Raw genomic sequence first — 72,089 nt, 5'->3', positions numbered from 1 at the left:
AGTTACTATTTCTTTCGGAAGTTTGTGACGCGCGAAGGCATTGCTAGGGCATTGCAAGCCACAATTACTTTGATATGTATATCTATTGGTAGAATACGCATCATTAGACTGGTCTTATTTATGCTGCGCCCTCCTAAAGTGATTAGTTTTCTTATATTTTAAGATTGTGAATGTTTGAGCACAATCGGAATATGTTAACAGGTGCCAATGGAGCCTCAAAGTTTCCATAGTATGGGACCAAAGGTGAATTTTCACGAAATTGCTCTAAAGGCCACATTCATTGTCCAATCGATGAGAAAATTTTACCAGTTCATTTTTATGTCTAAACATGTAATCCTCCAAAAAATTGTGAAAATCGGCTGGATTTTAAAATAAGGCTATATTAATTATAGTGCCCCAATTGATCAAATATACTATTGGAGCATTGCCAAAATCTTACCCGATTTTTATACATTTTTGTAGTATTTGTTTTCTAGCCACAGCAACGAGGTGATAAAAATTTGTCATCGATTGGACAATAAATGTGGTCTTTAGGGCAATTTCGTGAAAACTCACCTTTGACCCCATACAAATTACTATGGAAACTTTGAAGCCCCCTTGGCAAGTGTTAACATATTCCGATTGTGCTCAAAAAAATCCGACATCGATTTTTAAAATCACACTAATGCATCATCAGTGCTGAGTTCTTCAGCCGGACAAATCCGCTTTGCATCGAAATCATTGATCTACTGGCGCAAACTTAATAACTTGCAAACGAATGGAGATATGTTTCTGAAATTTTGCAGAAACTCAGTATGTGTCCGTGGATAACACTGGTCAACACGACTTTTGTTTCAACCGATTTTTTTCGTTTCTAACTGAAATCGGCGAGTTATTACCAAATCCGGTCTCGGTTTTCCTCCATCAGCTCTTGTTCTTGAGATATAGCTCAAAATAGTTTTTTACGAGTTTTAACCAGAATTTCGTTATTTTCGGATACAAACAAGCTTTAAGCTGCAATTATGTCATCGGGGAAGTCATAGGATCTTCATATGGCATACCGGATATGCTTAGGGTGTCTACTCTATATAGACCAGTGAGGGTTCAAGGCCCCAACATTTTGCAACATGTGTAGTATGCACGATAATCCATGTTTCGTTTCCATGACAGTTTTGAGTCTAGGATAAAGTCTAGGTATTTGACGTGATCTAATAGAGGTATTTCTTGAACTCAAAGTTGTGAAAGATTGGTGATTGCATATTTGGTTTTTGTAGTGAATATCACCGTCTAAGTTTTCTTTGGATTCACCCCCAGGCAATTCTTTTGACTTAATTATCTGGTGATGTCAGGACTCCGTTCATGATATTACACAGCACGGACGGAAACAAACTATTCTAAGGATTTCTCTATGGTCCTATCGACTTCGTGTAGGGCCATAGTCGTCAAGCGTCCTTTAAGGTGTTGACTAGAAGATGTGTTGTTCGTGTTGTCCATCTTTTCTTGAATATGCACGTCGATGAGTATTTCGAGCGTTGTATCAACTGGTTGCTACGTAGTTGAGGGATATACATCTACTACATCTATGCTCTCCGCGCATTGTAGCATTATTGGTGTAATACCATATGGCCCGGGAGATTTGTAGGAATAGAAGCTGTTAATAGCCCGTATAGTTGTATTGGTTTGCTCTTCAAGGGTTCTGTTCCTGCAACCGGGGAAATGCGTCGTAAGAAGGATATCAAGAAATTCGGTCGAGGTTTCTGACCAGGTACCATTATTTCTTTCTATATAAGTGAGATTTGAGTGACAAAACATTGTTTAGTCTGGCCGTATCTATGGTGCTATCTAATGATCCACAGAATTCAATCCAGAATAGCTTTTTTGATTTCGATATAGCCTTTTGTGTTACTTAAGCAGCGAGAATCCTCTTTGGTAGCTGACGTTGAAGTCATTTTCCAATTTTTTTCGCAGCTTTGAGAGCTCGGGTGGATAGTTTTTCTTCGTGTTCGTCAATGGGCACGGTATTTTAAAAGCTGTATCCAAAGATTTCTCAAAACTGCTTACCGTTTTCCAGTTCCATTCTTTCCACGGTGAAGTCTGCTGTGCTAAAAAGCGTTTATGGTGCTTTTATCAATTAAACATGATCTAGGCTTACCGTCATCTTTCATGTATATGGTCGTGTAACCTCTTTTATCCAAACCCTTTACTTCGTTTTCGCAAACATAGGGATCCTGTATAATGCCTATTTCTAGATCATCCTCAACCACATAATATTTATTGAGCGAAGTTGTGGATGACACTTCTTGCTGCATAACGACAAACACCTTTTCGGCATCGTCAATATCATCATCGCCTTCTCCATTCGGGCCATGTGAGCGTAGGATTTTGACATTGACTTCTCTCATACTGAAGCTTGCTCCCCAATCTTTCGAGAGCCTCTACTCCGGCATCCGTTATTGATAGAACCAAACTCATGCTGCTGATATTAGGTGTCTCAGTGGCGATTATGGACCACTCGTCCATTGCAACATCTTTGTTCATTTACGCCAGACATCTCAGCAGCTTGGGCCCGTCGCACTCTATCTTGAGCTCTGGCACGAGGTCTCATCGGGATTTCATGGGCGGGAATCAGCCTCAGACCGATTTTAAGTATCACTAAGCTTAGTTATGTACCGTTATACCGTTTTGCCGCAGGCTAAATATATGGTCAGTGGTGGACTTGTTTCTTTTTTTTAAGTGTTAGCCTCATTATCACACTAATATGACTGAAATCTGGTATTTAGTGTCCTTCAGTAGTTTAAAACTTTCTCCCAGAAATTTGTCAGTTCAGGTCCACGTTTTAATATAGCCCCCATATAACGATACCTACCGATTTTAGGTATTTTGAAGAGTTTAGCTTAAGTTTAGTACGAACTGTAGTTTGACATTTGAGGTTCCCAGTGGTCACAAAACTTCTCCACAAAAAATTGTCAAGATAGGTCCATGATTTTACGTATTTTTTAAAATGTAACTACATTTCTTGACCGATGTTTGAGGTTTCTAGTGGTCACAAAACTTCTCCACCAAAAATTATCAACATAGGTCCACGTTTTGGTTTAGTCCCATAAAACGGTACCACCTATTTCAGGTTTTTTCGCGCAAGATTGGTTGCTCTTTGGCATTTTTCAGTGGTTAAAAATGTGTGCATCAAAAATTATAGACATAGGTCCACGTTGTGGTATAACCCACTAAGCGGTACCTCCCGATTTTCTATATTTTGAAGGTTATGGAATCAATATCCAACCGAAATTGCTGAAAATTGACATTTAGTCTTCTTTGGGGTAAAAAACATTCCACCTGAAATTTGTCGGTATAGGCTCACGTCTTCATATAGCCCCCATATAACGTATCTCCAGATTTTTGGTACTTTAAAGTTATCCGAAATGGGTGAAAATTTTTTTTCTTCGCTGGGATACAAAACTTTCCACCAGGTCCACGTCCTCATATAGCCGCCATAGAACGGTCCCTCCCATTTTTCAGTATTTTGAAAGTTTCGGCGTCATTACCGTATTTACATTAGGCAATTTTCCTTCAGTTTGAAGGAGAGAGAGGTGGGGCATGTGGTAACCCTTTGTTTCTGAACACCCTCTCTCACCGACAAACTGACAATTGCCGCAAGGAAAATTGCCTAATGTAAATATGGACTTAGTCTATAATGGGGGTATAAACATTCCAAAGGAAATATCATTATAGGTCCGGTTTTTCATATAGGCCTCCCGATTTTCGGTATTTTAAAGGTTGTGGCTTCAATATCCAATCGAAATGGCTGAAATTTAGTCTTCGTTGGGAGTACAAAACTTTCCACCTAACATTTGACCGTATAGGCACATGTCTTCATATAGCCCCTATGGTTGTGGTCTCAATATACCACCGAAATGGTTGAAATTTTGTGCTTAGTCTTTGTTGGGTATACAAACTTTCCTTCCTCGGTACAGGCCAACGTTTTGATAATGCCCCTATTTTGGTGTTTTTAACGTTTTAGCCACATTATTTAACCGGAATAACTTAAATTTGGTATTGAGTCTTCGCTAGGAGTACAAAAGTGCTTTGCAAAATGGTTGTTCCTGTTGGTTCTAGTTTACTTTATGCTCTCCAGAACTATCTGTTCACTCCGCTCTAATGTGACATGGAAATCAGTTAACACTCATTTAAATATTCCACCTCCCTTTACAAAATTACTGCTATCCACTTGAGAGAATATAATCCTCTTCTGTTTATTCTCAACAATTTACAAATTTCCCAGAGATGGCAGCTCTGCTCGCCAGGTAAATGGAACACTCAACCATAATTCGAGCATTAACATTTACCGAAAGTATAACAACAATAAATACAAATCCCACCAAAAAACAAAAAAATATGTTGAGCTATCATAGCCAAATATGGGGTAACAACAACTCTACTCAAATATACACACTCATGCTTCCATACTCACCTACTCCCTGTACATGTACGAGTACATCAGTTCACAGATCACAGAGCAAATAACAAATATTGTAAAATGCAACAACAATAACAACACAACTGAAGATACCCTGTTGCACATGCGTGTGTACGTGCCGGCCCGGCCACCCTTTGTTTCTAAATACTTTACACTACGACCCGACCGGCCGACTAACCATCGACGGCTGATTGGCTGACTATAAGAGACCTTGTCAAGAGTTCAAAGTGCATTAGTCGCTAGTCAACATTGAACAGCAACGCATGTTTACGGAACAGAAAGAAAACAAACGATTTATCAAATTTGAAAATTACAAAATATAAATAAACAAAACGAAAATTTATTCAAAATGATTTGCATTGGAATTAAAGTGTTTACATTGATTTTGTGTTTGGTGGCCGCAGCGGCAATTGCCATACCCTGGGGTATGCATCAAAGTAATTACGATGCCAGTCTAGATCCCATTGTGTGGTCCAGAGGTTTTGTTAAAGATTCAATACGTCGTCCGCGCTTGTATCGCTCAAATGCAGCAGAGGAGGAAGAAGAAGTGATGGCGGAAGATAATGCAAACCAAACCCATAAAAAATCTAAAGCTTTACCATCAACGTCATATGACATTGGACGTAGGGCTTATGCTAGGACAAATTCTGAAACTTTCAATAGCTACTACAATGGAGAATCATCAGTGCGAAAATATAACACAATGCGTAGAAAATTCTATAGACGCCATCAAAAACTGGATTCCCGTGATCGATATGAGTTTGTGTGAACAACGAACGAATGATCGCCCGCCCAAAAAAGGCCGACAGCTGCCAAAAGTGTACAAATTAGTGTAAGGTTTAGGTTTTTACAATTGGCCGAATATTTGACGTGATAACTAAGTATTTATTTTTCAAGATATCGAATTTAGTTGAGTAGAACTTCAAATGTATGCTATAAATAAGATTTATAAGTCCAACCTATGGTGCCTGTGTCATAAATATTTTTGTAATTTTTATTCAGGTTAAAAAAGTGTATTTATATTTTAATAATACATATAAGCCTTTAAAGATTAGAACAATTAAATAAGTGTATATACATAAAAATAATAACAATAATACATAATATGTATGTATAGTTAAATAAATAAAATCATATATAGTACTTCAAAGTGTTTTCATTCATGGCCTTAAATGCCATACGCTTTAGAGCATTGTGCCGGATAGACCTTCTTTATAAGGAGGATTTATATTGGCATATACCCACCCAATGGAATTGACATTTGAAATCTAGTGGATTTATTAAATCTGGTTGTTTGCAAACGTACTATTATAGTACGGTTTACATAAACATCATAAATATGCTAAATCATATCTCTTAATGTTACAAATAAATATCATAACTAAGTAGAAAAGGAAATGTGTTCCTAAACTCTTTATATTTAAGTATTCACCACTGTTAAAGGACTCGAAATGTTATTGATTGAATAAATAAATAAATAAATAATAATATAAATAAATTATAGTACGGTTACACTAGAGTTTTTTGCCGGGTTAACCCACTTCGAGAGGATTTATTTGACGTTTGCGCTATGGAATTGACATTTGAAATCCAAACCTACTGGGTTAATCCGGTTAAGTGTAACCGGGGTATTAGGAATGCATTCTTTTAGAAGCTCTTGATAGTTGTTGAACATCATATTGACAAACAAACATAATTGCTATGTTCCAGAACCCGCAAGAAGCTACTAATTTTTACTACGATAACAAATTTCCCTTTATGTTATCGAAGAAAATAGTAAAAATTAGTAGATTCTTGCAGTTCTGGAACAGACCAAAGATATCCAAACAATATATAAATAATGTAGAGGTGTGCGATATAATTTTGAACAAAATGTTAAATGTAAAAGCAATCAAGAATGGAACGTTTCAATCTAAATAACTTTTATTAGTACAGTAGAATCACGTCAAACCCCGATAAATCGAAAATCTCGAAAACCTTTATAATTCATAAATATGACTAGTTCTACGGATTACGAATTATCGGTATTCTACTGTATATGCATATTACATCTGATCAAGTTCCAATACTGACGAAAGAACTTGTAAGTGTTCTATATTTACAGAGTGAATTTATTGCCGAAATACAAAATATACAACCGATACTTACATGCTTCTGTTGAGAAACTGGTGTCGTGGGTTAAAACAACATCACAAGGTTAAATTCTTCGACGCTACCAGTCTTAACGTTGGCTTATTTCAATATTTAATGAATTTCCGGCAATGTTGTGGGCTCTACTTAGTTTTTTCTTTAGTTACAACTTGCTGAACTCCGACTAAGATTAAATACAAACATAGGTACATACATACATACAGTTAGACAACAAATGTATTGCAAATGCCAAAATTGTAAACAATTTCATATTAATTGTTCGTTTATGGCAACAAATTATGTAAAAACTATATGGTTTTTTGTGCAAAACTCTTACTATTGGTCCTCAAAACAATATTCCTTTAAAATACTCAAAGTTTATTTGCAATTTATAACAAATACGGACTAAAATAAGAATTACCTACTACTTTGAGGTGACAATAATTGTATTGCAACGGGAAAAGCAGTACTATAAAACGAATCATTTTTGCAAATGTTTGTAGTCATTATGCATTTATATGATTTTTGAAGGTAATAATGGACTAACTGTATTGAATGAGATAAATTGAAGTGATAATAAAAGCCGTCATGGAGGGTCTTCAGACAGATAAAAAACGCATGAGACCATATTAACAATAAACAATGACGAATCGGCCACAGACAAGTATGCAAAGAATGAATATTTGAATGAAAATTTTGACGGGTTAATGATTGGGAATACATCCCCACTGGCAGCATTAAGAAATTTTTAATGGTCATTGTTCTTAAAGTCAGTAAAAGGGACCCAAAAAGCTCAAAAATGTTCAACTACCAACATTCCAAAGGCCAGATCATGACATATTAATCTTATTTGTGTAAGTTTGCTGACGTAATATAACAACAAAGTCCCCTAGAGCATAGGTCTACGGTGAAAATCGAGCCTCCCGATTTTGACTTTAAATTTTTTAGACATTTTGGCATATAACAGCCAAACCATAGAGATTTTCGATCCAAGACAAGTGCCATTTATCGACATTTTTCAAAAAGTTTGAAACCTTTCAAGTCTAAAACTGCCTGAAGGAGCGTTGCAATGCTTTTGCGATGTATTAGAGAGTTCTTAATTACTGTCTTGGCAACAATTGGTCTGTTCCAGAACTGCAAGAATCTACTAAATTTTACTATTTTTTCCGATAACATAAAGGGAAAAATGCTATCGTAGTAAAAAATAGTAGCTTCTTGCAGGTTCTTGAACAGAGCTAATTTTTGTCCTTGTGTATGTTGTTTAAACTTCGTGAAAATATTTCAGTTGCACACTCATACAATTCAACTAAATGTATCAGAAATAAAAATGATACATGTTTGCTTTTTACCTGCGTTGAAAATGCGTATTTTTGATGCTTAAAACACGTTGCTTCGTAGTTGTTAATTGCAACGGCGTTAAGAAAAATAATACTTCGCAGATTTTCAGTCATTTGTAAAGCAACTGACGATACGGACGTCAGCATAAATATTCATCTGCCGACGTTGATGAAGTACGAACTAAAAAATGGGGTTTTAATTTATGTATCAAAAATTGGTTTACTTTTGTTATGCGAGTTGATGCATGATAGTGTTTAAAAATCATTCATAGTGAACCGTTGAATACATATTTGTTTATTTTTATGAAGTGAGTGAAAGTAGAGATTTTCTTGGTCAAACTTCAACACTGTTCCGTGGAAAGTCATATGTTATATACATATTATCTCTGTTCCTTTACGTGCAAGAATCTTCAAATTTTACCACTTTTTACTCGAAAAGCGTTCCTTTACTTCAGGCACCATACAGTTCATATGGGAGAAGTTTACAACTTTTACTACTTTTGTCGATTTTACCATTTTGAAAAGTAAGGGAACAGACCAATTGTCAAAGCTAAGTTTCTTCCCTTCCAGCATTTTTTGAAATTTTTAATAAAATTTGAGTCTTTGTTGATCCGAATGCACGATTAAAAAGCTTGAATATGAGCTCGTTATCTGATCATAAAGGACTCCTTGTTGGGAGGAAAACGTAGCCCCAATCGACTCTTCTAAACAAATCACGAATGAGTATTCCTCTGCATTAGTTTCGAGTAATTTTTGCCCACTTTCTGATTGTATATAAAGTCTTTTTCGAGTCGTATTTTAATCATTTATTGGTGATTTGTTGATTATTTTGTGGCTCTTTTTCGAGTCATCTTCATAATCGTTTATGAGTCTTTAGTGAGTCATTTATTTATCAGACGAACAAATTAAAAGAATTTTCTTTTTTATTCTTCTTTGTTTTTTGTTTTGTTTCTTTCCTTTGTTTTGTTTTCTTTTCTGTTTTGTTATGACTTTTAATTATTCCTTTAGTATACTGTTTCTTCATTCACTTTCTTCATTTCACTTGGCAAAACCTGGACATGTTTGTCCAGCAAACAGGTTTTCAGCAAACAATTGTTTTTGATATCAGGGCTACCAGTGTAATGCATTAAAAATCACGATATAATTAATTCCACTTTTTCGTTCAAAGGACATGTGAATATTTGGTGAAGCCGTTCAATATATATGTTTTTTTATTTTTAAACAATAATAATTAGTATTCTTTATGTTCAACCTACCATATGATGGAGGCATTTTGACATTAAATCACACCTTTTTTATTACTGCGTTGGCAACTCTAATCACAAAACCACCATCAGTTGCTAATTCGCTGCGACGAATAGTCAGCCGAATGCAAAATATGTAGCGTGGTTGTCGATTATGCCCAACGAAAAAAAGATTAGGCGTAAAAAACGAAATAAGCAAAAATGTACAAAAATAAATATGCGTTCGGTTGCTTATTTAGCCGTGTGTGTCAATATGCCTGTTCGATAACTTTGCAAGTAAAAAGTTTTTGCAAGTTCTTGCAACTACTTGCAAGACTTCTCAATTCTGTTTTACTGAACAAGTTTGTTATCGAACAGCATTTTGTAAAAGTTTGTACAAACTTTTGGGTTATCGTACAGACCTAATATTGTGTAGCAGTTGAAGTGTACAGCTAATGCAGGTCTTTGCCAATATTCATAATATTATAAGTAATATTTATATCAAAGTTCTGTAGAAAGTGTATATGAGAATTATGTATATGCTACCAAAACGTATTGTTTGAAAAAAAAACAAGTAAAAAAGCATTAAGTTCGGCCGGGCCGAACTTTTCATACCCTCCACCATAAAATATTCATTCCTGTCCCCAACTTTAAGTGAGTACGTTAAAATGTCAGATAATGTACATAAAATGCTTCATTCAGGAGGTCCTTTTTTATGGTGCCTATATCTAACTGTTGACAATTTTTGGTGGGCTAGAAATTGGGAGGTACTGTTATATAGGGGTTATAATAAAACATGGGCCTATGTTGACAGTTTTTGATGGGAGCCTTTAATGTCAAATAACTCCTAATTCGGTTAAAAAATTTAGCTAGAATCCTCAAAATATCGAAAATCGGTACATAACGTGGGAACTTCAAATGTCATTAACAGCTAGTTCGGAGGTATCTGGGCTATACGAAAATATGAACTTAAATGAACAATTTTTGTTGCAGAATTTTTGTTGACTTTTAAATTTCAAATTACAGAAAGTTCGTCCAAAAAATAAAGCTAAGGTACGAAAAATCGGGAGGTTTGTTTTAGGGCTATACAAAAACATGGACCTACGTTCGGTTAAAAATTTTAAGTAAAATCCTCAAAGTACCGAAAATAGGGAAGTATCGTTATATTGGGGCTATGTTGAAAATTGTTGATGCAGATGTGTGGTGACCACTACAATCTTCAAATGTCAAATTACAGTTAGTTCTGTTAAAAATTGTAGCTAAAATTGCCAAATTACTGAACATTGGGAGGTACCGTTGCATGGAAGCTATATCTGAACATGGACCTATGTTGACAATTTTTGATGGAGAGGTGTTGTGACCACTAAGAACTTCAAATGTCAAATTACTGCTTGTTCGGTTTAATATTGTAGCTAAAATCATCAAATTACTGAAAATCGGGAGGTACCGTTATATGGGGGCTTTCTTGACAATTTTTGGTGGAGAGGTGTGGTGACCACTAAGAATTTCAAATGTCAAATGTTCAAATTACAGATAATTCGGTTAAAACTTGTTGGTAAAATTCTCAAAATACCTGAAATCGGGCGGTAACGTTATATGGGGGCTATTCCAAAACATGGACCTTTGTCCACTAGTTATATAAGTTTATTTACATTTAAGAACCCTATATGTCAATTGATAGCTAAATCGGTCTGAAAATGTAGATAAAAACGTCAAAATGCCGTAAATCGGGGGTACCGTTATATGGGGGCTATACCAAAACTTGGACCTAGGTCCACAACTTTTGTTTTATAAGTTTAGTTACACTTAAGAACCCTAAATGTCAAATTATAGCTATATCGGTCTGAAAATATAGCTAAAAACGTCAAAATGCCGTAAATCGGGGGGTACCGTTATATGGGGGCTATACCAAAACGTGGACCTATGTCCACAAGTTTTGTCACATAAGTTTATTGAACTTTAAGAACTTCAAATGTCAAATTATAGCTAAATCGGTCTGAAAATGTAGCTAAACCCGTCAAAATACCGTAAATCGGGGGGTACCGTTATATGGGGGCTATACCAATACGTGGACCTATGTCCACAACTTTTTTTATATAAGTTTATTGACTTTTAAGAACCCTAAATGTCAAATTATAGCTAAATCGGTCTGAAAATGTAGCTAAACCCCTCAAAATACCGTAAATCGGGGGGTACCGTTATATGGGGGCTATACCAATACGTGGACCTATGTCCACAACTTTTGTTATATAAGTTTATTGACTTTAAGGAACCCCAAATGTCAAATTATAGCTACATCGGTCTGAAAATGTAGCTAAAAACGTCAAAATACCGCAAATCGGGGGGTACCGTTATATGGGGGCTATACCAAAACGTGGACCTATGTCCACAACTTCTAATTTATAAGTTTATTAACATTTAAGAACCCTAAATGTCAAATTATAGCTAAATCGGTCTAAAAATGTAGCTAAAAACGTCAAAATACCGCAAATCGGGGGGTACCGTTATATGGGGGCTATACCAAAACGTGGACCTATGTTCACAAGTTTCGTTATATATGTTTGTTGACACTTAAGAACCCTAAATGTCAAATTATATATATATATATATATATATATATATATATATATATATATATATATATATATATATATATATATATATATATAACGTCAAAATACCGTAAATCGGGGGGTACCGTTATATGGGGGCTATACCAAAACGTGGACCGATATAGCCCATCATCGAACTTGACCTGCCTGCAAACAAAAGACGCATTTTCCCAAAATTTCAGCGTCCTATCTCTATTTTTGTGGATGCTAGAGTGATTACCACAGACGGACGGACGGACGGAAGGACGTGCTCAGATCGACTTAGAATTTTACCCTGATCAAGAATATATATACTTTATAGGGTCGCAAATGAGTATTTCAATGCGTTACAAACGGAAAAACAAACTTACATAGCGATTATGAATCTTCACGTAGGGAGCTACTCACAAGTGAGTTGCAGTTCACTTTCACCTGCTCGAGCTATTATGATTGAGCAGGGAGGAGCACAAAAAGTGAACAAGGGTTGACAAGTCGGAAAATGGAAAATAATGGCGCGACTTGTGAACCCTTGAAATAATAATTTGTGTTGCCATACCGTCATTTTTTGCACAAATAACTTTGAGATTAATTAATTCTTATTTTTTGTATAAAAAATAAATAAATTTTCAAATTAATAAACATTTCTAGCAAGAAAAATGTCAGTTATTAACAATCCACTGTAAAAGAACATGGATATTGGTAAAAGAAAATACAACATTAAAACAACATGGCAACATCTGTAACAGCTGTTCTTTTGTTTTGGCAGATATGTGAAAATTGTTTATTTACACTGAAGAATTCGTGGAATTTATTGGAAAATCGTAAAAAAGTGAACAAATGTCATTAAAAAACGTCATTAAATGGCTACAATAAGTAAATATTTAATGTTGGATTTTGGGTGATAACAGAAATGGCAAATTCTGAGGAATACCAAGGAAATGAAGTGGAAGTTGTGTTTAGCACCATCTCCCATTCTTTCCAAGACTGCGACCCCAAAAGATCCAAATCGTGTACATTACTCTCTCTAGGAATAACAATTGCAGACATGGGTTGCTCCTGATTGGGTCCTTGTATAGTTGTGAGCCGCTTTATGCAGAATGTACCTTTTTGATCTGTCCATACCTGAAAACTCGATTTAGGCCTTCCTTCACTGATACATACCACGGGCAACGTTTTAGTTACAGTACTTGCTCGGGCATTACCGTGAGATAGGGATGGCTCTCACGGTAATGCCCGAGCAAGTACTGTAACTAAAACGTTGGGTGGGTTGGCCCGACACACTAGGTCCATCAAGAATGATCTTCACGTTCTAGAGAGGGAAGCCCAACCATACTGGATAGAATCCCTTGCTCAACAAGCATTTCAAGTAGTTTTGAATAGCTTTCACATAGTCGCAGGTTCTAATGTAAACAAATATAGTGTGAATAAAGTCCACAACAAACCAGAGTAGTTTTTGCTCAACTATACTTGGGATATTGCAGTCGTCTAAATTCTTAGGCAAATATTGATAGCACCATGCACAGCACTCTGCGTCTTTTAATGGTGCGATGCCAAACCTAGTCATATAACTCCAGTGGATAGTTACATGCCATTCTTGGAACTGAAGGTAGACCCAATTTTGTACCAAATTCTGAAAGAATTCAGAGATTCAGACCGAATTCGTAAAGAACTCTGAAAAAATGTTAGCGGTCAATGTCCTAAGCTTTAAAAAACAAGAACATTCGTTTTATGCAACTATAAACATCATGGTAGAAATTTATAATAGTGATATTTCTTTCTTTTTATAAGAATAAAAACAAAAACGCCCATTTGTTTTTTAAATTTTTAAGTTGACCTCAAGCCAAATTAAAACCAAAGAAAATAGCGTCCAAAGGTCAACAATAACCTCACAACATAAAAAATCTCTTATTATTTTTTGTTACTTTCAACCTAAAATGCAATTAATTATCATTACAGATACAAAATATTCGTATTTTTTAAAATAAATGTTCACACTTAAATTTTTTTGTTCAACTCACTTTGATTTCGGTAGTGAGAAATTTCAGCAGAAATTTGCCTCTTTTTCTCACTTTTTTTACATTTGTAATAGCTAATTTTTTCACGAACGTGAGTTTTGCTCACCCTCTTGTTGTTTATAATAAGGGAACAGTGAGAACATAACATCACTCACGGCGATATGATGTTTATAATAGGGGAGGAGGCGAGAAAGAGAAAACTCACGGTGAGAGGCCGTTCATAATTGGGCTGTTAATATACCCTCCATACTATGGTGGAGGGTATAAAAAACAATCAGTGTTTAATCACCTAGCTGTTCAAAATAGGATCAGGGTCTGGATACTAGTTCTATGAAAATTTGAAATGAAAAATATTTCCTTTTTAATTTCTTTTTCATTTGACAGTTTTCTCCTTTATAAAAGTTTTCATTTCACTTTTTCATAGAAAAGATACATAATTCTAATCACTTTTCAAACATCTGCATGACCCTTTTTTGATTGATTAAGCATTTTTCAATCTTTAGAAGATCAAAATGTGACAATAAATAAAGCAAAAATAGTAAAATTTTAAACGCCTCAATGATTTATTTGTGATTGCTACACATTTTTGTTGTTGGAGTCACTTTAGAGTCCCTTTCTGATCATACAAGCGACTTAATCAGTTTTTTTTTCACCAAAACGACTCTATAAAACTTCGCAATGTGATTTTTGAAAAAACCATCTTTCAAATGCTAGCTGGGTTAATACTTTAATATATTTTATTTGTATACAGTTTGTCAAGTAAATGTTTTCGAAACGGCATTTTTGTGAAAATTGCTTTTTTATTTATGAATTACAACAACAAATTTATAGATAAATGTTGGAATTTTTGCACATACTCGTTTGTCTACCTGTTTACCTTACAATGGTGATAATAATTACCAAAATCGACCAACAACTACAACAACAAAAACAAAAATACGAAGAGAACCTCATTTTATGATGTCAAATAAATGTTTTCGAACTCAATGGATGCGTCATAAAATCGCGGTTTTTCCCGCGATTTTTTTGCAGTTTTCACTTTTTATGACTTTTTATTCAAATTGTGGTAGGTGACCTTCACATGTAATGACATTCAGTCGTTATTTTATTGTCGGAAGTGTAACAAAGAAGTCATAATTTAAGAAAACAATGCCGGGAAAACGCGTTTCGGAAGACATTATAAATTTGGTTTATTTCAACTATAGAAGTGGCAAATCTGTTCGAGAAATCGCCGATATTACTTCCCTAAACAATAGGACTGTGTATAACATCATTTACCGGGCTTTAAAAGAAGGAAGACTACATCTGAACGCATCACCAGGAAGGCCAAGGAAAGTAACACGGCGTATTGAGAGAGTTATAATAAAATCTGTCTATGAGAATCCTCAAGTTACTACGAGGGGATTGTCCCTTCAACTAGAAAATGATTTTGGAATAAATCTGTCCCACGAAACAATCCGGCAAAAGCTTCTAGACAACAAATATTCATCAAGAGTGGCGAGAAAAAAACCACTTCTCTCACATCTAAACATCGAGAGACGATTAAGCTTCGCTATGGAGCACATTTCACAACCTCAAGAGTACTGGGAAGACGTTATATTTTCCGATGAGACGAAAGTTATGCTGTACTATCATGATGGACCACAAAAAGTTTGGAGAAAACCTCTGACAGCATTGGAAAATAAAAATGTAATTCCCACTGTAAAATTTGGAAAACTTTCAGTAATGGTATGGGGCTGTATATCCAGCAAAGGAGTTGGTGAAATACGCATATTGGAAGAAACTATGACTAAAGAGGTTTATCTTGATGTCCTAAAAACTAATTTGACCGCCAGCGTTCGGAAATTCGGGTTTATTGACCCGGAAAATACGAATAAGTTCAAGTACAAATACTACCAAGATAATGATCCCAAACATAAATCACATCTGTGCATTTCTTGGTTGTTATATAACTGCACAAAAGTTATTGATACTCCTCCCCAAAGTCCTGATATAAACCCTATTGAGAATTTGTGGGTTCATCTGAAGAAAAAAGTTGGAAAAAGGTCCCCTTCCAATAAAGCCCAATTAATTAAGTTCATCAAAGAAGAATGGGAAAAAATACCCCTAGAATATGATATACCCAAACTTATTTTTTCGATCCGCAGGCGGTTACAAGCTGTAATTGATGCTCAAGGAGGTCATACTAAATATTAGTATCAAAATGCCGAAAATTATTGCAAAACCTGAAAAATTCTGAATTTCGAAAACATTTATTTGACAGTACAAAAATGAATTATGTTTTTTTATTTTTTAGTTTTAAGATTTTTTTTAATGAAATAAAAATATTTATTAATTTATTTTAGAAGTATACATCTGTAAGAATAACCCTGTGATGAAATATATTTATATAGTTTTATTATTCTTGCCAAAAACAGTGTTTCATTTCAAACGTCGATACTTTTTTTGTTTCGAAAACATTTTCTTGACAAACTGTATGTATACATGTATTTTATATATTAATAACAATTGTTTTACATATTTCGCAGATCCTGTTGATGAATTTATTGTTCTCCACTGTTTACAAGACATATTGCATTTTTACCATGATATTAAAACATTTAGGGCCTGTTCATTTATGTCGATAAGAAAAGGAATGTGTTTTGCAAATTTGTTTTTTTTTTTTGTTTCGAAGAAAAAGCAAAGGAAATAATATTTCCAAAATTAAAGTTTGGGTGTGTTTCATGCGCACACCTTTTTGGTTTCGAAATACATAAACTGGGGTTAGGGCCTGTTTCACTATGTCGAAAGAAAATGAATGCGAACGAAAATCACCTAAACTTTGTTTTTCATGGTTATATTGACTTTGTTTTTGCTTCGAAACAACTACAAAGTTTGAAAATCATACACGAGTTAAGTAGTTTTTCTTTCGTTTTCATTTTCGTTCGACATAGTGAAACAAGCTGTTAATGATAAAAATAAAAAAAAAATCACAGTTCATCAGAGTACGTAACGAATTCGGTCCGAAAGTCGACCAAAACTTCATAATTTCATAAGATTTTACTTCCGAATTCGGACCGATATCTTTCCGAATCTCCATTAACAAATCAGAAATTCATACGACAGTTCATAAAAATTCGGACCGAATTCGGTCCGAACTCCGATTTTAATTTGCTCGGCGTCAAGGTATTTTTTTCAATAGCCTTTTTTGACTGATCACGTTTGAGTCGTGTCATGGTATCATGTTATTTTTGTTAAGTGTTGTTTGGCATTTTATCGTTGAGCGACACATAAGCGGCTGGCTTTCTGGCTGAAGTCATTTCTAGGAAAGGAATAAAGGAATGTCAGAACCACATTTGAATTAGGTCGAACTTGTTCTTTAGTTTTTTACCAGAAATGACTTCAGCCAGAAAGCCAGTCGCTTATGTGTCGAGGCGCTTACAACTGAACAATGTTTGCAAATCGTTCAACTTTATTCAGCTTTCTTGAGGAATTTGTTGAGCGATGATTCCCAATTCTGGCTTAATGGAGCCGCATTTAGGTTATGAGCAACCTAAAGAGATTCAAGAGGTGCCACTTCATCCAGAAAAATCAACGGCTTCGTGTGGTTTGCCCGCTGGTAGAACCATCAGCCCACATTTCTTCTTCAAAAATTATGTAGGTGAGAACGTAACCTTCAATGGCGACCATGATAGCCGACTGTTTAATGCTTGAAAATGAAGCTCGTGATCTCGGCTACATTTTGGTTTCAACAAGACGGTGCTTCTTCCCCACATGACATCAATCACTACACTGGGGGGGGGGGGGGGGGCCACGGTTTTAATGGGGCTATTCCAAAACATGATTATAATATAATGATTATAATAGCACGGTTACACTAGATTTTTTTGCCGGGTTAACCCACTTCGGGAGGATTTATTTGACGTTTGCGCTATGGAATTGACATTTTAAATCCAAACCCACTGGTATAAAAATTGTTTGCCGGCAGTGAGCATTGAACACACAACTCTCGCTGACTTAGCAATGGGTTATTCAGCTCATGTGGCTTCCAATTTTTTCCTGGGTTAGTACCTTTTTATTACGAATTTCCAAAACTGTCAGTTCAGATACAGATCGCCTCCCCACCAGTGAATAGGGGGATACGGATGATCATACTATTCTGTTCGAAAGTAGAAAACTCAATCCCCTATGATATGACATGTTTCGGAACAGAATAGTGTGACAAAATACTAACTACGGGGCTATTCCCCTAAAACAATAAAAATATTGAAAAAAGTTAGAAAGTGTAGTAAAGTTACGGTGTAGACATGGCGATGTTGATCTGCCTACGAATCACACCTAGTTGTCATCATCATTGCCTTGGCATCTGTGATCGAAGATACAGGAACGAAGAGACTGAGAAACACAAGGAAAATTCAAGCTCGACTCAGACTCCGAATCCGATAGAGAAAGCAAAACAAATACAGCCGTTGTGTCAACACCAGATGATTTTCTGGTTGCAATAATTGATAGATAACGTATATCCCGAAGCAATAGCAGTCAAGTTCTTCAGAAAATGACACATAAAAAGCTTAAAGGAAGCAGCTGAGATTAGACAGCCCACGGGGACATCAGTCTCTGGTAGACCTGGAATTCCAACCCGATAAATGAGCATCAGTTCCATGCAGGATTTTCATTCGACGCTAAAGCGTGAGACTTTCAGTTCACCAGTTGCTTAGGCAAGTGTGAGCACAAAGACAAAAAAATGCTGAATAACGTCTTCGTATGGACCAATGACGTTGGGCACCACTCATATGACAGCCAGGCTGTGTTAATGATCCAAACGATCTTCTGATTGCAATCATTGATAAATAATGCGAATCGTAAATATTTCTTTACTTTCTCTTCAATCAAATGCCTCAGAAAATGGTACGTAAGACAGTCTACAGAGACGTAATTGGATTTCAGACCCGGTGAATTGGATTTAGTTCCATATCCAACATTAACAAATGCGAGAGAAAATTTTTTTGGGCTACTGACGTTGGGCGCTACTCATATGTCTGGATTCAGATGATCTTCTGGTTGCAATCATTGATAAAAAAGCGTGATCTCAATAATATATTATCTATTTGTGTTTTAAAAACTGTATTCCACGAACATTCATAAAGGGCCGGAGGAAGTCTTCTTTCACATTAGCGGGTTTGGTAAAAGGAAAATAGAAAGGTCTGGGAAGATCAGCTTGTAGAAAAGCAATTCAAACACCAACTTCTAGTAGAATTGAAATTCATTTTGGTGAATTGATAGGGTTTAATTCATAGGGTGTCACCGTGGTGCAATGGTATGCACACTAGGGGTATAACCAAAACAAAAAAAAAATACCACCTCAGTACCATGTGTAGTTCGATTTTAGTTCGATTCGGTGAAAAAAGTTTCCGCGCCGACTGCGATTACTAAAGCCCTTTTGGTATTTTTCCTATTAAAAAATTAAAATTTGATTTGTTTGAATAAATATTTATAGAATACAAATACAATTCTCACAGACATATTCATTAAAAACAGTCTGTAACTTTCGCGAATTCGTTGCAAATGACCACACATTCTCTTGTCCGATAGGCACAGTAAATATAAACATAAAATTCGCGAGTTTATAAAGAAAAACAACAAAAATTTCAATATTGTCAAAGGTGCAGTAAATGCTCTGAAATATCGCGATTTGATAACTTATTGGTCCAGAATGATTCGACATTGATTTTAAATTAGAATAAAACTATTAATAAGTTAATACGAAAAGCGTATATGCCATTATAACAAATAAAATTAAGTAATGCATTACTGAACTTCATTGCATTTGGTGCGGAAACATTTTTCGCGATAGAGAAAAAATGACACCGAATTTCACACGGCTATGCGGTGGTATTTTCGATATTTGCAAAAATTGCAAAAAAGTTATATCTCTAATGCACACCCACCTTGCACGCAGAAGGTCGTGGGTTCGATTCCCCGGCCAGGCAACATCAAAATTTTCAACGGTGGCAAAATACCCCTCAGTAATGTTGGCTTCATTTCCTGAGTATATCAGCCATGTAAAACTTCTCTATAAAGTGGTGTCGTAAGACACGCCGTTCGGACTCGGCGATAAACAGTAGGTCCCATATCATTGAGCTAATATGAATCGGGGTGCACTCATTGATATGAGAGAAGTCTCTACTGTCCCGTTTGGGATGGTTGTGGAACAATTATTATATTATTATACATTCATAGCTGTGTATAAAGAGTTGACAGGATTGGTGATTTCGGTTCTTTCTTATATCGTAGTACCTCTTTTTCCAGATCATGAAGATCCCACCTGGCATACCTATACACCATTCGCTGATTGGAATGACTCTCATGGTAACACCTGAGCAACTACTACAACAATAGCATGCAATTGTGTTGCCATACTGGAAAAATTTTAGACTCGTCATGCAGATGCTCAACTGATATCAGTTCTCATTGAACTTCAATAGGTTCTCGTTGAACTTATGTTCGAATGCCACACTGGCGCCGCATAGATTACCACGGGCCGACCTATCGCGTTATATGTGGTCAACAAGGTGTTTTTATCTGCACTCCAAGTGCTGCGGCTAGGGACTTTAGGACCTTGTTCTTACATCTCAGCTTATCACAGATAGCTGTAGCATATGCGACGTGAAAATACTGTCGAATCTTACCCCAAAAATCTTGGGATGGTTACTGGTCGGAAATCTGTTGCCATCAAGCAGGATATTGCAAGTCTGTCCTCTCTCCGCAGTCCAGGTGGAGAACATAGTGGCCGTAGAACTAGTTGCGAATATTTTCATATTCCTCGCATGGAAAAAGATGGTAAAATATATCAAATATATGTAAGTTCTGCCACTCACAAATGACACTATGGAAGGTACCTGACGCCAAGATCTTACAATCATCCGCATACTTTACGATATCAATGCCGTCTGGAGAGGGTGGAATACAGGAAAGATGGAGGTTAAACAGTTCCGGAAATATCACCCCACCTTGGGGAAATCTACGGAGCTTTAACTTATTGTTCCTGAATTCCACGTACAACTTGCGTCCACACATTTAATTTATTATCCAACGTTTCAAACTTGGCCGGATGCCTGAATGTATGAAAGGCTTTTGATAAGACGAGTGCCATCAATACTGTCCTATCGCACGGGTGGTTCTGGTTGAATCCTCGACTAATATGTATAAGGATTATTATGGAGATTACATGTAACCCTGTTATAGTACAGTGCGGAGCCCATGCTGATGATCGGCATCTGGATAGCTATGTCTGTTGCTACGGGCGACAGAAGCAAAATCTGTCTGTACGAAACACCTTTTCTGGCATCTTTGCCTATCTTCGGTAGCTGGACCACCCTGCCCATTTTTGCAGACTCTCGCAAGATGTGGATGGCTAGCCATCGTAAGATAATTAACTGCCGACTCATCCAGCTGATTCAGCATTACCATGGAGACTCCATCAGGGCCCAACGATGGTTCCTGATGGCATTCGCAACACCATCCATTGTAAACTGTGGTGCTCCATCCTCGGCAGGAAGAGATCTAATGCGACGTAACACTCTTCTCTTCGCCCTGTCACTCTCGGTGTGCTCGACAAATTGTCGATTTAAGCAACTTGCGCACGTCTTCGGATTAGTCAACGTAACGTCGTAAACATGACTGTGGTCCTATTTTCCTTCTTTCCAGGGTTCGAGATTCCTGCTCCAATGTTGCAACTCTTCTTATGATTTAATCACTTGTTCCGTTTGTACTCACCGTGGTGGTTGGGCTGCTATTGTTCATGAGATGCCAGCAGGAACTGTCTAGTAACATGTCCATGGTCCACACTCGACATATACGGTAGCATTTCGTAGGGCATTATTTTGGGTGGTTTGCAAGGCTTTCCACTGAAGTTGAAACAGGAGCTTCCTTATTTAGGACTGAGCGGCTAGCTGCTTTGCAAGTAGCCAGCAAGATATCTTTGTCCTTTACCCAGACGATCCTGGGGGAGTTTGCCATTCTCCTACCAGGCGCGTCTTCCCGGGTGGCGGATGGGAAGGGGGTCACTGCTTGTGTAGAGTCGGAGTCGTCCTTGGGTAACCAAAGCCGGACCCGACCCCGCACATTGTGGAGACCCTGGGGGTCCTCGGACCCCCCGTGGACCAAAAATTGGATCGGGGTAGTTCCCTTAAACAAATTAACTAAAATGGGTAGAAAGAATAGGATAAATAAAGTTACGGTGCAGGGAGTTAATAACCCAGTACCGGCGGCAAGCGTTGGTGTGACCACAAGCCATGTGTCGTCGAGATCAAGTGATTGTGATCCGGCTGTTCTAGGTGTGGATGCCTTGGCACCTACAGCTGTACCTGCTACAAGTGCATCAATTCCAACCCCCAAATTAGATGACGACCCGGCAATTCAAAAGGAACATGATTTAGCCAGGGCTGGTGAAAGCCAGTCTACGGCAGACAGGACCGCAGTTGTGGGCGGGGACGACCTTCACGGGACCCTCAGAACTATTCATGACAGTTTAGAGAGGCAAAGTAGGGAACTCCTCGACCAGCTGGATAGGCTTGTACCGGAGCATTGTGAGGACACACTCCCGGAGGAATTGTTACACAATCTAACCCTGACTGATGATGAGCTGGACACCACGGTGATCCCGGCCAAGTCTACACAGGAAGGTTGTTGTGACACTGACAAAGGGAGTGCGAACCCTGATACCCAACCGGATGCAGGTCCGATTCCGACTGGTCCTGTGTCGGCACCTGCCGACAATAGGCTTCAAAGGCAGACTGCAACAGAAATGATGTCCGACGACGGGGATTCTAACGAGACCCCGACAACGGGCAGCGACTCGAAAGTTGCATCTGCACGAGAGGCATCGGATGCGAGGCACTACAAACGTGCTGTATCCTATCTTCGCAAGTTCGTAGGGAGAGATTCGATCTTGCATTCGGCGAGGGAGGTCCACCTCATCAGGGGTAAGCTGAAATTCATAAGGAAGTACGAGAGAACTTACCCGCATGAATTTCATCGCGAGCTCCAGGTGGAACGGATCTTCCTCCCGGATAAAGTAGTGGAGCCGGCTAAGCCTACTGCCTCTGGCAAATGTGCTACGCCTAAACCTATTCAGAAGCTTAACCCGAACCGACAGGTAAAGGAAAAGGCTATTGAGTGCACCCCCAAACCTACAGGCACCCCTAGTGATGACCGACCGGTGAAGGACTCAGCCTCAAAGCCCGATTCTGCTCCGAAAGGCAAGGGTGAAGCGGCTGGAAATGCTGGTCTCAATAGGAAGATGGTTAGACCAGCTAAGGAAACATCGTCTTCTGGAGGAACGAACAATGCCCCGCAGAATAAATCTGTGAAGCGCGTTCGTTCCTCCGAGGGTCCACAGCCCTCACCAAAGAAGACGATGACTTCTCAGCTGGTTGAACCATCAACCTCGTATGCGGCGGCTGCTGAGCGTACTACCAAGGGAAAGCAACCGAGTACAGAGAAGGCATCCACCTCCTCTGGAAAAGTTAACCCCAAGGCGCGCGGTCAAGGACGCAAGAAGCCATACAGTAAACCAGTTACAGTGGCAGATGATAAAGACCTTCATTTGGCAATCATCGACAGAGCTGACCCGAACGGTAGAATCAGCGACAGTCACTGGTTGCTTTTTGAAATTGGTCTTCGTTCTGCCATAGTTTCTGGACCGGAAGATCAGGAGGACCGACAATTTGGCAGCGCCTTCTTGCGGAAGGGTGTCAAAGTTATTAATTGTCTGAACAAGAAGTCACGAGACTTTCTTGTTCGGACAGTTGAGGGCTTTGGCGCTCTGTGGGAAGGAGCTAATCTCGCGGCGGTCCCCCTAACTGATATACCATCCAGGAAGGTCATTTCAGCGTGGATTCCCCCACCTACTGTGGATAAGGAGCTCCTGCTGAAGATGCTCAGATTGCAAAATCCCAACCTCACTACATCGGGCTGGACTGTAATAAGTCTAGCACCCTGTAACGAGGATGGTGGTTTGGTTGCAAGAGTGGCGGTAGACACCCCTGGGGAGTTATATCTTAGAGAACGTGAGGGAAAACTGAATTTCGGTTCAGGGGCCTAATTACGTGATTCGATATCGAGTTGTTTCGACCCGAGTACTCAAAGGTGGGATGACAACATTCGTTATCGAGTAAAATTATCGAGAAATTGAGCATAAATTTGCGAGTAATTTCTCGTAGCCAAATGGCCTATCGTAAACAAACGAAATAAAAGATTTCTTATTGTATTTTTGTTTAAAATGTAAAAAATTTTGTTTATTGGCGGTTTATAGAGGAAAAATGATATTATTAAATAATTGTGAGCATTCTTTACACAAAATAACAAGAGAAATTGGGAAAAGTCCTTTTCAGTCGTTTTGAGAAATTGTGATAAAATTAGAATTAAAATAAATACATATGCATGCTATCATTAACCAAAAATTAGTGTTTGCAGTCGTTAAAATACAAGTTGAAAAAATATGAATTTCTGCAAAACAAAAAATTATTTAATATTAATAGCCTTCACTTTATAAGTGAACAACTTTTAATAAAGTGCATTTTAAACAGTTCATCCCCCGTTGTTTACCAAAGGAAATACTCTCTCAGAGAGGCTAAGTCAAAACACCCACCAAATTCTCTCATTTATTTTGAGAGAGAATTATTAAGGTAGATGTATTAGCAAACTGTAACAAGAATGTCAAAACAATTTTGCAAACATTACTAATTTTCATATTTTCTTAGCACAACTTCATTCCGAAATTATTATTCAATGTATTGTTCAAAAAATTCCACAAATATTTACATTTTTCATCCATAATTTTGTTTTTTAGTTTTTGCTTTGAAATAAACACATTTTTTTGACATCTACCTCATAACATTCCCTGAAGAACACATAGTTCGATTACCGGTTACTCTCGAAACATTCGATCAACGATTTCGATCGAGTCTTATCATGCCGTTTTTTTCTCGTGTCGAAAACTTATTCACGAGTAAATTCACGATCGAATCGACTCACATAATTAGGCCCCAGGATGTGTTCGGTTTCGACTGAGTCCACCCCACGAAACTCAGTAAGGGTAGGGAAGCGGCAAAGGCTGCGCATTTTGCAGATCAATCTGCATCATTGCAAAGCCGCCGCCGCTGAACTACTCTTGTCCCTCACGACCTCTGAAGTAGACATTGTCTTAGTCCAGGAGCCTTATATCTATAAAAATAAGGTTTCTGGACTAAGCAATGCCAATTTCGACATCTTCGCCGCTACCGAGGGGGACAAGGTGAGGACTTGTATAGTAGGTAAAAAGAGCTTAAATCTAATCTTTTTATCTAATTACAGCAACGGTGACATGTGCACGGTTAGGCTGGAGCATGGTACGGGGATGGCCACACTGCTGTCATCCGTATACATGTCTTTTGAGGCCCCAGACCCACTAAACTTGGATGTCCGACGGTTGCTCGATGACATGATGGGTACCTGTAACGTGATCCTGGGATGCGACGCAAACGCTCACCATTTCCAATGGGGCAGCAAGGACACCAACAAAAGGGGTGAGTCTATATTCGACTTTATTTTATCATATAATTTACGAATATGTAACAGGGGTAATGATCCAACTTTTAAAATTAGGGATAGGGAGGAGGTCATCGACCTAACCCTCTCTAATCTAGATGACTCCGTCCTATGTAATTGGAGGGTATCTAAAGAATGTTCCTTCTCGGATCATATGAAGATATCTTTTGATGTCATTTTGGACGGGGTCGCCAAATGCCTTATAGGAACCCGCGAATAACAAACTGGAATAAGTACACGGAACTAACGAGTTCTCAACTGGCTCTTAACATTAATGTGGAAACAGCTGAGGATCTTAACGGGACCGTAAAAAATCTTACAGACGTTCTTCTCCGTTGCCATAAGGAATCCTGTCCACTAACCTATCCTGGGAAGAAATCTCAGCCAGTGTGGTGGAACAAGGAACTTGGCGAGCTTAGAAAAACTACCAGGCGACTGTATAACAGGGCTCATGAGACTAAACTCGACATTGATTGGGACTCCTACAAGGTGAGTTTCAATAAATACAAGAGTAAGATCAAGCGAGCTAAGAAAAAATCTTGGGTGAATTTCTGTGAGTCAGTAGAAGGAGTCAACGATGCAGCTAGGTTTCGTAGGATACTTTCCAAGGACCCTAAATCCATTGGAAGTATCAAGAAGCAAGATGGTGCGTGGACTGACTCTGCTACCGAGACTCTTAACCTCCTGGCAGAGACCCACTTCCCAGGCTGTAAGGATGCGGACACCGTCAATAATGAATGTGACGACCTCCAAATTCAAGAGCCTAGGGATTTGGATCTCATTGATAAGGTGGTTAACAGAAATAAGATTAAATGGGCTGTCAACACTTTCAAGCCATATAAGTCACCTGGACCGGATGGTATAACGCCGGCGATGCTTCAATTTGCAGCGCCGCTTTTATATCAAATCCTGGAGGAGATCTATAGGGCGTGTTTGAATCTCTCATATGTACCGGGTCTGTGGAAAGAGGTAAAGGTTACTTACATTCCCAAAGCGGGGAAACCTAGTCACTCTGCATCAAAGGACTACAGACCCATTAGTTTATCATCCTTTCTCCTTAAGACTCTCGAGAGACTGATCGATTTGGAGATAAGGAGGCATGTAGACACCGCCTCTATAAGCAGCTCACAACACGCCTATATTAAAGGCAAATCAATGGAGTCTGCCCTGCATGAGGTGGTTGGCTTCATTGAGAGGAATATGGAAAACTCAAACTTTACCTTGGCTGCCTTTCTGGACATAGAAGGAGCCTTTAACAACGTAGAACTTGAGTCCATAAAACTCTCACTTAAGAAAGTTAACACACCTGAACCCCTAACTTGCTGGATAAATAATATGCTAGAAAGCAGAATTATAAACTCCAGCATTGGGGAGACAAAAATTAGGAAAACAGTAACTAGAGGCACCCCCCAAGGAGGGGTGCTCTCACCGCTACTGTGGCTACTTGTTATAAACAATATTTTGACGGACCTGGACAATCAAGGTATAAAAGTTGTCGCCTATGCGGACGACGTTGTACTACTGATTTCCGATAAGTTTCCGTCAACCATTTCGGAGCTTATGCAAGGAGCATTATCGACGCTGTCGCGCTGGGCTAAGGCCAATGGCCTTGGAGTAAACCCAACCAAGACAGAACTGGTAATGTTCACGAGAAAGCGTAAGCTCGGCGTATTTGTACCACCAACACTGGATGGAGTGCAGCTTCAGCTCTCGCCCGAGGCAAAGTACCTCGGCACTATCCTGGACTCTCAATTGCGATGGAACAGGAATGCTGAGGAAAGGACGAAGAAAGGATTGACTGCACTTTATTCATGCAAGAATTCCATTGGGAAAAGTTGGGGCCTAAGCCCATCGATTATACACTGGTTGTATAACACCGTGGTTAGACCCATTTTATCCTATGGTTCTCTTGTTTGGTGGCACTCACTGCGCCAAAAATCGACATCGGGTAAGCTCGACAAGGTGCAAAGAGCAGCCTCGATCCTCATAACTGGAGCCACAAGGAGCACACCACAGGCTGCTCTGAACGCAATGCTGAACTTAAAACCGCTGAGTCTCAGCATTAAGTGTCAGGCAACTCGCAGTGCCCTACGGCTGCATGAACAGGATCTCTGGCGCAGTTGTGCCTATGGGCATGGTTGTATCCTGAATGAATCAGGCATAAATGTGAACCAACGCGGAAAACTGAGCGACTATATATCACCAGTCCTGAGATTTGGCGATATAGACGTCCTTATACCTAGTAGAGATGACTGGAACCGCAGTAACCCCCCTCTGGACGGTCTGGCTTTCTATACAGACGGCTCCAAGATGGTGGAAGGTACCGGGGCTGGCGTCTACTGTGAAAGGCTATCTCTTGAGTACACCTACAGGCTAGACAGCAACTGTAGTGTCTTCCAGACTGAAATCTTCGCGATTTGAAGGCAGCGGAATTGATAAAAAGTTTGGATGCAGAAATCTTTGAACCGGTGACTATCTTTGTGGATAGTCAAGCGGCTCTTAAAGCCATCAAATCCGATGTCGTCCTTAAGTGTAGATCAGCCTTGGGAGCGCTAACTAACGGCTTCCGGCTATGCTGGGTACCAGGACACCGCGACTATCTGGGTAATGAAAGAGCAGACGAATTAGCTAGGCGAGGATCGCAGTCCACAGACCTAGCTATCGCTGACTCTATCAAACCACCCATTTGTCATTTCTTTCAAAATTTTAAAACGTTCTCTGACGAAAGAGCCTGTGAATTGTGGCATAATGAACCTAGGTGCATTGTGGCAAGATCCATATGGCCGTCTCTGTCAGTCAAAAGAACGAACTCTCTGCTGAACCTGAGTAAAGCTGAAGTTAGAGTAACGACGGGAGTTATTACTGGACACTGCTACATCAGGGCCCATACCAACAAATGGGATGAGGATGTTACTGACTGCAGACTCTGTGAGGACGAGGAGGAGTTAGAGACGATCGAGCACATCTTGTGTCGTTGTCCAGCAATGGCTGGTAGACGGCATAGGTTAGTAGGTGCTCACTTCCCACCGTGTGTAACTTTCTACTCAACTGTGGAGCCTGCTGTGATCTACAACATCATCAAAAATCTGAAGTGGCTATGAAAGCGCAACCTGAACGCTTAAATAAATTCAACTATTCTGCCTACCTGGGTGACGTAGGGGATGGAAGATACCAAGGAACGGTCCTGACCGGTTTTAACATGGCAAAGCCCAGGATTTATCTTGGTCCCTCTTTCATCCCAAGTACGAGTGCTTAGAAGAAACATATGACCGTTGCCCTGCCCATGACATTAAAATCATTCTAGGCGATTTTAATGCCAAAATTGGAAAGGAGAATATCTTTGGCCCAACAGTCGGGAAATTCAGTCTCCACAGTGAAACATCTGACAATGGTATGAGACTGATAGACTTTGCAGCTGCAAAAAACATGGTAGTTAGCAGTACCAGATTTAATCATCTCGATATTCATAAGGGCACCTGGCTGTCTCCAGATCAGAAAACAAGAAACCAAATTGATCATGTTGTGATAGATGGAAGACATTCATCGAGCGTGTTGGATGTACGATCGTTCCGAGGCGCAAACATTGATTCGGACCACTACCTTGTTGCAGCAAAGGTACGCACCCGCTTAAACGTAGCAAACAAAGTACGAGCAGACACAACACGAAAGTTAGACATCGGTAAGCTGCAATCACAACAGATAGCCACAGCATATTCCACTCAACTAGCCCAATTGCTTAATCAAAGCCCTCCTCATCCCGATAACATATCAGCGCAATGGCAAAGCATTGCCCACTCCATGCAAACAGCCGCAAAATCCATACTTGGATACCAGAGACCTCCACCAAGGAATCCATGGTATGATGAGGAGTGTCGTGCTGCCACCGAAGAGAAAAATGCGGCATATAAGGCTACTTTACAATCCGTAGCAACGCGTAGCGCACGAGAGAGATACAGGGAGAAAAGGAGAGAGGAGAAACGTCTTTTCCGCAGGAAAAAGAGAGAGATGGAAAAGCGGGAGTGTGAAAAAATCGAGATGTACAGGAGCCAGAATGAAGTCCGAAAATTCTACCAAAGAGTCAAGCATCAAACTGATGGCTTTGGTACAGGCACATCCTCCTGTAGAGACCAGCAAGGTAATTTGGTAACTGATACAGATAGTATACTCAGGATATGGAAAGAACATTTTTCAAATCTGTTGGTATCCAATAGCAGCGAAGAAGACGAAGATACCACAGTCCCAATCCCAGAAGATGGTATTGAATGTATACTGCCCAGCCAAGATGAGGTAAAGACAGCAATAAATCGGCTGAAGAATAATAAGGCAGCAGGGGCCGATGGCTTACCAGCCGAGCTGTTCAAAACCGGAGGCGACACGCTGATAAGGTGTATTCATCAGCTAGTTAGCACCATCTGGCAGGAAGAACGAGTACCCGACGATTGGAACCTGAGTATCCTGTGCCCCGTCCACAAGAAGGGAGATAAGACTGTATGCTCTAACTATAGGGGCATAAGTCTACTCCCTATTGCCTACAAGATCGTGTCAGGGATATTGTGCGAACGACTAAAGCCAATGGTCAACGAGATTATTGGACCATACCAATGCGGCTTTAGACCTGGCAAGTCCACCATTGACCAGATATTTACCCTGCGGCAAATCCTGGAGAAGACCCAAGAGATGCAGATCGACACCTACCACCTTTTTGTCGATTATAAAGCAGCCTTCGACAGTCCGCTGCGCTCAAAGGTATTCCAAGCCATGTCTGAATTTGGTATTCCCGCAAAGCTCATCCGGCTTTGTAAAATGACTTTAACTGACACGAGGTCCTCAGTTAAAATAGGAAAGAACCTCTCCGAAGAGTTTGGTACCAAAAGAGGTTTCAGACAAGGAGACAGCCTTTCGTGTGACCTCTTCAACATCCTGCTAGAAAAGGTTATACGAGAGGCAAACGTCAAAAGAAGTGGCACAATCTACACCAATAGTCACATGCTACTTGCTTATGCTGATGATATAGACATCATGGGTCGATCAGTAAAAGAAGTAACTGATACCTTTATAAAGGTCGAAGGAGAATCTGCTAAAGTGGGTCTGGCGGTAAACGGTGAGAAGACCAAGTTGATGGTGTCGACGCGCAATGCGTCCATTGAGCTCGGACCGACTGTGGAAGTTGGTTCCTATAATTTTGAGGTAGTAAAAGACTTCGTCTACCTCGGCACCTCCGTCAACACAACAAACGACATCAGTTGTGAAATAAAAAGAAGAATTGTATTGGCCAACAGATGCTACTTTGGATTAAGTAAGCAGTTTAAAAACAAAGCCACATCTCGTCAAACAAAAATAACGCTCTACAAAACACTGATACTACCCGTGCTGATGTATGGCTCCGAAGCCTGGGTACTTGCGCAAGCAGACATGGCAGTGCTTGGTGTGTTTGAGAGAAAAATTCTTCGAAAGATCTACGGACCAATCTGCGTTGACGGTGAATATCGACGTCGCATGAACCACGAGCTGTATCTGCTATACAACGACATGAATATTGTTAAACGTATCGAGATGCAGCGATTGCGTTGGCTAGGCCATATCATAAGAATGAGCGATGATGAACCCGCTAAAAAGGCGTATGAATACATGCCACATGGCGGTGCACGCAGAATTGGCAGGCCAAGGAATAGATGGCGCAAACAAGTGGATGTTGAGATGAAAAGGCGCGGTATTCCAGAGAGCAAAGCAACAAATAGAGAGGAATGGAGATCTCTTCTTAGTTCGGCCTATAGAACAAATGTTCTGTAATGGGCCAGCTAAGTAAGTAAGTAAGTATTCTGCCTACCATTAAAAATAAATTTTTTCGCCTACTCTAAAACTATCACTCCACTCTTAAACATTCTTGTAATCTACTTGTTCTTTTACTGCGCTAACAACTGTCTCTTTTTATTTTTTCCCCTATCCTCCCTTTTTTCACCTCCTTTTTCCTGCAGCTCTTTTCTACTGGATGATCACAATGGACCGGAAGGTCTCCGAGTGACGCAGTCACAATTAGTGACTGCACATTCCCTAACCTAACCTACCCAGACGATGACTTCGCGGCTGGTTGACCCATCAACCTCGTATGCAGAAATCGCGTGCGCTGTTGGGAAGGAGCTGATTTTGCCGCGGTCTCCTTATCCGAGATTCCGTCCAGGAAAATTCTTTGAGCGTGGGTTCCCCCACCTACTGTGGACAAAGAACTCTTGCTTAAGAATATGTTATCTGGACTAAGCAATGCCAATTTTGACATCTTCGCCGCGTCCGAGGGGGACAAGAGCTTAAATTTAATCTTTCTATCTAACAAGTAAAAAAGTATCAGTCGGCTTTGCCGACAGAGGTATACCCTCAGCCTGTGTGAATTAAAATACTTTTTTCTCGAAAAAAACGTATGTATTTAGGGGGTTTCCCGACAAAAATATGGACTAGGATAAAATCTCAAAGCTTCGAGAGTTGCCATGCGCTCCAGCCACTACATATGGTGCCATAGGGATTTTTTACACTTTTCTTGCTGTTTTCTCAAGAAGTATGGACTTGCCCCTGATAAAGATTTTACCGCCGTAATGAAGACAACGAATGCAAGCTGATTCAACAAAAATCAAAGTGATTCGAGAGCAGGTATTAAAGTGAATTTATCCGAAATTTTGAGTGGGAGGTACCCGATGGAGTGGACAAATGCAATCCATATTCGGATATGATCTATACCTGGTAGATATATTACGATGTGTAAAGTATGGACCAAATCGGTCACCCCCTTCAAGCGTTATAGTGCGCACAGTTTTTCCGAACATTTTTGAATTTTTGTGGGGGAGGTACCTGAAGGAGTGGACCGATATGACTTATCTTTGACTTAAACTATATTTTCACAAGGCCAAATTATGGACCGAATCGGCAGATCCTTTCGAGAATTATCTTGAGCATCAACACACGGCGTCACAGGGGTTTTTTGTACCTTTCAGGCTATTTTCTCAGGAAGTATGGACCTACCCCTGATGAAACTTGCACCGTCGTATGGGGGGAAGTGAATACAAGTTGCTACAACAAAAAACGAAGCGCTTCAAGAACAGGTTCTAAACTGAACTTCTCCGAAATTTTGTGTGGGAGGTACCCGAAGGAGTGAACCGATTGAGTCCATATTGGAACCTCATCTAAGTCTAGTAGAAATTTCACGATGTGCAAAGCATGGACCAAATTGGTTACTCCCTTCAAGAGTAATCGGGCGCACAAATTTTTCGAACATTTTCAAACTTTTGTGGGGGAGGTACCGGAAGGAGTGTGCCGATATAACCCATCTTCGAACTTAAACTAAGTTTGGACGAAATATTGCGAAAGCCAAATTTTGGACCGAATCGGTTGATCCGTTCGAGAGTTATCGTGCGCTTCAGCCAGACAGACGGACGGACATTGCTCAATCGACTCCAAATTGTCTAAAACACATTTCGTCCAAACATACTTGGCGTCTAAAACCATTATTTCGATGAGGCACATTTTGCCCGTATGAAAGTGTATATACATACCCTCGTTAGCATAAATGCTGAGGGTATAATTACAGCAAACAAAATACAGCAACGGTGACATGTGAACGGTCAGGCTGGAGCATGGTACGGGGATAGCCACAATACTATCCTCTGTATACATGCTTTTCGATGACCCGGACCCACCAAACCTGGATGTCCGTAAGATGCTCGATGAGATGATGGGTACCTGCAACGTGATCCAGGGATGCGACGCAAACGCTCACCATTTCCAATGGGGTAGTAAGGACACCAACAAAAGGGGTGAGTCTATATTCGATTTTATTTTATCATTTAATCTACGAACATGTAACAAGGGTAACGATCCAACCTTTAAAACATAGAAAAAGCTGAGGAACTTAATGGGACCGTAAAAAATCTTACAGACGTTCTTCTCCGCTAACCTACCCTGGGAAGAAATCTCAGCCAGTGTGGTGGAACAAGGAACTTGGCGAACTTCGCCATTTTCCAAATCTCTGGAATCACTGACCTTTTGATCGATAGATGGTGCTGCTGACTGTGGGGTTGTGATGGAGTTTGCGCAGCGTATGAATGGTGACTAGTACTTCTGACTTTCAAAATATATGAAAATAATTAGGAGGGTTGGCGTTTTTTGTTTGGGATGACGATTTGTTTTTCAAAATAGTCAGGCTTAATCCCATAGTCGTTGTTTTAATATTTTATTAAAACAACTTTAATTTATTAGTGGGAAAAAATTGGCGATGTAGTTACGGCTGCCAAAAATCCCTTACAAAACCCTTTATTTTGGCCCGTTTTTTTTGCTGGGGTTATTTTGAGATTAATTGTAATGTGTGTATCTAACTCATTATGTTAAAGCTTTACTTTATTTTTGTGGCCTTAATTTGAGTTGCTTGTATGCTTTACAGTTCTTACTTGTGATATTTGTTTTTGTGATTATTTCGTCTTACTCAATCACTCTCAATTTTGTTTGTAATCATTTTCATGATCATGGACATTATTGTCTGTTTCGACCCTCAGTAATAAATACATATTTAACTTACACAATGTGGATAAATACGTTATTGGGCGGAAACGTCTCTTTCGTTATATCCACCTGTGCAATAATATTTAATATTTAAATAAATTATAATAAAAGACAAAATCCCCAAATATTAGGATTAGTGGTCTCACCACGAACCCTACAACTATTAAATTTCCTTCTTCTTCTTCTTTATTTACTCATCCGTTATTCGGATATTGGTGATCGTACAATAATATTTCAATGCTACATATATGCATAATATTAAATACATATTTATAATTATTTGTTGTTACACAATGATGTTCAGCTCCCTGTTCTTAGCGGCATGTAAAAGTGTGTATTCATCATTATAGCCAGTCCATGTCAGGATATTTTTGAGCCACGTTGTTTCTCTCCTACCTCTTCCACGTTTTCCTTCAATTTTTGCCTTAAGTATTGTTTGTAGTGTTTTGTATTTGTTATTCCGTAATATGTGTCCAAGGTAAGATATTTTGCGCTTTTTAATTGTTGAGATTAGTTGTCGGTTCACATGCATCCTTCTAAGTACTTCGTCATTTGTTATTTTTGATGTCCAGGGTATTTTCAGTACTCGGCGGAATGTCCACATTTCAAAAGCTGCCAATTTCCTTTCATCGGAATTTTTAAGTGTCCAGACTTCGGCAGCATATAAGAGGACTGACCAAACATAGCACTTGATAAACCTTATTTTTGTTGTTACATTTATTTCGTGGCTTGCTAATACTTTTTTGTATTTGAAAAACGCATCTCTCGCTATTTCTATTCGGCTGGTAATTTCTTTGGAGTAGTCCCACCGGTCATTTATTAGAACTCCCAGATATTTAAATGTGTGTACCCTCTCGATCTCGGTATTCTGTATAGTAAGCTTCGCATTTCGATGTTCGTTCTTTCTGCTTACGATCATATATTTAGTTTTTTTCATATTAATTTTTAACCCAAACTTTTCACTTATGAATGCCAGCTTTTCTACAAGTTTCTGTAGACCTGATATGCACCCAGCTAGTAATGTGGTGTCGTCCGCATATCTTATATTATTCACATATTGTCCATTAATTTTTATTCCAATGTTTTCTCCACCTAACGCTTCTTGAAATATTTTTTCTGAGTACACGTTGAATAGTAATGGGGAAAGTATGCACCCCTGCCTAACTCCTTTTGAAATAACAATTTCTTCAGTCTGTTCACCACTGACGTCGATTCGTGCTTTTTGATTCCAATACAAATTTTTGATGCAGCGTAATTCTTTTCCTTGTACTCCAATTGATGCCAAAATATCCATTAATTTATCGTGTTTAACCGTATCGAATGCTTTCTCATAATCAATGAAACAGATGAAAACATCTTTTTGGGCTTCTCGGCAGTTCTGAATTAAAATCTGCAAACAGAATAGAGCTTCTCGGGTACCCATCCCTTCCTTAAACCCAAACTGTGTTTTCCCCATAGCATTTTCGCATTTGCTATATATGCGTTGATGAATAATTTTTAGAAATATTTTCAGTACGTGACTCATTAGACTTATTAATCTGAATTCACAACAACGTTTGGCACAGTTTTTCTTGGGTATGGCGATGAAAGTAGATTTGAGCCAATCTGCTGGGTATTGACCAGTGTCGTATACATGGTTGAAAAGAGTGATGAGGAGTTCGATATTGCTGGTATCTATTAGTTTTAAAACTTCAGATGGTATTTCATCTGGACCTGTAGCCTTTTTATCTTTTAGGGTTTGTATGGCACGTTCTAATTCTAATCGTGTTATTGGTGATCCTGTTAAAGAATTGTTTATATTATTCTCAATAGGTGCTCGTTGGTCATCCGTGAAAAGTTTTTCTATGTAATCTTTCCATATGGTCTTTCTACCCTCTATATCAAATACTGCTTCGTTTTTATCATTAAATATGACAGCGTTAGACTTTCTTCCATACGTCCCAACAGATTCCTTTAACTTTTTGTGTAGGTTAAAGTCGTCATGTATGGATTGCAGATATTCGATTTCTTGACATTTTCTATTTAGTTGGTCATTTTTTGCTGCGCGGATTGCCGATCTTATTTCCTTGTTTATTTCCCAGTATTTTTCATAATTTTTATTTTTATGCTTACTTCTTTCTTCCCAAAGTTCTCGAATTTCGACTGTTATCCAGTCTTCAGTTCTTGCCATTGATCGGTTTCCTAGTGTGCTCTTAGTAACTGTATTTATAATAGTTTTTAGGTTGTTCCACAATAAATCCAAATTGTCTTCATTGATATTTCCTAGTTCTGTGTTTATTTGATGTTGCAGTTCATCCCTTATGATAGGATCGGTAAGTTTTCCGATATCGATTCTCGGCTGGGATTTCTTTTTCCGTGTTAGGGACAGTTTGAGGCGCAATTTTGAGACCAGTAGATTGTGGTCTGATGGAATATCAGCACCTGGATAAGTTGTACACATCGTAACACAGGAATTGTATCTTTTGTTTATTAGCACATAGTCTATTTGGTTTCTTACAATATTTCCATGGTTATCTTGCGGTGATTTCCATGTGTATAATCTCCTGGGGTGTAGACGATAAAATGTGTTCATAATCTTCATATTATTTTCTTGGCAGAATTGTATAAGTCGGTCTCCTCTTTCGTTTCGGTTTCCAAGACCGTGTTTTCCAGTGATGTCTTTGACTTCATCCTTACCAACCTTCGCATTAAAGTCACCTAGTATAATATTAATTTCATGATTTTTTGTCATTCTTAATAGTTGCTCAATGTTGTTATAAAATTCCTCGATGTCATTGGCATTTGCATCGCATGTGGGAGCATAAATTTGTATTATGTTGATGTTTATTGGTTTTGCCATTATTTTAAGTAGAATGGCTCTATCTGACAGTGAAACATATCCAGTTATGCATGAGGCTATGTGGTTTTTTACAATGATACATACTCCATTTCTATGAATGCCGTGCTGATTTCCTGAGTGGTAAACAGCCACATTTTCCGTTCTAAAGTCACAGCTGTCCTTCCACCATGTTTCGCTAACACCTAATATGTCTATTTTAAGACGATTCATTTCACTGATGGTGTTTTTAAGTTTTCCAGTTTCATAGAGACTTCGGACATTCCATGTCCCAATTGTTAATTTTTGTTTGGTTTTACCTCCGGGGATTCTTAGCACCCTCTCTTGGCCGGAGACTGAGGGCCGTGTATTTTGCGTTGTATTGTTCATGTTGTACGATTTTCAAGGGATGTTACTTCAGTGGTTTCCCGTTGCCTTCTGAAGGGTTTATAGTTTTCCGTCTATATATTCAGCCGCTCCAATGGAGTACAGACGCTGTTTGCTGCCGCCGAATCTCGATCAGACGCTGCCTTTTTCCTTTTATTTTTTGGTTCGCCCCACATATTTTATTTTTGCGGTACCCGTCATATCTGATGAGCTTTCCCCTATCCACCACCTGGGGAGGCGTCCGATGGGAGAAAAAAAGAAAAAAAAAAAAACTCCACACGGAAATTTCCTTAACTGGCATTAAAAGGCAACTGGCATTAAGTCATTAAACATAAAGGTTTTCCCCAAACTATGTTCCTATCTATCACCAATAACCCAATATCGTTGCTAAGCATATCGCAAACATGTGTTGTTTGTTATTTAAATATGATTGTTTCTTTCCTGTCTACATCTGTTTCTATTTTTCCTATTTTGAAGAATTAACCTCATTATTACTTTATTCAGAAAATTTCCTTAAAAATGGGGATTTCTAAAAACATGCTCTATATTGACAAATTACATTTAATTACCAAAACAAGTTGTTGCGACTATTTTTGGAAAGGCCATTACGTACTTGAAATCATATGGTATTAATAGGCATTTTTATTTTTGTAGTGAAAAGTATGCATAATAGGATAATAAAACAGTTTATCTATAGAACGAATTTAAAAAAAAAAAAAACATTGAAAATTTACAGATACCAATAAATTACAATAAACTCTCCATAGTAATTGTAGTAATTGTATAAATAACCAAACAATCCTTTATTAACTGGCAACAGTTATAAATACAAAACTAACATACAAAGCATACAAAAAATGGCAGTTTCATCAAATGTGCACTTGTGTGAGAGATTAATTCGTACATCACCATTAAAATAAAAATAACTACTGAGCAATATTTCGCAAAACATCGTACATCCAAAACTCATTTTCGCATTCCAACATATTTTGTCCAAATTCCTTTGGCATCGAAATAAGTTTTGTTGCGAGAACATATTATGGCATCTTTAAAAATGGAAGCATAAACATCGGGTATGGCTGGGTTTTTGTATAGATTGTAAAGGAACTCATAGATCTACAAGTAAATAATATTAGTAATCCTCTATTTAATTGTTATATGTATGTATATAAGGGTTATGACTTTTTGACCTTTTTTCTCAAAAATGATTTCCTGTAGCAAAAATGAATGAACTTTTGCCTATTAAGGACTAAAATTACGTTTATTCTATTTAAGTATGCAAAAAGGTCACGCACAAACCACTCAAAAAAAAATAAAAAATACTATGAAATGAAAACAATGTTTCTCAAGAAAATTATTTGCTGTTGTACGAATGAATGAATGACCTTTTGCCTGTTATTGACTATAATAACTTTTATTTCATTTAAATATTGAAAAAGGTCCCGCACAAACCACTTTTGATTGATATGATATATGAAATAAAATTATATATGATATAAAACGTGATATGATGATAAATTTAGTGAGAAACAAAAGGTTATGCCATTTTGGTTATGTTTGGTTGGTCTCCAAAGCTTATTTTCAGTTATATATCTGCTTATAATGACTTCAAAAATTTGTCAAAAAGGCTCTTATAGAAAAGTTTTCAAAGTTTGGTGCGTGAGTTTTTTTTATCGAATCACCTTATAATTAAGATTTTATCTAATCTTAGGTAAAAACTCATCAAAATATGATACAGGGATACGAGGTTATAAAAAAGTCATAAGCCTAGTGTATTTACTTACTTTTGCTTCTTGATCTTTCCAAAAGATATGTTCGCACAGAAATTGCAAGCTCTCCGGAAATATTTGAAAACGTTCGTTGCGTTGTGTGGCTACTATATCCAAATTACCCAATAGCACTGCACAGCCCGATAACACATCTACGGACAATATGAAAATATCCAATAGATATAATACCTTATCCAGCTTCTCCTTATTTGACGACTCTGCTAAGAGTGCTTGGATTTGTATAAACATTTCCATTATCCAACTGCACGATTGTTCATCACTGTTAAAAGCATAAAGAACTGAGGTTAAATGCCGAAAGAAGAACAATTGATCCTCCTTTCGTGTAGCATATGCATCAATTATGGGATTAAGCCATTTTAAGGGGTTGCTTAGATTTCCATTATACAAAACCAAATACGAACGTATAATTGTGGCCTTTTTCAACTTGCCAATGGGAGTTTCCCACCAATTTGAGGGCAATGTAAGACCATCAATGGCATTATTGGGCAGAACTGCCACAGCTTCAGTGTAACGTTGAAATAGTTTCGAATCTACATCCATGGAATCCATATAACGTTCCACAATTAAAGTGAAAATGTCCAAAACTTCAGGTATTTCACATTTTCCCATGAATATGTATTTCACACTGTCCATAAATTTTTCAAACAAACATCCTTCGTTAAATCCAGCCAGCTGGCATTCTTTAAAACAATAGACTGCCACCTTTTCTGCAAAATTCTTCAATATTGTCAGGCTAACACCATTGGAAATTTCCGGCAACAACGAAAACAATAGCAGCAGATCTTCTTCAAAACAATTCGGTTCGAAATCCATTAGGAAATTTTCCATTAAACGCTTGGCGGTACCTGAATGTAATAGTTGATTTTTCGCTATGAGAATACAATATTTTCTTGTCTCAAATGACAAGTGGAAGAAAGAATGGAGGAAACTCCAGTCAACCGGTGGTATGGGTTTGGGAAACTTTTTCGATATAGCTCTCAGGGCATTTGTGACTGCTATTGGTTCAGCAACATGATCTCCATAGCGCGATTGGTTAACCAAATAGCTGATGATAGCACGCAGAGGACTTTGTGGATATAATCCTTGAAGTTTTCGGGGTTCTGGTTTGCCTTCTGGCAGGCGATAAAGACCACCACGATATTCATTTATTTCACCATAAATATAATGGGCTATTAAGTCGGCCGCAGCTGCACCACACTCGGGACGTATTTTTTGCAACAGCTGTACCCACACTTCTCCGGGTATCATTTCTTGTTCAAGATCAACGACTTCCCGACCATTTGGACCCTTATATTCTCGTGCAACGTGTAGGTCTTGTCGGAATTGTGGTGGTATATGTTTCAATGTCAAAAGCGTACCGATTTCATAGTGTTTCAGTGCCTCCAAAGCTTCACGTATCATTTCGGGATCTGTATCCGAGCGACTTATAGTTAACCATAATTGATCGAGTGCTTCGTCAACCAACTGTTCAAATTCAAGTGTTGGTGTTTGCAGTAAGGGAACATGAGCAAAGAACTTATACAGCGACTTGAGAGCACGAGGTCGTTTCTCATGTCGAAATTTACTACTCAACACCCGCCATGTTGATGTTATATTAACCGTATTGCTATCACACAACGCTACAATGGCATCCAAGGCTAACGAGGTTGGCAAATCACCAGCATCGTCGGTACAGGTGTTGAGTATATCGGAAAGGTGGGATACCAAATCGGAACCATGTTGTGTGGGTCTGTAAAGTAAAGAATGATTGTTATTTTAAGGTAAATATGGAGAAAAAGCCAACAAGTCTAAAGAGGGAGTAAATGAAGTAGCCAAATTACAAAAAATACTGTCTAAAGACCCAAAGACCGTAGGCAGTATTAAACGACGATATGCAACTTACAAATCGCGGTGGACTGGGGCTGACGGTGAGGATGAACAGGATGACTAACTAGTTTGCCAAGAGTTCAGCCTTAAAAGTCCTGATGACAAACAACAAGTATGCTAAAAAATGGTTGGGTGCCTGTGTCTTTATGTCCTGTTTAGGAAATTCGCCCATCCCTAGACGTCGGACTATGAAGGGGGGCCTCAACAATGTAGAGCTTAAATCAATATTTAAAGTTCTCTATAGCATGACGCAAGTAGGAGTTCTCTATTGAGGCTTCTGGTAATAAAATTAGTAGTAAAATTAGTAGGCTAGGATCATGATAAAGCCAACAAAAATGGAACTTCTAATATAAAATCACACAAAGTTAAGTCCCTGCCCAGAATCACTAGAATCATCTTAGCAGAGCTTTAAACGTCAGTCTGGATTTCCAACCTTTGGACATGCTAATCCAGTTTCAAACGGCAAGAACGATTTTTAGAATCATAGAGTCAGGATCGTGACGAAGTCACACTTCGGACATTCGAAAGTTTTAAAACTACTTGATATTCGACGTGAATTAAATGGCAGGTGTTGCGTAAGCGATTATATGCCCGCTTGCATCAAGATCGACTCCTTATCCGCTATCTTTACGAGCAGAGACGCATGGGGTGAGGGCATATCTCCTCTGGACGGTCTGGTAATATACACAGACGGTTCAAAGCTGGAAGAAAGAACTGACGCCGGCGTTCACTGCCAGAATCCACTAATTAAACACTCATATAAGCTTGACGATAACAGCAGTGTTTTTCAGGCGGAGATTCTTGCTATCAGGAAAGCAGCAGAACTGGGCGGTCCTTCAAGGCACTCAAGTAATGGAACATTAACTATCGAGCTATCCTTGATTGCAGGAAGATTCTGCATGCCATACGCGATATCGTAAAGCTATGTTGGTTTCCAGGCCATGGTAACATAATAAGTTAGCGATGAAAATAGCAGTGGGACTTATAACGGGTCACTGCAGAGTGAGATCTCTAATTTCAAAATGGGATAACAGTGACATTGACTACTGCAGTCTATGTGCAGATGTAGAGGAGATAGAATAAAAAGATATGAGATAGATACTCTTACCGTCCTATCTAACATAGATCCCATTTAGCTACGATCACGCTACTCAACAAGTCTCAATCATTTGTTAAGAAGTTACGATTAAAATAAAACTTGTTGTTCATCATATCCGAATCAGTACAAATGAAGGAACAACCGCCAGGAAACCAATATATCACGCCACCGGACATCAACAGGTTGCCAAATGCAGAAGCAGTAAAATAGGCCCAATTCAATAGTCTGGTAACTTTTTTACAGGCAGAATAACTATCGTCAGAACCCTGGTTACACTTGCTTGAGAATCAAATCAACAACTTGCATGAAGATATGTGAATAATCCGCAAGTGATCAGATAAACCGAGTAACACGCTATACACACACTCACGACGCGATGCGGGGTTGCTTAATGCCAAAATTTCCCTCACTTAAAATCCCGAAAATGTTGATCGAAGCAATTGTGACCCACCAAGGGTTTGTAAGGTTACCCACGTAGTGATCTTCTATTAATTAGAGTTCCCCTAATGTCAAATCAACCTAGATTTTATGAAGGTTACTCTGGCGGAACAAGCAGACAATTAGTTTTGAAATTAAGGGTGGCCCCGAGTCTTGGTCAAGATAGTGGTCTTCGGAAACCGAGGACAGTTTATCTGAGGATGAACTCGATAACACAGCAGTTCCAGCGACTGTAAACTGGGCCAGAAGAAAACACCAACCCAATGAAGCCACGACTAGCCTCGACTAGTATCGTAAATCGATAGTCTAAAGACTATCAGGTTTGTGATGGAAAACGATTCGACTCGTTTTGCCATAAATCGAAATCGTATATCTCTAATTTTGGTGTATATTTTAATGAAATTGACAATGGATTTTTAAAATATTATTCAAATATGAACCGTTTGCGAAGTAAAACTATATATATATATCATCAACGGCACTCCGATTATATACCATTTCGATTCAGCAAATCGATTCGGTTTTCATGGCATACCTGTATATCAGGAAGTTCATCGGCGGGGAACCCTAGTCCATCACGACGACAGAGTCCAGGATTATTAAAATTAATCCCAAGGTGGTGAGCAAATTCGAAAGGAGGTACACTCACTTGCCCAAGAGAAATCCTGATCTCAATAAACTCTAGCTCATCCCTATGTCCACATAGGGCAAACTGAGTTCAACAGCCGCCATACTTTTCGAATTCATTTGGTTTTCGTTTTTAATCACTTTACTTACTTTTCATAGCAGATTTCACGTATTGTATAAGTTTTTGCCACATCAAATTCCCATTTATTAGTTTTAACATCTTTTGAGGGTAATGACAGCAGTTTCACCAAGAATGGATAGGTACGTGATTCTACACGCCAAAGTTTCAAATATAGATCCATGCTAAAAGTTGGATTATAGCTACACAAATTACGTATGGTATTCAAAATCATGGGTATATTGTCCTAAAAAAGCATTCGATTAAAATTATCAGTTCCAAAATTTTTATATCAATTCACCTACCTTTGAAATAGCGAAATTTGGCAAACCCCTTAAAAGTTCCATTTGTAATTCAGGATTGTGTTCACCGGCCAATTTAAATATGTACGTCATTAGAAAATCGTATGCTATATCGGCATTAACTTTTATTATCTCCAATATAACTTCGTAGATTTTAAACCAACAGTCCACAGATGGTTCGCGGGACAGGAACAAGGCACGTAGGAATAAATGTAAACGCTGGCAAAATGTTGTATTTGCCTTCACATTGAGTGTATCGACAAATGTGTAAACATCTTTGTCCTCAGATTCATCATATGATTCCACCAGTTTGGCCAAATCAAATGCCATTGCTATATCGGGATGAAAATAACGTATCGTTGCCGATTCAAAGTTTTTAGTGTGGATTGGTGTTGTTGTAGCAATCCCTTTGCCCACATCCAATATTTTACGTACAATTTGATGGGCAATGGCCAGACCATCTGCAGGTATGAATGCAGTCTGAGACATCCACTGGATGATACCATCTAGACACATGTTCAGAATGTATTGATGCCCACAGTTTTCCTGAACCACAATAAATGAGATAATACGCAACAGATCGGGCAAATAACAGGGCGATAGCAAGTGTAAACTTTCCGAGAGCAGAACTAACATTACATTGTAATGATTTTGTGAATGTTCGCGTGTCGAATGTAAAACTCTTAGAGTACAATGTAGACTGGGTCGTGGATCAATACCAAATTTAACCAAATTATTTACAACCAAAATTTGAAATACCGATAACTCAATGGATTGTTTGAAGTCTTTTTGACTCAGGAAATGCTCAATGGCTTCTATTAGCAGGGTGGAAGTAAAAAGGCAATTTTGAGATGTTGTAATTTTGCTCCAGGACAAGACTTCTTGCATTAGTGTTTTTGCCTCGAGACTGTGTTTACTTAAAGCCAATAGACCAGTCCATATTGTTTTGGAATCGGACAGAGTTTGTGGATTGCACAGAATATATAAATAAACCGGTCGCAAATATTCTATGCTGTATTCTTTGATTCTAAAAATAGAAAAAACAAATAACAGTTTGAAAGATCTTTTAAACGCAATAAAAACAAAAAGCAACAAAAATTACGCTTACTGTTTATCGTGATGATTACAAATGCCATTAATTTTATTCGCTACGTCATTCATGTTAACTCCTGGATTTTGCAACAATGTAATCATGGGATGTTGTTGCGTTTTAAGGCCAAATTGTGATTGGAATTTTTCGTTTTCCTTTAACGTGGCAGCTTTTCGTTTCAAATTCAGCAGTAGGAGACTGACAACTCCCTCGGTAATGGTGGTGTACTGAATGGGGCTGCAAGTAATAATAATAATAAAACAATAGAGGAGGTTCAGCATTAATGAAAGGTCTTTTCCAATTTAGTAGGTGGATTTTAATAGTGTTGAAGTATGTACTTCATGTCTAACCTTTAGGGTAAAAAGCAACAACTTAACCAAAATTTTGTTTGGTCATTCTTAACACATAAACACTTAGAACCTCTTTTGTTTTATGGCAAAAAATATAAAAAAGGCAAATATTGTTCAACAAACTTCAAGTCACGAATTTATAATCAAACTGAACAAACATAAAAGCTAACCTAGATTTTATTTCACATGCGAAAATGTGTTACCCTTCACATAAATCTTAGTCGAATACTCATTTCATGTTTAAATTAAATTCAAACTTTAAATTCAACATGCAAAATAATTAACAAGGAATGCCAAAACTAGTAACAAATTTAAATAAAACAAGTAAGAACAGACTATAGTCGGACGGGGCCGACCATGTGATACCCTATACCACTATCCCTGTGCACTAGCTTTCCGGGCTAGCTGTTATAAGATGTGCATTAGAAATTTTACCAATTTTCACACAAAAGTTTTGATCAATTTAACCCGCTAAATATTATCCGATCATACCGTTGACTTGCACGCTACTTCTTCATCTCAAACCAAAACTACGTTTAAAATTTCGCGCCGATCGGACTATTATTGCGACCTACAGAGCGGCTACAAAATCGAGCAAAAATTTTGTTTTTGGTCCATTTCATCCCTTTAACATTTCACGATCATCGCCAAAAACTAATCAGTTCTATTCTGGTCCAAACCCGACCTCCATACTAAATTTCGTGACAATCGGTCCATAATTGCGGCCTCTAGCTTGATTACAATTTTTAATGGACGGACAGACGGACGGACGGACGGACACACATCGCTAAATCGCTTTATCTCGTCGAGATATGAAGTTTGGTATACCACATGAGGGGTCTACGACGAATATTTCGCGGCGTTACATGAATTTTTGGGAAAACAAACTTATTATACCCTTTTCCACATTGTGGTATAGGGTATAAATATGCTAAAAAATCATCAGATATAAATTAATTAAATTACATGTTTGAGGCTACAAAACTTTTTACAAAACTTTACTTTAGTACTAAGCTCTTCCTCTACGGTTAAGGCTTATACCTTGGAGGAGCAGAATATCAACACTGATGATGATCAAAACACGGATCTATGCTGTATGTTTTTTGCAAGGAATGATTTGTACCCCTGTCGAATTTCGGTTGGATATTGAGACAACAACCAAAATAAATAAATACCAAAAATTGTAAGATACCCTTCTATGGGGGCTATATGAAAACGTGAACCTATACCGATAATTCTCTTCAGAAATGTTTTATACCCCCATCAGAGACTAAAAACCAAAGTTCATCCATTTCTATTTAATAATGACGCAGGAACCTTCGGGAGGGACCGTTGAATAGGGTCTGTATGAAGACGTGAACTTTCGTATATTGACAAATTTCTGGTGGAAAACTTTTCACCCCCAACGAAGAGTAAATACTCAATTTCTGTGGGATATTGAGGCAACAGTCTTCAAAATACCGAAAATCGGGAGGGACCGTTCTATGTGGCTATATGAGTTATACCGTCAAATTTCAGGTGGAAAATTGTATACCCACAACGAAGTCTAAATGCCAAGTTTCCGCCATTTGGTTGGATATTTAGGCCATAACCTTCAAAATAACGAAAATCGGAAGGCTTCTATGGTGGCTATATGAAAACGTGGCCCCAAACAGGTGGTTTGCTTAATTTAGGATTGAGCTGCTTACTATTTTATAGGTAGTAAGCAAGATTTCCTTGTACTTGATCCAAGTGATACCTGAGATGGGTTTTTAGTACTTTATTACGTTTCTCGACTTTGAATTTAACTCCGACTTCATGTTTCTAGAAGGTAAGAACGTTGTGGAAGATCGCTCTGAGTATTTTTGTGTGTTTTGGACAATATCATTTACCTCCTTTGTCCATGAGGTGAAAATGGTTGCTGTGGATTTCGACGCTGATAGCTGCAAGTTTCTCGTAGATAGGGTGGCAAGATAGGCATTGATTTTATCCGCCAGTTCATCGACGTAAGTCGGCAGTTTTACACCGAAGGAAGTGTGATACTACACCAACCAGTGTCACACGGACGGAAGTGCTTTGGGCAATGTAACGCAATGGATCTCCAGTGAGTATAAATTTATTCTCGCTCAAAACCTGTGTGGACTCTAACTAGTGGTAAGCGAGAGTAAATTTACGCTCACGGGAGACCCATTGGCTTAGGGCTTTCCCTCCTGGTGCTCCACACTTGACATCTGGATTCATCCGGTTCGTAGGACAATATTCCGCCTTCATCTGTGGATCTGATTTAGGACTGAGCGGTTTACTGCTTTGTAGGTAGTAATCAGGATCTCCTTGCCCTTGCTCCATGTGGTATCGGAGATGGCTTTTGGTACGTTAATACGTTTCTGGACTTTGGATTTGACTGCGACTGCATGTTTCGGAAAGGTAAGAAGGTTGTCGAAAGGACCACGCCGAGTATTTTCGGGTATTGTCCATGAGGTGAAGATGGTTGCTGTGTATTTCGACGCTGATAATTGAAACTTTCTCTCCGTCAAAAACGTAGCCAGGGTGGCGAGATATGGATTGTTCATTGATGCATACACAGGTGGCCATATTGGAAGGAAAATTTGAGACGTAAAAGTTAAAAATCAAGGGTGATATTACACCACCTTGCGGTACACATTATTTAACTTTCCGACATTCTTTTCTCTGAATTCCACATGTCTGTCATTAATATAGTTGCAAAACCATTTTTTCATCGTACCAGGCAATTTAGATTTCAAGTTGTCGCCACACAACACTGCATGATCGAATGTGTCAAATTCCTTTGACAATTCTAGGGCTACAATCATAGTACTTTCGGCGGGTCTTGTTGTTGATAAATTTAAGCCGTTTGCAATGCTGTTGTCCACATGTGTGAAGCCTGTGGTGGTGCTGTGATTCTTTTGGTCTTTGTTATGTTGCAGGAAGATGTTCAGCCATGCTAGAGACTCCAAAACTTTGCCTGGCGGTGACAAGAAGAAAATTGGACGATATAAATGAATATCCTTTCTAGGTGGATTGTCAGGTTTTGGTAGCGGAATTATCCTCTCCTTTTTTCACATCTCTGGAATCACTGACTGACCTATTGACCGATAGTCATGAGCATGGAAATATCATCAGATCCTAGGGCTTTAGATGGTTTAGCTCAATTGATGACAGTGTTGATGGTCTCTGTTGTGAATAGAACCAAGGCGTCTCTGTTTAGATTTCAGGCTCTCCTTAGTGGCAGCCCTGTTCTGCTCATTTGGATGCACAGTAAATTGCTGTCACAACTTTACCGCACCTTTTTGGCATCTATGATGTTAGTACCTCCGAAACTTACAACAATGTTTCCTTTCTGCGTGCTGTCTCCTGTAAAACTCTTTACTGTGGCCCAGAGCTTGTGTGAACCAGCTTCACAGTTGTCCAGATGCTTCACCCATTTCTCTCTACGATGCTGGATGACTAGGAAGTTACTGGGTCATCTGGGAAATACTGGCGTATCTCATCTCTTTGTCTGCTAGTGGCAGAAGCAGCTATTGGTTGTATGTTACGGTGGTTCTGCCCATATGGTACTTGGGAATAAGGCACTAATGTCCAAACTATACAGTGTACAAAGGGCTACCTCCAACCTCTGTCTTGACAAAACACCTAACTAGTGTCACTTTCTTTCTTAATCTCTTTATGTTACAGTATAAATGAAACACAGCTGATAAACCGGGATATAGATCTTGGAAACTACACGAAGTTTTTATTGTTTGAATGCTTGTAGTGCAATATTCTATTAAAAGTAAAAATAATAATCTTTGGAACTACATTGTACTAGTGTGTAGAAGAAAAAGGGAGAGTGCACCTTGTTCCTGCTTTTTAGTTTGCCGCAGAGAGGAGAGGTTTTAGACACACTTTGCTATATTATGTGTGGCAAGCAAACTCGCTACAAATGCTTATCAGTCTGCAGCATAGATTACATCCAGTAATCTATCTCAGACATACCACATGTATTCTATTCATAATGAATACCCTTTCCTTTATCTCTTTAAGTGGACTGTATATTAAAAATAGATCCCCGTTTAACAAAATTATCTCTTTCCTCTACACACGCAATCCTCACCAAGGCATTCACTATCTTTATTATGAAATTGCCTGTTCCTACGTGAACAACAGCAATATCCCGGAAAGTTCTTCACCTACACCCTCAATTTCTACAAGCAATAACCAGGGAATCTGCTCTTTATCATCATCAAACCTATCCAGGATGAACACAATGGACCCACGGCCTTCTAGTGAAGTCGTAACTGTTTTTAGTGGCTGCACATCTTTAAACCTAACCTAATCTACTACGCCACTACAATGTTGAAATTAATTCTCTGCAGGTATTAATTGATTACCACCTCTTCGCTGCTGTCCTAAGAAAAATATACAAAATATATAAATGAGTCGGTAGAAACTGACCCAAACGTTGTTGTGTCGGAATAATGAAACCGCTGTCATATGTGGCATATACACGAAAAAGGAGGATATTTCTGTATTTTTATCTCTTCACTTTCACTTGTAATTAGTTTGTGTGTGTTCCGAACAGTATGACCTACTACTGTAATTTTATATTCATTATAGGTGTAACATGTTTATAAAGGATTATGATCACACACCTCAAGAAACAGCTTAGAACAAAACAAAAAATGCTGCAATTACTAAAAAGAAAACCCTTCTGCTATTGCATATAAAGTGCTACTACTGATGGAAGAGAACAATCATGATAAAAACCACTTTACTGCCAAGGCAATTTCCTCTTCCTCTTGAATAAGTGGTTCCGACTTTGAGTACATCTACATCAACGCTTAATATGCGTTTATTCTTTATTACAGTCCAGTATAGCCAAGTCATAGAGCCGGCTACTGGAAGGCACTTATTATTATGCAATTAGTTTTTTTTGATTTCTTCCTTTTGTGGCTGTGTAAATATTAGACGTCCAGAGCTAAGTTGCAAACTGCTGCCATATGAATTCCATTTAAGTTTACACTCAAGGACTATTGTAAATGAAGTTTCTTTTTTTTGCTTTTGTGAATGAATAACCGCAAGATGTCCTTCAAATTCTATTAAATTACAACAAATTCAAGTTCAATGCCAAACAAAGAACTTTTGCAAAAAAAAAACAGCAACAAATGAAGAATGAAAAATTAAACGTTTTTTTGTGAAGAAATGAAAAATATAATTCAAACTTATATTACAACCACAACCAAGTCTGCCGTGAATATAAGAGGGAAAAACGCACTAAAAGAATAGTAAAAAGAAAGAAAAGTACAATAACACAGTTCAAGTGGAATGTGACTGAAAACCCTTGACAGTGGTAAATTCATGTCGTAACGACCATAAATAATGGATTGCAACAACTTTGGTATTCAAACGTTGCCTCCACTCTCATATTCACGCCCCCACATTAATTGTGGTTTCCATCAACAACTACAATCAAAAAGAGTAATTTTTATTATATGCCATAAATATTTGATAAATTACTAACAATTTACAAAACGTTACGGCATATGCCGACCATAATAAAATCTTGATTAGGTTGTATTATAATTTGTGTGGTTTGCAATTTAACAGTTTATTAACGAGCGTTGAAGGACGACAAAACCGCACATTTTTGGACATCAATTGAAAATATTATTAATGACATTGGGGTAGACTGAGGATGGCGGAGAAAAAAAATCTAACTTTCGGACATCGAAATTGGATTGAAAAGGGATAACTTTAAGTTCCTGCAGAGTATGGAGGCTATACAACAAAGCCGAAAAAACGAAGTTTTCCGCGGATTGGGTATCCTATATATAAGAAGTCTTTAAATAAGTTTAACAGATTTCAGCCATTTCGGTTGGATATTTAGGCCATCAAAATATCAAAAATCGGAATTTAACCTTCTATGGGGGCTATATGAAAAAGTGGATCTATAATGATAATTCTCTTCTGAAAATTTTGGTTGTTATAGGGGAGTGAGGGGGGCAAATGCTTGTTTTTTTCGTAATATTTATCATTTTTGGATCTAGGGGGGGCAGCTGCCCATCCCTAGCTATTCCTGGCTACGCTCATGCGCCCATCGAACACTAAATACCAAATTTCATCCACTTTGGCTCGGGAGGGACGTTTTCTATGGGCGCTATATGAAGACGTTTACCTTTACCGACAAATTTCTGGTGGAAAGTTTTATACCCCCACCGAAGACTACATTCCAAACTTCAGCCATTTCTGTTGGATATTTTATACCCCAATGAAGATTAAATTCCAAATATCGGCCATTTTGGTTGGACATAGAGGCCACAACCTTCAAAATAGGCCGACTTCCGTATTGTCAGTTGCTTTGTATTCGTGCATTAAACTAGGGGTTCTTAAATCGCGTTACATACTTGAGTAATTTTATGAAATTGCAGTAGTGGGGAAATCGATTTAAAAACCCCTAGTTTCATGCACGAATACAAAACAACTGGCAATACGGAAGTCGGCCATACTGAAAATCGGGAGGTAGAAATCTATGGGAGGCTATATGAAAACGAGGACTTATACCGATAATTCTCCCCGAAATGTTTTATACGCGCATCGAAGACCAAATACCATATTTCATCCGTCTCGGGTTGATAATGACGGTGAAAAATTCAAAATATCGAAAATCGGAAGGTACCCCTCTATGGGGCCATTTGAAGACGTTGACCTATACCGAAAATTTAATGTTAAAAGTTTTATACCCAAACAAAAACTAGATAATCAACTTTAACCATTTTGGTTCGATATTGAGGCCACAACCTTCAAAATACGGAAAATCGGAAGGTACCGTTCTATGGGGGGCTATATCAAAACGTGGACCTGTGCTAATAATTATCTTCTGTAAAGTCATAATGATGCTGAAAACTTCAAATAACCGAAAATTGGGAGGGACCGTACTATACCGACAAATTTTTTTCTCCCCTGTCGGAGATTCTGGGCTGACATTTGTAGAGAAGAATACTCAGGAAATTTCACCTATATTACGCTGAGAGGTATTTTTCCACCTCTGTAAAATGTGACAACGACTATATAGACCTACTTTAGGCCAGACCTTTGAAGCAATTATTATTTATTAGCAACAATTATCTATTACCAAAATGCAATGTTCAATTGTTTAATGATATGCAATTCAAATCAAAAAGAAAATATTAGAATCAAGGCTGAACTTTAGCATAAATTACTACGTATTTCGTATAACGATTTTCTGCCACCCTTGATTTGTTTGTTTTTGAAAGAGGATATTATTATTGTTGTGGCTGATCCAACTTATATACATAACCACATATGTAGGATTAGCGGTTCCATTGCTAATGGCTACATACCTTATTGAGAGTTCCTTTTATAATTCGTTTGTCTTGTGTTGTTGACATTGTTCTCTTATTCGCTTCATTTATAAGCGGCTTTTGCCGCTTTTTTTTCATTCTTTTTGTTTTTACTACATTTTTCATGTCTACCAATACAACACGAAGTTCTTCCTACTTGGGTCATGTTTTATGGCTAGAGTTTCCGTTTCTAAGTACTTGGCATACCTTGACCAACAATGGTCGTTGGCTTTTCTTGTGATAATTGTTTATGTGTGTGTTGTGTGAGCTTAACTAAGTTGAGCGTGTATAAATGTTTCAATTGCTCCAAGTCTTTACAGGACATACGACGCTAACTTTAAGCAGCCATACACTTAAGTAGGTCGTTAAATACACCAGTTCATATTAGATTTTCAATATATTTCAAATCAAAAGAAGGGGGTAGTTGGGTGCAAGGACCCATTGAACGAAACATATTTCGTTGGCTCGCTATATGCTTAAGTCTTCATGCTAAAATATGCATGCGTATAAGCAATATTTCGGGTAAATAATTTGTATTTAAATATGTATATTATGGTATGGTAAATAAATGCTGAACATTTGAGAAAATAAATTAAGAATTTAGAAACATTAGGTTAGTTTATTGTAAATACATACGACAGTTGCGACATGCATATGTACATATCGTCACCATAAATTTCCGAAATCGTATCAAAATTATTTTTATACCCTCAGCATTTATGCTAACGAGGGTCCATAATTTGGCTTTCGTAATATTTTGTCCAAACTTAGTTTAAATTCGAAGATGGGTTATATCGATCCACTCCTTCCGGCACCTCCCCCACAAAAGTTCGAAAGTGTTCGGAAAATTTGTGCGGACGATAACTCTTGAAGGGAGTAACCGATTTTGTCCATACTTTGCACATCGTGAAATTTCTACCAGACTTAGACTAGGTTCCAATATGGACTCAGTCGGTCCACTCCTTCGGGTACATCCCACACAAAATTGCGGAAAAGTTGAGATTAGGACCAGCTCTCGAATACGACGGTACAAGTTTCATCAGGGGCAAGTCCATACTTCCTGAGAAAATAGCCTGAAAGGTGCAAATAAACTATAACACCGTGTGTAGTGGTTGGAGCGTAGTATAACTCTCGAACGGATCTGCCGATTCGGTCCAAAATTAGGCCTTTGTAATTTTGTCCAAACTTAGTTTAAGTTCGAAAATAAGCCATATCGGTCCACTCCTTCAGGTACTTCCCCACAAAAGTTCAAAAATGTTCGGAAACATTGTGTGCACGATAACTCTTGAAGGGAGTGACCGATTTGATCCATACTTTACACGTCCTAATATATTCACCAGATATAATATGGACAATATTTGTCCACTCCTTCGAGTACCTCCCACACAAAACTTCGGATGAGTTCAATTTAAAGCTGCGCTCGAATCAACCTATGGCACCATGTGTTGTGGTTGGAGAGCACGAACTGATCAACCGATTTGGTCCAAATTTTGGCCTTCGTCATATTAGGTCCAAACTCAGTTTCAGTTCGGAGATAGGCAATACCGGTCCACAACTTCCGGTACTTCCCTCAATATTTAAAAAACGTCACTAAGATGCTATGCACGAACGAGCTGAAGGTATATCTCTGTCGGCAAAGCCGACTGATACTTTTTTACTTGTTTTGATTGAATCTAATACATAAGACTAAAATAAATGCTCTTGTAAAATTTTAAGTTTCGACGTTAAAAAATAACTATCCTATTCATGAAAAGGCATTTCGTAAAATGCGTTAATATTGCAGATTTTGTTGTAATGTAATAGTTTCATTACTTACTCCCATTCGTGTATGATTGATAATATCCCATATACTAGCCTTCATAAGATTAATATTCCATAAAACAGTTTTTCATTTTATAACGTTTTTTGTTCCTCCTGTAAAATTATTATTTTATTAGTTATGAGTTTTGGCATTTGTGGTGACGATATAAACAATGGCACACAATTAAAATTATTACAAATTCGAGATTAATACATAGAACGTAAAATGAAAGTGTTTGTATCAAATTCTACAGCATCATGGGAGAAAATCTTGAGGCTAATTTTTAACATCCAATTGGAGTAATAGGCTGGAAACTGTCCTCGTTAATAGAAAGAGAGAGTGTGCAAACGAATTGCCAACCATGAAGGTAGCCGAAAAGTTCGAAAAGAACCACTGTTAATTACCCAAGATGTCCCGCGATTTTAGCAAACCCTCATTTTCTCGACATCTTCAGCAAATTAGAACCCGAAGACGTTGGTACCACTTACGTACAACTGCGTATAGGCGAACACAAACTGAAGCCTCTTCACAGATTAGCCAACTCTGCTGAGTTCAAAACTGAGTCCACAAATGACACCTTTTAGAAAGCCAATGGTTGGTTAGCCCGTAAAAATCAATAACTACTATACATATTACATACATATATACAATGTCAATTGAGAATAATTAAAAAAATTAATTAAATTGTAGTTATGTTATTCCATTTAATGTATTGGAATCTGCTATCAATATTTTGGTTGTTTATGGATCCAAGCAGTGTAGTGATAATGTTGAAAGTGGACCATGTTGGCAATAGGTTTGTCTTCGTACTTACTAAATGTTGCCGAAACACTTTTTTCAGCAACTTTTCCATTGAACAACTGTCAGTTTTAGAAACATTAGTAATAATTATTACAAATTATCGAGTACGCAGACAGGCATTATGTGTTGTTTACGTAACTTATCCGATATGTGTGCTTTGAGATCAAGTCTTTAGATAAAAATGTGTTCGATAAGTGGCGCATTGCTGGCGTTCTTTGCAGCGTAACAATTACCAGGCACTCCCACGTGACCAGGGATCCAAGCTTTATACGTTTTCATATGGTCCTCGTATGACGGTGCCAGCCGATTTCAATTTTTTTTTAATTTTCCGGCATATTTCATGAAAGTCACTACCGAAGATGGTTCTATGTCTACAAAGTTAGTTTTCCTGTCCAAATGTTTTTTTCAAATCCCAAGTCCTTTTAGCGAAATCCGTTTCAAACAATCTAGAGTCGATTTGGAGCGCACGATAATTTTCGAACGGATCAACCGATTCGGTACTAAATTTTTACAAGTTTTATCAAGGGCAAGTCAATACATCCTGAGAAAATAACACGAAGTTGTAAAAAACCCCTAAGGCACAAAGTGTAGTGGTTGGTGCGCACGATAACTCTCGAACGGATCTGCAGATTGGGTCCAAAATTTGGCCATCGTAATATTTTGTCTGAACTTAGTTTAAATTCGACGATGAGCCATATCGGTCCACTCTTTTAGGTATCTCCCCCACAAAAGTTCGAAAATGTTCGGAATAATTATGCGAAGGATAACTTCTAAAGGTAGTAACCGATTTGGTCCATACATTGCACATAATTATATTTCTACAAGAAATAGGTCAGGTTCGAAAATCGGCTATATATGTCTACTCCTTCGGGTCACACAAAATTTCAAAAAATGCAGTTTAAGGCCTCTATCGAATCGCTTTGGTCTTTGTTGTAACAAATTTTATACGGTACAAGTTTTTTCAGTGGTAATTCCATACTTTCTGAGAAAATGCTCTAACAGCTGTAAAAAACAAACAAACACGTCAACTTCCGAAACGAATACTGCGTTCCTGCAAACTTTGCATATCGTCATATTTCTGCGACTCTTAGATAAATTGCAAAGACAGTGTTTATCGGTCAACTTCTTCTGGTTTCTCAACACAAAACTTATTAAATATTCCCTAAAATGGAATGCTCTTAGACGGAGCAACCAATTTGGTCCAAATATTGGATCTCGTAATATTTTGTCCAAACTTAATGAAAGTTCGAAAATGGGCAATCATAACGGCCCACTCCTTAGGGTACCTCCCTCACAAAAGCTCAACATTTTTTTTCAAGTGCAGTAAAGTGCTACCCAAAGGAATGACTCCCAAAATTATATCCACTTCCAAAATGGGCTTTAATCCAAATTCATATTTCTGTCGGTAAGTTCGAGTTAAATGACTGTAACATTTTGAAACGTTAGATAACTTAATTTAAAATTTTAATTGGGATAATTGATACACATACACATCGCTCATTTACTCAAAGAGTGACACATCTCAAAAAATCAAGATTCGAGAAAAACGCGTTTTATGTTGCCGATTGAAATTTGACTTCCTAACTGAAAAAGATTATTAGACAAAAAAAATAACTACTTGGACCATCTTTTGTAAAGACATCAGTGCTAAATTTCTGTGCAAGACCAAGAATGATTCGAAGTGTCTTAGTGCTTCATAAACTCAAAAAACTTTTCTTGGTATTTTAGAAATAGAAATTACTTATCCCACTGTAAATGAGTGACATGTTGTATCGTAGATATGTTGTATAAATCTCGAATCGTAGTTATAGAGCATAACAAAATATAAATAAGTTAATTTTAAAATCCCACGGGTGTTCAAGGTTTATCTCATAAAAATTTACAACAATAGTAATGCAAAGACAAGGAATTTATTTACGGTTCAATCGGTACCAAAAGGAAAAGTTCTAGAATAGGCCCCAGATATATCTCTTTCGACTTATTTTTCTTTAGACTTATTTCTAGTCCACAAAGAACAAGCAAACGATTTCATTTTTAAATTCTAAAAGTTTTTGGCCATTCAAAACGCTTTTGATAATTTATATACATACATAGGTATAATATACATTAAACATACTAATATTCATAAGTACTCACCTAGAATTTGGCAACATTGATAGTAACATTGGCAAAACATTGTTGGCCTCCAAGACTCCCTGTTCCACTAAACGCACAAATGTCTGACAGCTCATTAAACCAAGTTGTACGTTTTCAGCTTTGCATTGTGATTTTAAAAATTCAATTTCTTTTATATTATGATCTGCAATCTTTTTTTCACGACTTTCCACAATTTTACGAAATATTTTTTCCAAACATGCAGAAATTTTCACCACTGATGTGGTTGGGGTTATCGATTTAAATTCCTCCATGGCAAGTTAAATGCCCTAAAATGCAGACAACAATAAGGCGAAGAATAATCAATAAATAACCGGACGTACGTAGTTTCTAAATTAATTGCAATCAAGTTTCATTTGAATAAATTATTTTAAATAGAATTTGAAATTAATTTTGCATGGTTATTACGTTTTGGGAATTCTTCTTTCCAATTGATCGAAAAATGCAATACTTTGTTTTATTTATTTATGTTTAGCACAATCACTTCCTTCTACATATACCTTCTTCACTTCTCTTTTTTCCCAAGCGTAGTGGAAAATTTCACGTTATTCTCGTTTGAGCGTTAATACTGGAATGGCATGGACTGTAAATTCCAACATTGTTCTACCACTTACCAATGAAGTTAGAGTCCTAACAATTCACAGCGCAAGTCGCAAAATCCTTTGGGAGTTGCAACAGGTGCAACAGTGGAATTGGTGGTCTGGTAAATGAAAACAAAACAAACTAAAACAGCTGATTTCGATTGCATGTTGTTTACATGTGAAGTTGGCTGCAGTTTTTTTACCGGCATAAATACATGGCCTGTTCCCGTACTTTATAAAGTGGTAAAAGTTGTAAAAGTCGTAAACGATTTTCATATAAATTTTTTGAACGCAAAATGTGTAAAAGTGGTAAAAATTGTAAAAACTTTTTAGTTCTGCAACAGAGCTACAGTAAAACCTCGTCAACAACCCAGCAAAAAGTTTGCAGTTTGCGTGGATGCAGTTTAATCAGTTTAATGCAGTGTACAGTACATTTGCCGTTGGAGTACATCTATTCCTATGAATTCACTTGTGAATTTTACAAGGTGCGCGCAGCTAGGATGCACTCCATTTTTTCCACAGCACACAGCTAGGATGACTCCATTTTCGATCCTAATCACTTTTGATGTAATGTCTTGTATTGAATTTAAGGGCACTCTTCGGATTGCATTTTTAGTCAGTCTAAAGACGCAATAAAAATGCAAGCCATTGCGAATAAATGAAATGCATTTATTATTTCTATAAAACAATAATGCAAAGAACTTTATTATATAAACACAAATTACAAAAGTTTCCATTAAATTCAATCGTATTTGAGTTTACTTCCTCCGTTCCCCATTTAATTCAAGCGCATCTGATATTGCTTTATCATCCTAAAGGTTTTTTATGTTGCCTTCCCATCACTAGTTCAGCTTTCGACTTCCAACTGGACTCCACTCCATTAAAAATTTCCGTGTCGTGAATTACCGCAAAAATGTTCGCAACTTAAGTTTTGATTTATTTATTTTATAACAAATTCTTAGAAACGTATAAACTTTCTCTTATTTTTAGAATAACTAAAAGATTTCGTCAGCGGCTGGTAGGGATCAACCAATTGTTTTTGTTTTTGTTTTTTTTTTTTTTTTTTTTTTGGTAGGGATCTCATAGGCATCTGCTTATAAATTGTATCCAACGGAGTGCATTTTTCATAACTCCGTGTGGACTGCATCGAAGGATGTTGTGAAATCATAACTCCATTTGCACAACTTCCAAAATTTTTTGCTGGGACGTTTATATGTATATAAACGGATTTATAGTGCGTTTATATATAACCAGATTTAACCCAGATATGCCCATTGCTTGATCGAGATCATTTTAAAAGTATTTTTATAATATTTTAGAAGCAAATGTGAAATAATAACAGTATGTTTAAAGGTTTTTTAAAAAAATTTTGAAAAAAGTGGTTTTTGAGGCCACTTTTGGACACAGGGTTTTATCTTATAACTGGGAGTTATGGGAAACAAAACATTTGACATATAGTCCAAAGACACCTTTTCGGCATCTAGTTAACGTTTTTTCGTAGTAGGCTCCACATCGTGTATGTTTTCGTTATAAAACTACCCAATAATTAATCGGTCATAACGAAAATCATTGTAAAAACTAAGCGATCGGTGGCAACTTCGATGAACTAGACCTCAAAACTCAAAAATAGTAGCTCAAAATAATGGAATCACATAATATCCCAAGAGCTACAGATGTGTACTGAGTATATCACCAAAATAAACGGTACTTTGATAAACATAACATATCAAATTACCAAGAATTTTGTGTGTCCTATATATAGGACGCTGGGCATATCTGGGTTAATAAACCCACTGGGTTTCAAATGTCAATTCCATCATGGTATAAGTAAAGAGGTAGATTTAAATGAAAAAAATCTATAGAACCCTTGTTTTTCTTGAATTCCTAAAACTTCAAAATAAAAGCAACAAGTGGGTTTGTTTACAATGCATTTTTTGAGCATTTTATAAAAAACGCGAAAAATGAATGAAGCGTTAAGTTTTCTCCACATAATCGAGTTGTGAATATGATAAACTGATTGTTTCCATACAAATCTCACCAATTTCTTCCATACAAATGGTCTAAAAACAATTTTAAAAATCATTGAATTCGATTGTTTTTAAAATTGTTTGGCATATTATTCAAACACCACACACACATACACAGTTTGTTTATATTGTTTTGAAGTTTTAGGCATACTCGAATGAAAAAAATTAAATTGACATAAAGCTTTGGCTAACCTTTCTTCATGGTAGAACAAATACAAGGTAAAGTTAATACTACAACAAATACAACTCGAACAACAACCACAAAGGAATTTGTTTTTGTTTGTAAACCTTAGTGTCAACGTAAATGTAAACAAAACAAGGAAATGTCTATAAATTATTGGAATTTAAAAAACTAATAATTTTTCACATTTGATTGAATATTTTGGAAAACATGAATGAAAACTCGTTAGATTTTCAATTTGAATGTTTCCATATCATTCCACTAAATGCATAATTTCTCGCAGAAAGTAGAATACTTGCAAAAATGTTTCGGGTCGCTGGTAATTCATTGAAAAAAGAGAAGCTGTTTCAATCATTTGCTTTTGAAAACAAAAAAGCACATGTTTATTAGGGCTTTATTCTTTTCAAGTTTAACAAAATTCCACACATATTAACAAATATTGTACCGCCTCTATAAGCTGTGCTTTAGTGTGCGGCATGTCGTTCGGACCTGGAGGAGGTTACATGTCAATGATATGAAGCCGTCTTTAAGGGAAATAGTTTTTTTTTCTGATGAATAAATTTGTTCTTCAAAAATATATATCCCTAATATACATCGAACATAGAAATAAATACATAAAATGTCGAATGGAATTTGACACTAACACTACAACCCAGTTCAGTCAGCTGGGTATTGCTGCTACCTTTTCTTGTTCTACCATGACCTTTCTTATTAAACCATGAATTCCATTGCTTATATTTCAAATCAATAGTCATGAAGAAGGTTAGCCCTGCAAAAGGCTATAACCCAGCAAATTAGTTTGGAAGTAGTGCAATGCAGAGTCATGATTTCACAACATCTTTCGATGCAGTCCACACGGAGTTATGAAAAATGCACTCTGTTCGATACATTTTAGAAGTCGCAGTCTTCTTTTTTTTTCAAATATAAAAACAGAGTGTCTAAAATTCTAAGAATTTGTTTAAAAAATAAAGAAATAGAAATTAAAGTTGTAACATTGCGGTAATTCTCGAGACGGAAATTAGTTTTGGAGTGGAGTTAATTTCGAAATTTGAGCTGGAGTGGGCGGATATGTATAAAAATGCTCTGTTCCAGAACCTGCAACAAGCTACTACTTTTTACTACGATAACATTTTGTCCTTTATGTTATCGAAAAAATAGTAAAACATAGTAGATTCTTGCAGTAGTGGAACAGACCAAATGTGTACCCAGCTTAAAACACCGCTTATAAAAGCGGTACAATATTTCTTAATATGTGTGGTATTTTGTTAAACTTGAAGCTAATAAAGCCCTAATAAACATGTGCTTTTTTGTTTTCAAAAGCAAACGATTCAAACAGCTTCTCTTTTTTCAAAGAATTACCAGCGACCCCAAACATTTTTGCAAGAATTCTACTTTCTGCGTGGAATGATATAGAAACATTCAAATTAAAAATCTAACGAGTTTTCATTCATGTTTTTCAAAATATTCAATCAAATGTGAAAAATTATTAGTTTTTTTAAATTCCAATCATGATATAAGTAAAGAGGTAGATTTAAATGAAAACAATCTATAGAACCCTTGTTTTTCTGAATTCCTAAAACTTCAAAATAAAAGCAACATGTGGGTTTGTTTAAAATGCATTTTTTGAGCGAAAAATGAATGAAGTGTTAAGTTTTATCCACATAATCGAGTTGTGAATATGATAAACTGATTGTTTCCATACAAATCTCACCAATTTCTTCCATACAAATGGTCTAAAAACAATTTTAAAAATCATTGAATTCGATTGTTTTTAAAATTGTTTGGCATATTATTCAAACACCACACACACATACACAGTTTGTTTATATTGTTTTGAAGTTTTAGGCATACTCGAATGAAAAAAATTAAATTGACATAAAGCTTTGGCTAACCTTTCTTATTAAACCATGAATTCCATTGCTTATATTTCAAATCAATAGTCATAAAGAAGGTTAGCCCTGCAAAAGGCTATAACCCAGCAAATTAGTTTGGAAGTAGTGCAATGCAGAGTCATGATTTCACAACATCTTTCGATGCAGTCCACACGGAGTTATGAAAAATGCACTCTGTTCGATACATTTTAGAAGTCGCAGTCTTCTTTTTTTTTCAAATATAAAAACAGAGTGTCTAAAATTCTAAGAATTTGTTTAAAAAATAAAGAAATAGAAATTAAAGTTGTAACATTGCGGTAATTCTCGAGACGGAAATTAGTTTTGGAGTGGAGTTAATTTCGAAATTTGAGATGGAGTGGGCGGATATGTATAAAAATGCTCTGTTCCAGAACCTGCAACAAGCTACTACTTTTTACTACGATAACATTTTGTCCTTTATGTTATCGAAAAAATAGTAAAACATAGTAGATTCTTGCAGTAGTGGAACAGACCAAATGTGTACCCAGCTTAAAACACCGCTTATAAAAGCGGTACAATATTTCTTAATATGTGTGGTATTTTGTTAAACTTGAAGCTAATAAAGCCCTAATAAACATGTGCTTTTTTGTTTTCAAAAGCAAACGATTCAAACAGCTTCTCTTTTTTCAAAGAATTACCAGCGACCCCAAACATTTTTGCAAGAATTCTACTTTCTGCGTGGAATGATATAGAAACATTCAAATTAAAAATCTAACGAGTTTTCATTCATGTTTTTCAAAATATTCAATCAAATGTGAAAAATTATTAGTTTTTTTAAATTCCAATCATGATATAAGTAAAGAGGTAGATTTAAATGAAAACAATCTATAGAACCCTTGTTTTTCTGAATTCCTAAAACTTCAAAATAAAAGCAACATGTGGGTTTGTTTAAAATGCATTTTTTGAGCGAAAAATGAATGAAGTGTTAAGTTTTATCCACATAATCGAGTTGTGAATATGATAAAATGATTGTTTCAATGCAAATCTGACGAATTTCTTCCATACAAATGGTCTAAAAACAATATTCGAAATCATTGAATTCTATTGTTTTTAAAATTGTTTGGCATATTATTCAAACACCACACACACATACCCAGTTTTGGTCTGTTCCTTTCATGGCACAATTACCCAGGTAGTGGCATCGTAAAATGTTGAATATGTTATGTCAAAACTTTCTTTATGTTGTTGGGGAAATTACAACAAAAATAATTTTTTTATAAGGGGATTTGACTTTTCATATTCGATCAGCTGGTGTGACACCAATACCTGGTAGTTCTGCCATGGTTCCTTTACTTTTAAAAATGGTAACAGTGGCAAAAAATGGTAAAAGTGGAGAACTGCTCTCATATAAATTGTATTTATTCTAAAGTAAAGGAACGCTTTGCAGGTTAAAAATGGTAACCTCAGGCACGTAAAGGAACAGAGCAAGTTTGTTTATATTGTTTTGAAGTTTTAGGACTACTCGAATGAAAAAATTTAAATTGACATAAAGCTTTGGCCATGGTATAATGATAAAAGGTAGTCGCATCTGTCAAATTCAGTTAAATACAACCCTGTATATCTGTACGGGAGCGTGTCAAATACAGAACAACAATAATACGGCATGACATTTCATTACAAAAAAATAAATAAAGTTTGTTATTAATTTTCGAGTTTGTGAACAAATAAATATCAATACAACGAATTTTCCGGCTGGTATGAGACTACAAAGCAACTACTTTCGCCATAACAAACCCTTTATAGATGTGGAGCAGCAATCACAATAACAGCAGCTGCAATTAGCGCATTTGGAACAACATGGGCTGTATTTGCAATTGCTTTCTTTGGCTAACGGACATTTTTCCTGGATAATAGCATATTGGATTCACTGGAATCGCATTAACAACAGATGAATTTGATTTTTGATTTGCAATAAATATTATGCCACAACAACAAGAAGGTATAAAGTTTGTATGCCAAGCAATTGTTTATGTCTTTCGATTCCGCGACTGTACGGAGTGGGTATAATCCATCCAAAACGTTTCGAGCATCAACAGTCCAAGGACTGTTGTTTCAGTTTAATAGTTTGGGATCCACATTAACATCAATCAGCTGCTGTAGCAACAATTTCAACAAAGTTCACCCCCAACAAAAACAAGAACATTTGCATCCACCAGAAAACCAACATCAGCGGGAGATTCTTTAAGAACTACATATTCCTTGGGAGTCATCGTGGTGCAGTGGGAAACACGTACGCCCAGAAGGTCTGCGGTTAAATCCCTGACAGCGGTGGTGCTTGATTACATTTCCCGTGTATTTCAAGCATGAAAAACTTCTCTACAAAGTGGTGTTGTAAGACACGCCGTCCGGACTCGGTGATAAAAAATAGAGCCAATATGTATAGGCGTGCACTCATTGATATGCCCCTTCGGGGATGTTGTGTGAACATATGTATAAGTTCCTTAACTTAACCGCATATTGACGTTGGATAATCTTCTCCACATGTCTAACCCTAATCAAGCTTTGAATCTTGATATCTGAAAGATCTATTTTTAGTGCTTTTGTTAATTTGTTATTAATAAAACCGTAAATCTTTATTAAACAAGTTGGACATACAAAAAGTTTCTATTTTTAATTAGCCATTCATAATCCGTTCTCATAGTTATTTTATCTGTACATGCAGCTTCTTCTGTATCTAAAGAAAGAAAACGCAATTCATTACATACATACATTATTTATTATCTGCATTCTTCATATTACTTACTGACGGCGTATTTTTCAATATCGGTTTAACTAACCGCATTGGCACCTTATGTTTCGTGACATGCACAATTTAGGTGTAGGATACAGAAGCAGGAATACGCGTACCATCAACATCGTTTGGGTAGATCTTTCAGAAGCTGCTGCAGTTTCTTTTACAGGACCTGCTGGTTTTGTTCTGTATATTTCACCCAATTTCTTGTGGAAATCGACATACATATATAAATATGTATGTATATTCATGAGATTTTAAAGCTTTCTGTAGTTGGGGTTCTCAAATGACTAGCCCAAGATACACAAACCGGTTTGTCGTTTCTCAAATGTTTGCATTTCATAGCCAAGAGCATCAATTATATCTACTTTTAGTATTGACTACACTTTTTGATGATAAGATATAAAGAAAATTTTGAAAAAAGAATATTTTGTAGTTTCAATTTTTATATCCAAATGACATTTGTGCATATACACACAAATACATACATATGTAGGTATACATTCATTCAGTGTCAAATTCACATTGACAATGAATGTACATCAAATTCAAAATTTAAAAAAAAATTTTGAACATATGTTAGCATGAAACTACCTTTCTTGTTGTACCATGGCTTTGGCTAACCTTTCTTATTAAACCATGATTCCAATAATTTATAGACATTTCCTTATTTTGTTTACATGTACGTTGACACTAACGTTTACAAACAAAAACAAATTTCTATGTGATTGTTGTTGAGTTGTATTTGTTGTAGTATTTACTTTACCTGTTTGTTCTACCATGGCCGAAAAAGTGAGCATCATTCTCATTAACATGATAATACTCGATGCTTAAAGAGTTCAGGTTTTCACTAGAAAAATCATCATTTCAAAAACTGAAAAGCCAATTGATAACTCCCTCCGCCGGGATGAAATCATGATATTGGTAGCGATCAGTAAATTTTGCAGGCTGTCAGTGCGTTTTGTAAACATTACTCTCTGTAAAGAAAGTAATGATGAAGTTAAGCCAATGGGGGAATACTCCAGCCTTAAGCAATCATATGATTGAATCTTAAACTAAACAAACAGAAAACAGCGAAGGTACGCGCAAAAGGGAATTTTTAAATAAATTCCAACAACATACTCACAGGTAACAATCTTGATGTTACTTCAACTTACAGAAATCGATTATTTCTTAGTAGAATCGTGCTGTCAGCTTGCAAATATTATGTATCTGGAAAGCCGAAAAGAGAGCTTCATTCTCATTAACATGAGAATACTCGATGCTTAAAGAGTTCAGTAGTGGGATTCTCTAAAGCTGGGTACACATTGTCAGTTTTGAATGTCGATATTTTGCAGTTATCGATAACTGTCCAACCGTCCAGCAACCACAAAACATTTTGTGGTTGCATGATGAATGACAAAAATGAACGGCCACACTAGCAAGCAACAACAAAGCTGTCATTCAAAACTGACAATGTGTACCCAGCTTAACTCATTTTTTGAGTTACCGACAATTGTCGGTAAAATTAAAATGCTTATAATTTCGGCAATTACCAATGTTTTTCGGTAAGTTAGCGACGAATAGAATGCAGTCGTAAAGTTCTACCGATAACATGAGTGTTGTCAACTTTTATTTAAACTTTTCATTCATAATTTCGCGTTTTAATTTTACCAATTTTTTTCCTTTATGTTATCGAAAAAAAAAAATAGTAAAAATTAGTAGATTCTTGCAGCTTGGAACTAGAGCTGGCAAACCATAGATATTTCCAACATTAGATATTTTCGATATAATATTTTAAAATATCGATTGCTATCGATATTATCGTTAAGTTGTCAACACCATTAATTTACTCTAAAGCCATACGCTGAAACTTTCTAACGAAACTTTCCCATTATTTTGGCGTTCTTAGGTCGAGTTCCCCAATGCAATAATTAGATAAAATCACTTTAGTATGGAACTCGATCTATAAACGCCAAAAGAATGGGAAAGTTTCGTATGAAAGTTTCAGCGTGTAGCTTTAGAGTTAGAGATGAAAAGGCCGGAAATGTCAATGCTTTTCTTGAATTTGCGAACAAATGTTGACGTTTGGTGTGGTAAATGTCCCGATTATTGTTATCGATGTAACACCTTAAAGTGGGGTACATACGATCAGTTTTGACCGTCAGTTTTGCTCAAATAATCGGTTGCTTGCCAGTGTGACCGTTCACTTTTGTCAGTCATCAGGCAACCACAAAATATTTTGTGGTTGGTGGACGGTTGAACAGTTATCGATAATTCCGAAGAATCGACAGTCAAAACTGATAGTGTGTACCCCGCTTAAGAGCAGTACACATTAGCTCTGTTCCTTTACGCACAAGAATCTTCAAGTTTTACCACTTTATACTCGAAAAGCGTTCCTTTACTTCAGACACCATATCTATATATATAAATGAGCTTGGTGATAAGTGACTGACTGACTGACTCATCATCAACGCCCAGCCAAAACGGCTAAAGCTAGGAGCTTGAAATTTTACCAGTGTGTCACTGTTGATGCAAATGTGCGAGATAAAGGGCTGTTTACACCATCTATCAATGTCATATGAGCTGCCATTTCTTTCACCCATTCGACATTCTCTATGTTTGTCAAAACTGACGTTATCCATACAATTTTCAATTTGTGCGTTCATACCTGCAAGTGTTATTTTCGTATGACATAACCTAAAAATATAAAAACAGCTGTTTTTGTCATTATTTACATTTGGTCTGTTCCAGTACTGCAAGAATCTACTAATTTTTACTATTTTTTCCGATAACATAAAGGAAAAAATGTTATCGTAGTAAAAACTAGTAGCTTCTTGCAGGTTCTGGAACAGAGCAATTTATTGTTGAGTTGCAATTTTGCGCAAATTTTAATTTTGGTTGAAGGAAACTGAATTGGTGTTTGGATATATAGAGGCATTCATGTTTTTGCCACCAAACAATCATTTCAAAGACTGCTTCTTTCGACCAATCGATCTGAAAATAACATTATAAACGCCATTTATTTACTTTACTGAATATTTAAATACACATACCTTTCCATTTTCTTTTTTAAAAGATTTTGTTTTTCATTTTTTGTTTGAGAATGTCAGTAAACAGCTGATAAATTTATGTTTACATACGAGAATGCCGTATCAAATAGAGCGCTCCCTAAATGAAAAAATTACATATGAGTTGCCAAATCATTTTGATAGATGAAAATTTTCATAGTGGTTACACTATGTGTACAACATTCGCAGGTAGAAAATTTGGCATCTCATACGAACATTGATAGATGGTGTAAACAACCCTTAAGGCCGGGTTTTAGAAAATTCGTCCTGGAACCACAAAAAATAACAACAACAAAAATCCTTATTTTTCATTATTATTACGTACTTATTCACTTAGTTGGCCCTCTGTAAGACATGTGTAAAATTAACAATGCTATAACTTCTTGATACCGTAAAAATCACACATAATTTCAAATTTTGTAGTTTACTTCTAGGCGCACTTATTTTATCGTAAACCACTAGATAATAGAAAGACAAGACATTTGTTATCTTCCATTGCAACAGATGTCGCAGTTGGTGATCAATTACGCAAAAAATACAAACCGATCCTGATTTTGTTTTCACATAACAGGTGTCGCACAAAAGATTTTCATTCGTTAAAATCCAGTTAGAAAAAATGATTACAAACGATGTATTTGTAAAAATTTTGATTTTCAATTTAAAATTAAAACAAAAATTCGTACAATAAATAATGTTGGGTTTGGTTTGTTGAACAAATGAGTTGCTGTTGAAGACAACATTAGGGGAATAAATTCAGAAATCAGCCAGAAATAACAACAGCTAAAAACTGTATGGACTTGACTTTTTGGTAATAACTAAATGTTTGCAAATCAATGAAAGTGCAATAAAATGGTGCATATTATCACGATTTATTTGCAATTAAGAATTTTATCGTATATGGAGATGTACAGTCATAACTATTCAATTTTCAAGATCTGTAATTTGAAGAAATGGCTAAATAATTAATGAAATCAATAATAGGTCCCAACCCAGAGACAAAAGATTAATTCTGTAATTGAAAACGATTTTGGAGTATGTGTGTTACATGAAAAAGGCAGAAAAGTATTACATAACAAGTATTCATCACGAAGGGTTAGGAAAAAGTTCTCTCCCCGCAAAATATAAAGCAACGAATCAGATTTGAAGAGAAGATTTCAAGCCCGTTAAAGTACTTTGATGACGTTATATTTTCTGATGAGATGAAAATTATGTTGCACTATTACGAATGAACCCAAAAAATATAGCGCAACCCTCTCACAGCCCTGGAAAATAAAAATGCAATACATACTGTAAAGTTCGGAGAACTGTAAGTTATGGTAAGGGCATAGACAAATGAAGTGTATAGACAAAGGATTACTCATGTTGAGTGCTGTCAACAGACTCAAACCAAAATACTCAACATTTTCGAAGTCGATTTTTGAGAAAAATTGCAAGATTTTCTTTTACATGTGAGGATGTCGATTCCGTAAAAACTAACCCCATACAGTTTTTGTTAGAACAAGATGTTTTTAAAATTGTGTTTTTAATTGAGTTGTTCTGTAAACGAACTCGATGTTAAAAAATGAATCGTATAGACAAAGGATTACTCATACGATTTGTTCCTAAGTTTTACCATTTTTGAGAGAAGTTCAGGTCACAGTTTAAGGTTTTTTGTTAGGTTTTCGCGAGTTTGCTTGAAAACGGCATGTATTGTCAAAATGGGACTAAACAAATCTTATAGCTGTGAAAATTTCGTAATTTTTTCCTAGGTTGTACCATTTTTGCGATATATAAGGAAATTGCAGTCATGACATTGTTTCATATGGAGACGATACAGTCAGTGAATTGTCCTAATCTGAACATCTATATCTTAAAAATGGTAAAACCTACAAAAATATCATAAAGGACAATTTTGTAGAGAATTTTCGATGCTACAACAATTTCTTTATTCCATTTTGATAGAGCGTAAAAACCTAAAAACCCCCAAAAAATGTGAACTTTGACCGTGATTTATTTAAAAAGCGCTCAGGCGATTTTTTTTATTCCCAGGTGTAAGCTCCTTTCATTTAATGTTGGTTCAAGAGCACCGCATCATGTTATATGCTGTTAACCGACCCAAACAAAAATACTCAACGTTTTTCGAAGGCGATTTAAAAAATGCAATATTTTCATTTATACATTTATCTGAGGATGTAGATTTCGTCAAAAACTAACCACATACAGTTTTTGTTTGAACAAAATCTGATTACAATTGTATTTTTAATTCAGTTGTTCTGTCAACAAACTCAATGTTAATAAAATTGGTGAGAGCAGTCCTTTGTCTATACAATCCGTTTTTCTGTGGCATGGGATTGTATATAAAGCAAGGGCTTTGGTAAAATACGGATTTCGGAGGAAACATTGAAGAATTATTTAATCGACAACGTATTTTTTAAATCCCAGGAGTTTACAAGCTGTAATTAATGCCCAATGATGATATGTTTAAGACATTGTCATTGTTTACACTTATTTTTAATGGCAATAATACAGTAAGTAAGCAGATAATCGAACCGTTTTGAATGAAATACTGCTTAGTGTAGTACAATTCAACTGTTTTGCCCCTCCGAGGAACATTGAAGTGACGGTTGAGCTAAGTACTTTCATTACTAAAGGGATTTAGTTATGCCATATTCGATGTAGCGTAGGGTACCAAATGTTAAAGGAATATGTACATAGTTTTAACAATAGTTGTTGAGAATATAGTTTTAAAAATACTACGGCCCACATTTTCTGAAAACAGATTTTTGCCGTTGATAGCTTCTAGCTACATCAATAAAGCAAAATGAACACAAATCGGTTAATCGATTTATGTAGTTCTATTTGAAAACCACATGTATGATTTTTAGAAAGAATATGTGGTAAAACCTTAAACTGTCGTACTTTACTGGATAAAGAATTTGTAAATAGTGTTACGGAATTAGATTTAACTAATCTCCGTGTAGACGTTGTTTTATTCCCCGATACGTTTTGTACCAAATAAAACAGGGTTCGTTTTAGATTACGTTTCTACAATGCTTTATTTACTTTATTAGACTTATTCGTAACCGACTTTAATTACTAAGCACACAGCTTGTATCTAGTTAGCACGCAGCACTTCTTTAATCGATCTGTTCAGTTCAACGCTTAAAACACAACTCACTTCGTCATTGCCAGTTCCCCTGTATTTATATCCCAAAGTCTCCCTGTTCGAGAGTCCTCTAGAAAATGTCTGGCAACTCCTCGAATCTGTGCAGCGAACACACAGACGCACATTCGCACTAAGCCAACAACCATACTCACATACATACAAGTAGACCAGCACAGTAATGACGTAATTACAACAACAAATAAATGCAAGAAAAGAAGTAACAAACTAAACGATAATTACATGATTTTGGCAAAACAAACAAAAGAACATTAACAAAAGGTAATGTAACGACTAGAATGATGAAGAGAGTTCTACATGGTAGTTGTTGTTGCTTAAATAAAATAACTGCGTAATAAAACGTTACGTTACAATTCAAATTTTTAAATTAACGGAAATTAAACTAAATTAACTTAAACCTATCAGTTACATCGTAACAATAGGAACGGGTGAAACTATACTCTGCATTTTAATTTCTTTATTTATTGTCCTCCTTTATATTCGTGTGAATTCTCCGCTAACGAAGTAGCGGGCACTTGCTAGTAATTCATATGGAAGCAGTTTACAACTTTTACTACTTTTGCCGGTTTTACCATTTACAAAAGTAAAGGAACAAACCAATTGTCAGTTTTGAATGTCGATATTTCTCAAGTATCGTTAATGGGTACTTTACACGATATGTTTTTATATACAAAATGTATACGCAAAGTGACAACCCATATCTAAAATACATATCGTGTAAAGTACCCATAACTGTCCAACCATCCAGCAACCACAAAACATTTTGCGGTTGCATGATGAATGACAAAAATGAACGGCCACACTAGCAAGCAACAATAAAGCTGTCATTCAGAACTGTCATTCAAAAAACTGGAACAAATGTCAAAGTCGGCGAATCAACCAATCAGAAGCTGGCAAACATGTTGCACATTTTTGCTCGCCCAAATTTATCGTGTAAAAAGTTTCTAAAGAGAAAGCCATTTTTGTTCAAAGAGAAGTGAACATTTTGCAACTTTTCTGGTGTACGGGGACGCATTTTGGGGAAAAATGTGTTAAATGTGTAAAAACTTTTTAGTTCTGGAACGAAGCTCTTGTTATTACGCCATGGAACAGACCAATGGTCTGTGCCAGAACTGCAAGAATCTACTAATTTTTACTATTTTTTCCGATAACATAAAGGAAAAAATGTTATCGTAGTAAAATGGTCTGTTCCTTTACTTTTGAAAATGGTAAAACCGGCAAAAGTAGTAAAAGTTGTAAACTGCACCCATATGAATTGTATGGTCTCTGAAGTAAAGGAACGCTTTTCGCGTAAAAAGTGGTAAAACTTGAAGATTCTTGCACGTAAAGGGCTGTTTACACCATCTATCAATGTCATATGAGCTGTCATTTCTTTCACCCATTCGACATTCTCTATGTTTGTCAAAATTGACGTCATCCATACAACTTTCAATTTGTGCGTTCATACCTACAAGTGTTATTTTCGTATGACATAACCTATAAATATAAAAACAGCTGTTTTTGTCATTATTTACATTTATTGTTGAGTTGCAATTTTGCGCAAATTTTAATTTTGGTTGGAGGAAAATGAATATCTAGCATGTTTGTTGTGGTAGAATAGGTTTTTGGGGTTA

General features: G+C 37.1%; 3 protein-coding genes across 7 annotated transcripts; 2 read left to right on the top strand and 1 right to left on the bottom strand.

Moving 5' to 3' along the window:
• The first annotated feature begins 4,752 nt into the window (after positions 1-4,752).
• Positions 4,753-5,420, top strand: LOC141386943 (uncharacterized). Its single transcript, XM_073955841.1, has one exon. The coding sequence runs from the start codon at positions 4,803-4,805 to the stop codon at positions 5,220-5,222; it is 420 nt and encodes a 139-aa protein (XP_073811942.1). The 5' UTR covers positions 4,753-4,802; the 3' UTR covers positions 5,223-5,420.
• A 16,514-nt stretch (positions 5,421-21,934) lies between these two features.
• On the top strand, positions 21,935-27,590 carry LOC141386712 (uncharacterized). The gene is made up of 2 exons (XM_073955631.1): positions 21,935-23,798; positions 24,831-27,590. Exons 1-2 carry the CDS (start codon positions 21,935-21,937, stop codon positions 25,535-25,537), a joined length of 2,571 nt encoding a protein of 856 aa, XP_073811732.1. The 3' UTR covers positions 25,538-27,590.
• Positions 27,591-37,839: 10,249 nt separating this feature from the next.
• On the bottom strand, positions 37,840-57,594 carry LOC141387601 (focadhesin). Of its 5 annotated transcripts, XM_073957507.1 has the most exons (8): positions 49,825-49,934; positions 44,911-45,039; positions 44,741-44,812; positions 44,409-44,627; positions 43,304-44,327; positions 43,031-43,245; positions 38,845-40,579; positions 37,840-38,176 (listed from the first exon to the last, which is right to left on the bottom strand). In XM_073957507.1, the coding sequence occupies exons 4-8, from the start codon at positions 44,492-44,494 to the stop codon at positions 38,027-38,029; spliced, it is 3,210 nt and encodes a 1,069-aa protein (XP_073813608.1). In that variant the 5' UTR covers positions 44,495-44,627; positions 44,741-44,812; positions 44,911-45,039; positions 49,825-49,934; the 3' UTR covers positions 37,840-38,026. The 5 variants fall into 5 exon arrangements, with proteins under 5 accessions (XP_073813608.1, XP_073813606.1, XP_073813605.1 ...); XM_073957505.1 differs by lacking the exons at positions 44,741-44,812; positions 44,911-45,039; positions 49,825-49,934 and adding exons at positions 56,816-57,102; positions 57,448-57,594; XM_073957504.1 differs by lacking the exons at positions 44,741-44,812; positions 44,911-45,039; positions 49,825-49,934 and adding exons at positions 56,816-57,102; positions 57,242-57,411.
• Positions 57,595-72,089: the final 14,495 nt, after the last annotated feature.

This window comes from Musca autumnalis, unplaced genomic scaffold, assembly GCF_047663935.1.
Source record: "Musca autumnalis isolate F117 unplaced genomic scaffold, ASM4766393v1 scaffold_5, whole genome shotgun sequence".
Taxonomy (NCBI): Eukaryota; Metazoa; Arthropoda; class Insecta; order Diptera; family Muscidae; genus Musca; species Musca autumnalis.
Note: the sequence above shows the minus strand (reverse complement) of the source record. Positions and strands in the feature narration are given on the sequence as shown.

Coding starts and splice junctions, on each gene's coding strand:
- LOC141387601 (XM_073957505.1), bottom strand. CDS start 57,087: ATGGAGGAATTTAAATCGATAACCCCAACCACATCAGTGGTGAAAATT. Junction 44,328..44,408: donor TGTAATCATCACGATAAACA/GTAAGCGTAATT, acceptor TTCTATTTTTAG/AATCAAAGAATACAGCATAG. Junction 40,580..43,030: donor CGTGAAATCTGCTATGAAAA/GTAAGTAAAGTG, acceptor TTTACTTTACAG/ACCCACACAACATGGTTCCG.
- LOC141386943 (XM_073955841.1), top strand. CDS start 4,803: ATGATTTGCATTGGAATTAAAGTGTTTACATTGATTTTGTGTTTGGTG.
- LOC141386712 (XM_073955631.1), top strand. CDS start 21,935: ATGGGTAGAAAGAATAGGATAAATAAAGTTACGGTGCAGGGAGTTAAT. Junction 23,799..24,830: donor GGAGTTATATCTTAGAGAAC/GTGAGGGAAAAC, acceptor CAGTAAGGGTAG/GGAAGCGGCAAAGGCTGCGC.